The 72089-nt window shown below is 37.6% G+C and overlaps 3 protein-coding genes and 1 pseudogene across 3 annotated transcripts; all 4 read left to right on the forward strand.

The window, feature by feature from the left end:
• The first annotated feature begins 17192 nt into the window (after window positions 1-17192).
• On the forward strand, window positions 17193-22117 carry LOC104216914 (glutamate receptor 2.8-like; annotated as a pseudogene).
• Window positions 22118-27101: 4984 nt separating this feature from the next.
• On the forward strand, window positions 27102-31089 carry LOC104216915 (uncharacterized). The gene is made up of 7 exons (XM_009767051.2): window positions 27102-27559; window positions 27819-27881; window positions 28781-28917; window positions 29369-29406; window positions 29509-29554; window positions 29916-30080; window positions 30773-31089. Exons 1-7 carry the CDS (start codon window positions 27153-27155, stop codon window positions 30949-30951), a joined length of 1035 nt encoding a protein of 344 aa, XP_009765353.1. The 5' UTR covers window positions 27102-27152; the 3' UTR covers window positions 30952-31089.
• Window positions 31090-39850: 8761 nt separating this feature from the next.
• LOC104216916 (protein MANNAN SYNTHESIS-RELATED 1-like) lies at window positions 39851-43624 on the forward strand. Its single transcript, XM_009767052.2, has 7 exons — window positions 39851-39971; window positions 40104-40241; window positions 40654-40762; window positions 41009-41079; window positions 42034-42119; window positions 42396-42975; window positions 43131-43624. Exons 2-7 carry the CDS (start codon window positions 40140-40142, stop codon window positions 43407-43409), a joined length of 1227 nt encoding a protein of 408 aa, XP_009765354.1. The 5' UTR covers window positions 39851-39971; window positions 40104-40139; the 3' UTR covers window positions 43410-43624.
• A 6393-nt stretch (window positions 43625-50017) lies between these two features.
• Window positions 50018-53371, forward strand: LOC138872012 (uncharacterized). The gene is made up of 4 exons (XM_070149947.1): window positions 50018-50581; window positions 50854-51018; window positions 52637-52849; window positions 53003-53371. The coding sequence occupies exons 1-4, from the start codon at window positions 50018-50020 to the stop codon at window positions 53369-53371; spliced, it is 1311 nt and encodes a 436-aa protein (XP_070006048.1).
• The last annotated feature ends 18718 nt before the right edge of the window (window positions 53372-72089 follow it).

A 72089-nucleotide genomic window follows, 5' to 3' on the forward strand; every position in this document is an offset into this window, starting at 1 on the left:
AAGTGGCATTGGAGAGGATCATCTAGCGCACAAGGATATCCACGGGGACGATGTCGAGGCTGGAAGTGTTGATCGGGAAAGCCCATCGAATCATCTTTTTTGTTTCTCTTTCTTCCACCCAAGCTTACTAGGGTGTTATGAATGTCTTTCGAACAACTCATGTTTTTGCCTGACTTGATTCCCTTTTCCACTAGCTCCCCTATTTTTAAAACATCTTTGAAAGGCTTTCCTAAGGCCGGGATCAAATGACTAAAGTAGGTGGGCCCTTGGGCTTGTAGGAAAAGCTCAATCATTTCTTCTTCACCAATCGAGGTACTGACTCGAGCATCTTGCTCCCTCCATCTGAGCCCAAACTCCCTAAAGCTTTTCTCCGGCTTCTTTTTCATTTTAGATAGGGAGGAGCAGTCTGGGTTAACACCTGATCTGTATTGAAAGAACCGAACAAAATCTTGAGCCATGTCACCAATGTAGGCTACTTACCAACATCTTGACGATTATGCCATTCCAAAACTGCCCCAGTTAGACTCTCACTGAAATATGCCATCAACAAATCATCTTTCTCGCCCACACTTCTCATTTCACTGCAATAATCCCTCAAATGGGCTACCGGATCTCCACACCCATCATACAAGTTAAACTTTGGCACTTTAAACCCTGCGGGCAGGCGAACGTCAGGGGACACAGACAGTTCTTTGTAAGTCATGCTACCCTGATCTTCCCTTCCTTGTTTGTTCTTTAAGGATTGTTCTATGCCTTTCAGCCTCCTGGGTATCCCATCTCGTCCTTTTCTTCCTGTGAACTCTTCATTTACAACATGAGGCTCATCCCGTGGACCCTACTTGTATGAGTTGGGAACCTTGTGGGCAACCTCTGAGGGGTAATATTGGGAATCATGAGCTTTGAATGTATATTCATTGTCGGGGATAGTGGATGTGACAGGAGGGTGATTTTGGGGAGAGGTAATTGGAGGATGAGTGGTGGAGCTACTAAGACGGTTGGGAAAGCTGTGATAAGCGGGTAGATCTGGAGAGTATGGAGGATCATCTGGCATTGTGTTTGGAGCTTGGGTAAGGACGACATCTAGGAGACTAGGTGGTGGCGGGGGTGGTACCTTCCCAGTCATCCAGGCCTGATACATGTCCGCCATGTGTTGTATCAACATTTTTACCTCTTCAACCAACCCATTGTCCTGTTCAACCAACTGTTTTCGGGCCCCGGTATCAACCAACTCAGTTCTGTTGTTGTCTGTCATTGCCTTTTGACTTTGTGTTGTAGAGAAGAGTTACCACTTTAAAAACCACAAACAACCACCCTTCTGCTATGAATATAACAAAATGAAGCCATCACGTTAGCGTTAGGGCATTTAACATAAGATAATCTCACTTTATGTGCAATGCACTTAGCCACAGTTATCGGTTCTAAAATGACTTCGAGGGTACAAAGGTCAGTAGGCATCATCCCATTTGTTCATTTCAACATCTCTTTTCTTTGTTTTTCTAGCACTTCTTAGCTCGCTCATTTTCCTTCCCCTTTTTCTTTCTGATTATCGCTCTTTTTCTTCCTTCTCATTTCTCACATCCCATGACTTCACCCCCCTTATTTCCTTTTTCTCTTTTTTTTTCTTTTTTCCTTTTAATAATAAAAAAATAATTTGATCGAACTCTATGTAGGTTGCCTACGTATCATGACCCCGCATGAATCAGATCTTTGCGTAGTTCTAGAAGATCAGGAATAAAGGAAACAAACTGACGTTCTCTGTTTCTTTTTATTTTTCTATTCTTTTTTACCTTAATGACTACTCTGCTGAGAAAAGAGAAATAAATGAAGCAAATATTTTTTTTTTGAATTTTCTAAACTTAATGTCCTATAACCTATTTTAAACTCAAGCTTAACAGATTTTTTTTCTTTTCTTTGAAACAAATACTCTATTAAGGAAAAACTCTAGAAGAGAAAGATATTTTTTGATTCCTTTTTTTTAGGAAGAAAATCTAAAGAGTGAACCACAGGAAAATATTTAGAATTTTCATTTGATATTCTGATGCAAGGTTTCGAAACAAGTAATGAAAAAGATAAAACAAAATATTTTTGGATTTCAATTTTGATTGCCTAAAGAAGAATTTCTAATGATAAACAAAGGATAAAGTATGTTTTTTTTTCTATGTACAATATCCTAAAGTTCTAATGAATATTAAAAAAAATTCACTTTTCACTAATTTCCCCAAGAAACACCTCAAAAGAAAAAAAAATTGGATTTTGAAATTAATACCTTAAAGAAGGATTTTAAAGAAGTACTAAAAAAATCCTCTTTTTTTTTTTGAATTTTGGTCCTAATATAGTAGAGGAAATATAAAAACAATTCATTTTAAGTCCTAGATATTAATTGTCTAAAGGAAAAACAATCTCAAAGGAGAATTTTTTTTATTTCTTATAACAAAACGCAAAATTTCTTCTTTTTTCTGGATTTTCGACTTGTAACACATTTCCACATACAAAATAAGAAATACAATAACAAAAGACTCGGCAAACTTAACCTGACTATACAAACTCTAACATCACCTAAAAGACTAAATACTACTATACAGGACTAGAAAATAAAACAAAAACAATTGACTCAAAAACATAAAATGGCTCCTCGAGCAGCTCCTGAATGCAGTGATCCTGGGGTATCTGTCATGCTCAAACTCCAGTAAGTAGATCCACACCTGTATGAGAAAACTTAAACTAGCACTATGTGAGACAATAACATTCCCTAAGACACGTGCAAGACATGATTGAGGCTATTTTTGCAAAATAACTTATTTGGCCAAAAAGTGGTTAGAGTGCAAAATTTGGCTAAGACCCCGCAAAGCCAAGAACCTAAGATTTACTAAGAAGACTGGACCCTATGTGGGTTGCCTTCTGGGCAGATTGGATACGAGCGAGAATTAAAAAATCAATTAATTTAGAGAAAACATATTTTTTGTCTTTTGTTTTGAAAAATGATGAAACATGTAAACTCTTTTTGGATTTTCTTTCCCTCTTTTTTTCGATTTTCGGAAAATGATGAAAAAGTAAAAATCTTTTTGAATTTTTCATGTTTTTTTCCTTAATAAAATGTGACAGAAAACATAATCGTGCCCTACTTGCTTTATTTTCACACTTCACCCTCTTTTTCCTTTTTCTTTTTTTCTTCTTCTTTTTCATTTGTCATTATTTTTTTTCATTTCTTCATTTATCCTCAGCTATCATTGGTCTGCCAAATGACCCTTTTACCCTTGAATAAATGCAACATGTAGCACATAAGATGCATCAGGATGGTCTTTTATTTTTGGGGTATACCTGTCCTAGACGGACCCAACCCCTGTGTTCGGGTATGCAAACAAACGTTCCTACTAGGGATCCGGCATGAGGCTGAGTTATTCTAGGTTCAAAACCTGGGTATATGTTCTAAACTATGTACCCGAGCGGACAACTCGAGCCGAGGAGGGGGCTACGTACCGGGAACCAAAAGGCCATCCGATTTAGTAACTTGTCCGAGCCTCTTTCTTATTTAAAGGTATGACACTAACAGATCACGGCCAGCGTGCACATCTCCGAAGATGAGAAGAGAAGGGTTTCGTAGCAGTTTATATACAGTTCAGATAATATCAAAGCGGTAAAAGCAACATTTAGCACATTAGGCCCAAACATGTAATAAAATCAGATAGTAGATAAAGCCAAATATAGCAATTCATCTAAGCTCGAATTCTGAACCCTGAACCAGAAGTTCTGGTCTCTTTCCCCAGCAGAGTCGCCAGAGTTGTCACACCTCCTTTTTTACCTACACCCCCAGAAAGGTGTATATAAGGGAGTTTTTTCCAACTTAAAGTGACAATCGAAACGGAATTTATTATTAAAAGATTCAGAGTCGCCACTTGGGAGATTTATGGTGTCCCAAGTCACCGGTTCCAATCCCGAATCGAGGAAAATATTGACTCTGTTTAACAGTCCGCGAACCAGAAATCCGAGTAAGAAATTTTGTTAACCTGGGAGAAGGTGTTAGGCATTCCCAAGTTCCGTGGTTCTAGCACGGTCGCTTAACTGTTATACTCGGCTTAATTATCTGATTATAAACAATTTTGAACCTATGTGCAAATTTTAGTTTTAGCCACTTTTATTTAATTAATTAAAGGAAGATTGTAACGTCATTTAAAATATGTTTCAAACCACGTCACATAAATGCACCCGCAGTCCGCAACACATTTTATCTAACATTGGGCTTTGGATTTGGGTCACGTAAATGCGCACTCGAATTTAAGAAAATTAATTATTCAAATAACGCAGACTCTAAATTCAAGAACATGTTCTCACACTCCTTTCTATGCTAATTCATTATCAGTTATTCCTTAACAAACATTGGCCTTTTTTGTGAATATAAAATTGCCCCTTTCTTATATCTACCCACATTTATGCTATTAAATTAAAAGAGAGCCCCACCAAACTATGATTAATAGAAACTGAATATGCATCTACTAATAATTAGAGGAACAATTAAATCAATTTGTAACCATGGATCAAAAGCAAACCAACACCAGAGTAAAGCCTCACAGGGCCGAATTTATTTTAGCAATCAACTAACAAAGGAAAACACATGCCTTTTGAATTATTCAACTCATGATTTAATAACCAAAGTTAACTGACAATTCTAGATTCATTTGAGCACCAGATTAAATTATTGAAGATATTCAAGCATGAACACCTACTTAAGATCAAGAGATATGATAGAATAATAAAAAAATTACAGAGAGAAGCATATGAACCGGAAGCATCATAAACCCATTTGCATATATCATTGGACCAACAACAGTTTAGGGGTGGACATTTCAATTGAAGGATTTCTAACTTTTTGCTGCATACAAAGAAACGAAACCCAAATGAGGTGCTGATTGAAACCTCAGACCGGCAACCACGAACATAACCGGAGATGAACAATGACTAACCACGATCTCGACGCTCACCAGAAAGCTCAGACTAAATCAGAAAACAGACCCGATTAACTCCATGACAGTAGCTCCTAATCTGGAGTTGTCTCTTGGCTGATGGAAGTGACGAGATCAGCCGTTGATGTGTGCATTCAAGAGTGAAGAAGCAACAGCGACTCCTCACTTTTTATGCGTATGTGCGTCATGGTGTATGTGTGTGTGTGTGAAGCTCCGTTCAGTTGTGGGAGATGGGGTCGTTTGGCGTGAAGTGAGGAGTCGGAGCGATGGCTTTGGCTTGGTTGCTGAAGAAGAAGCAAGAGGGAAGTTGTATGTGTGTGTTTCGGTGAGTGTTCTGTCCAAAAGATCAAGAAGAAGCAGCCTAGAGTGTGTCGTATGTGTGGCTTCGATGGAGCTGGTTGTTCCTCTCTTGCCTTTTCTTGAGGAAGATGAAGTTATGGAAGGGGTAGGGGTCGATCCTTTTGAAAAAAGCTGCGCAACTTTTTTTTTGTATATCCTTCTCTTCTTTTTTTGATTTTTTTAAGCACTAATTTATAGGTAGAGTCTAGGTTTAGGTGTATCTTTGTGTATTTTGCCCATTAGTCCCTAGGTCTTTTGTGTAAGTCCTTAGGGTCTTCTTTATTTGTTTTTTATTCCAAAGAAGAGTCTAGAAGGGTCCCTAGGCTTAATGGACTAATCCGAATTGGGCCAAGAATTGGGTTCTAAAACTCTTAAAATTATGATCCAACACCTTAATTGACTCATTTTAAAGTAAGATAAAAATACTACCCCATGCCAAAGGCTAACATGAAACTATTATATATATATATATATATTTCAAAATTATATAAAGATAAAAATAAGTACTATTTTGTATATTTTTATTTAAATTTATGAAAGATACGTAAGCTAAAAATATATTTTTTCGTAATTTTCCATTTTTATAACGAAAATAAAGTAAAGAAGTTAAAAATAGTTGAAATAACTATATTAGGCCTAAATTAAATATTTACATGCTAAAATATAAAAAATCTTGGGAAGGGTCAAAAATTACATGTCTACATCAGGTATGAATTCTTAGGCCCAATGTTAAATTTTACCTGTTATTCTTTATGCGTGCTTAACTAACGTGCAAGTAGATGCCACCCTTGAGGTGCTCCAACAAAGGAAGAAGGCAATTGGATGGACTCTAGCTGATATTCGGGGGATAAGCCCCGCCTTTTGCATGCACAAGATTATACTTGAGGATGATGCCAAACCCTCGGCGGAACATCAAAGGAGGTTGAATGAGGCTATGCAAGAGGTTATCAAGAAGGAAGTTATCAAGTGGCTAGATGCAGGGGTCGTGTATCCCATCTCGGATAGTTCATGGACTTCACCAGTACAATGTGTGACAAAAAAGGGGGGTATGACTGTGGTCGCAAATGAGCAAATGAGTTGATCCCCACTAGGACTGTCGCTGGATGGAGGGTATGCATGGACTATCGGAAGCTGAACAAAGTGACCCACAAAGATCATTTTCCATTGCCCTTTCTTGACCAAATGTTGGATAGACTTGCTGGGCGTTCCTACTATCGCTTTTTGGATGGGTACTCAGGTTACAACCAGATTTTGATTGCATCAGAGGACCAGGAGAAAATCACCTTCACATGTTCATATGGCACCTTTGCATTCTCACGGATGCCATTTGGTTTGTGTAATGCACCGGCTACATTTCAACGCTATATGATGGCTATATTTACGGACATGGTGGAGGACTTCTTGGAAGTGTTCATGGATGATTTTAGTGTTGTGGGTGACTCTTTTGAAGAATGTTTAGGTAATCTTGACAAAGTGTTGGCCTGATATGAGGAGACAAATCTAGTGCTTAATTGGGAAAAGTGTCATTTTATGGTCAAGGAGGGCATTGTCCTCGGCCATAAGATCTCAAAGAACGGTACCGAAGTGGACAAAGAGAATATTGAAGTGATTTCAAAACTCCATCCTCCTACTTCCGTCAAGGGGGTTAGGAGCCTTCTTGGGCATGCGGGGTTCTACCGAAAGTTCATCAAGGACTTCTAAAAGGTGGTGAATCCCTTGTGCAAATTATTGGAAAAGGATGCACAGTTTGTGTTTAATGATGAGTGAATGAAAGCTTTTGATCTTCTCAAGTATAGATTGACTACCACTCCCATCATCATTGTACCTAATTAGAGCTTGCCGTTTGAACTCATGTGTGATGCTAGTGACGTTGCGGTAGGAGCGGTTTTGGGGCAAAGGATCAACAAAATATTTTATCCGGTCTACTATGCTAGCAAAAAGATAAATGATGCCCAAGTCAATTATACTATGACCGAGAAAGAGTTATTAGTCATTGTCTTTGCCATGGAAAAGTTCAGGCCATATCTCATGGGTACCAAAGTGATTGTGCACACCGATCACACGGCACTCCGTTATTTGATGACAAAGAATGACTATAAGGCTAGGTTGATGAGATGGGTTCTTTTTCTTCAAGAGTTTGACCTTGAGATTATTGATCGAAAAGGGTGTAAAAATCAAGTGGCGAACCACTTGTCTTGCTTGGAGGAGGAGGGGAGGCCCCATGATAGCCTCAAAATTAATGATTTGTTTCCGGATGAACAACTCTTCTCCGTTTCTTTGAATAGTATGCATTGGTTCGCCGATGTAGCCAATTTTCTTGTGACTGGTATTATCCCGAATGAGCTCTCTTCTAACCAAAAGAAGAAGCTTAAACAGGACATCTTGGATTATTACTAGGATGAGCCATATCTTTTCAAGATTTGTAATGATGGTGTGATCCGGGGATGTGTTCCGGAGGAGGAGCAAATGAGTATTCTTTATGCTTGTCATTCCTCGCCCTACAGTGGTCATCATGGTGATGGTGGGGCAAGAACTGCTTCAAAAGTTCTTAGATATGGCTTTTAATGGCCTACTCTATATAAAGATGTTGGTGAGCTTGTTAAGAGATGTGATGAGTGTCAGAGAACTGGTGGAAATTTCCAAGAAGAATGAAATGTCTCTCACCACTATTCTTGAGGTTGACATTTTTGACATGTGGGACATAGACTTCATGGGGCCTTTTGTGAGTTCGTGTGGCAACACTTATATTCTTGTGGCAGTTGATTATGTTTCCAAGTGGGTTGAAGCCGTGGTTTTTCCCAACAACGAAGCCAGGATGTGGTGGCTTTCTCAAGAAAAATATATTCACACGGTTTGGCACTCCTCGGGTAATCATCAGTGATGGGGGTTCTCATTTCTGCAATAGGGCATTTGACACTTTGCTTGCAAAGTATGGTATCAATCACAAGGTATCAACCCATTATCATCCTCGGGCTAGTGGACAAATTGAGGTCTCCAACAGGGAGATAAAGAATATATTGTCAAAAATTGTCAATGCAAATAGGACTGATTGGTCAAGGAAACTGGATGGTGCTTTGTGGGCTTACAGGACTGCTTATAAGACTCCAATTGGTATGTCTCAGTACCGGTTGGTATTTGGGAAAGCATGCCATCTTCCGGTTGAGCTAGAGCATAAAGCCATGTGGACTTTGAAGCGGTTAAATCTTGAGTGGGATGTTGCAGTAAATCTCTGGGTAGAACAACTCAATGAACTTGATGAGTTTACGTTTCATGTCTATTCCAGCTCGTCTTTGTATAAGGACAAGATGAAGTACTTACATGACAAATATGCCCGGAGCAAGGAATTAAAGGAGGGTGACTTGGTTTTTTTATTCAACTCTCGGTTACGACTGTTTCCGGGAAAGCTCAAGTCAAAATGGAGTGGCCCTTTTGAAATAGTGTATGTAACTCCATTTGGTGCTCTTGATTTGAAGAATAAAAATGGTGAAGTTTTAAGAGTTAATGGGCATCGAGTCAAACACTATCTGGGAAAATTTGATGAAAGCCACGTGGTGGCCTTGATCAATTTCAAATGATGATGGTAACATGCGTCGTGCCGCGACGTTAAATCAGGCACTTCTTGGGAGGCAACCCATGTGTTTTTTCTTCTTTTTGATTTTCTTCTTAGTGTAGGATTTATTTTGGACTAATTGGTTGTGAGGTTTGTGTAGGAATTTTCGATATAGTGTAGGACTAATACTGGAAAATTTGGCTAAGTATGCAATTGGACAGCTGACTACGCTCAAAATTCTGTGGTCAGCGGAAGCTTTTTTGCGGGGGCGTGATTTTATAGAGGACGCAGACTTGAAAAGTCCAAAATGTGACCTCTCTGAAGTTTCAACTGCGTCTGCGGTGGCATTTTCGCAGTCAGCGGACCTTGTTCCACGGCCACGCCAGCTTTTCCACTCTCTGTGGTATTATTGATCTTACAACTCTTCAAAACAGCCAAAAGCGCGGACCGCGGTGGAATTTCGCGGCCGCGCCAGGTAGGTCGGTGTGGGCCCTCAGGGATTTAGTATAAATAGGAGGGCTCTCCTCCTTTTATCCCTTTCGCACCTTTCACTCTCACAAGAAATAGCCTACTGTTCATCGTCCTCTAATTTGATCCCAATATCATAGCACTAATCAGAAGTTAGTTTCCAACACACATCAAACAACTGGTATGCTCAAATCATCGTATTACTTTTATATTTTTACTTTTCTTTTCTTTTAGTTTTAACTTCTTCTTTTTAATTAGGGTTTGATTAATCCCCATAATCTAGGCATTGATGTAAAAAGTTCATGTGGGTACTTGTTATGTGTGCCTAATAGGGGATAGGGTTGTTTATTTTACCACCTAATTGCCTAATTTGTATGCTAGTGAAAACCCTAGAGTGCATGTTCTTTTTGAAATTCCGCGATCGTGGCCTTAATTCTGCGGTCAGCATTCATATGCAGTGTTAGGTTTAAATTGATTTGCATTTCTGCGGTCAGCGACCTACATTACGCGACCACGCTTCTTTTTTCGCGAACCGCAAATTTTAAGTTCAAAGAATTGCCAAGTTGGGTCCGCTGCCGCGTTCGTTTTTCCACAGACAGTGGTGCAGTTTTTGCGGCCGCGCCCCTTTTTCTGCTGTCAGCGGTGCCCTGTCCGCGGCAGCTCCCCTTTTTCCACTATCAGCTGACCTTTGCTTTTATAACACTGTCAACTTTTCATCTACTTTCAATTGATGATTATTTTAACAAAAATACTAATGAGTTTTCACTGATTATGTATGCAGACAATGGTCCGATCTAGAGGCGCAGGTAATAAACAAAAAGGGAGGGATGAATCCTCCCGGGGCAGGGGAAAAGGAGAACAAGGAAGGACCAAGTTACCACTAGCGGTCCAGAAATCTATAGGGAAGCTGCGGAAAACCATCAAAGTTGCGGACAAAGCCACATCCCATTCTGAATAAAGTGAGTATGTCCCTTACCGGGAAGTTTCGGAGGGAGACTCGTGTCAACCCATATTCCTGCAGACTTTCAAGGGAAATTTCAATTACAGGACGAGCCTAGACCCCCTGCTTCCCCTGCTTCTTCTGAGTCGTTTGATGGCTTAGAAGAAAGTATTGAGGTTTCAGCATCACCTTCTCCACCTGTCATACCTTTGGCCTTACCAACGGATCCTATTGATGTTGATGCTGAGATCCCTGATGACAGGAGGGGTGGTGACACCCAGACAGGGGGTTGGAGAGATCAAGGAACCATGTGGTATGGCAAGAATGATTTGTGAGTGAGAAAGCCTACCATAAGTTTCGGGAGTGGTGGCCTCAGAGGTCATTTACACTTGAGAGGGTCTTCATTGAGCAAGATCTGCTACCCTACAACCCTAATGTCAAGAGGCACTTCAACGAGGGAGTGGGGTGGAAGTTCTTCACTAGCAACTTACCGGATGCCAATGAACATTTGGTCAAAGAATTCTACGCGAATGTCGCCCACATAAAAAAGGGCACATTCTTGACCAAAGTCCGCAACAGGAAGATTAAGTTTGATGGTAAGACTCTAAATGACTATGCTGGGTTCAATGACGAGGATGAGTCCCTGTATCTGGAGAAGGTGGCTATGGATGATTTATCCCGCCTTTGGCTTACATCGGTGATTGCTCTTCCTGGGACTACTCCAGCTTGGCTGACACCTGGGGTCCCGATCTACAGGAACACTCTAAGCTTCGAAGCGAAGGGTGGGAAACTTTTTTGTGTAGCCAGTTAGACCCTACTATGCATGACACTAATATGCCGATCTCCCGGGCTATTATTGTGGGGGCTATCATGGCGGGGTACCTGATCAACGTCGGAAATATTATGGCCAAGGTGATTACTAGAGTGGTTGGAAAGGATGAGAGCTCATATCCTTTCCCAAACTTCCTCACCATGTACCTAGAGGATCAGGAAGTAGAAGGAAGGGACTTTGATACTAAAGTGAAACAAAAGAGGCCATTTTCTTAGTACAGCTTTCGGGGTCCGGAAAAACCCAAATCCAAGGGCAAATCCACCACTTCCACTGACCAGTCTGAAGAGCCAGGGTGGTGGCTACTGGTTCCGAACCTTCCACTGCCATGCCATATCCTCCATCCGGACCATTTGTTTCTACGCCTTCTTCAGTGCCTTCTTCATCAGCATACCCTCTGACTGCTCTATGGGGTTAATCAGACTCTATCCAGCATCAACAACTGGATGCAGGCAGCTACATCAAAGCTCTCTGTCCTATCCAGCATAGTGGCAGCTCAGTCAACTCTAGCACAACCTCAAGTGCCTGCTTCAGTGGAGGAATCACTAAAGGAGCTTCTAGACAACCAGAAGTAGCTCATGAACAACCATAAGCTTATCATGGTCACTTTGGATGCTCAGGGAAAAGCAATCAAGGAACTGGGCAAACAAACGAAGAAGATGAAAAAGACTCGAGCCTCAAAGGAGTTAGTAAAGCTGTTGAGCAAGGAGGTTGAGAAGATTAGATCAGCTGGAGACATCCCATTGGACTTACTCTTGGAGGAGCCAGTTCCAGCAACTCAAGTAGCACAGGAACCAGAGCAAGAAGCTGACAGAGAGCCCATGAGAAGAGTGATGATCCCCCAGACTGAAGATTTGGAGATTGAGTTGTAGGACCCCGAGGAAGGTGACTCGGGCCAGCCACAGGACCCAACCAATGATCCCATGCAGACAGAGGCATCATAGGGAGTTTCTTTACTCCCATACCCTTCCTCTATTCTATTTTTGTTGATAGCATTGAGGACAATGCTAATTTTTATTTGGGGGGATGGCCTTATTTTGATGATTATTTGGATAATTGATTTGTAATAACCTTGATTCTATTTCTTTTCTTTATTTTTTACTTATCGTACTTTATTTCGTACTTTTGGTATGTATATAAAGTTACCTTTCCATGTATATATTCATTCCCCTTTTATGTATATTCGTCTCAATCCCCTATTGTACATATTCAGTTTACTTTCCGTATTTTACTTTATATCTTCTTTTGCAATTTTCCTTAATAACATAGCTTCTTATTTCATTTAGTAGTTTCTTTTTCAATTTGTAGCTTTTTACTTTTACAAGTTTTCGTGATCAATAAGCCTTTGGTTTTCTTAATGCCACGGTTCTTTCCAAATGTGGAATTTGTGTGAACCGGGTGGCTCTTCCCGATGATGGATGGCAAGACAACCTTCTTAAGGGTTTGAGTCCGTTTTCTTTATGTTTTGTGTAAATATTAGTAATGAATAAAATTTTCTCAGGCAAAGCTTCACTTGGGCCTAGCACATTTACCTTTGACCTTATGGTTAGAAACAAATTGATTTGCAAAGAATGGTGCTAGTTGTGACCTTTAGACTCTTGTGTTGACTAAACAATCATTGAGTGGTTTTTCGGGGCCATTTGTGTTGCTCAATTTTAGCTAGGGTTGTTGTGGGCCCTCGACTCTTTTCTCTTTAGCAATCCAACAGCTTGTGAGGTGAGGTATTGATTTGCAAGTCTAAGTCCCGTGCCAATAAGTCTAGAACTTGCCCTGAATGTTTGTCTGGGCGAAATTCTAAGTATAACTCGACTTGAGAAATGATTATAGGCTCTCCTTGATCCAAATTAAAACTTGAAAGCATCCATATCCCACCAAATATGATATCCCTAGTCAACCTCGTTGAGTCGAAGCCCTTGTTCTTTCAATAACCATGATACAAGCTTTTATCCGTTCTAAAATGACCCTCTCTTGGCACCCGATCTTTCCTTAGCACAATTGGCAAAAGCATAAGTTTGGGGGGGGAGACGAGGAATGCAAAAGTGATAAAAGGTATAAAATGAAAAAAGGGAAGGCAAAAGAAAAAGAAAGAAAATCTAAAAAGTCAAAAAAAATGAATAATATAGAAAAATGAAGGGATTCAATAAAAGCAATGATGAAAGGCTTGGAATGATTAGAAAGGAGAAAAATGATTGTCATGAATAAGAAAGAGTGACAGTGTGTCTCTCTAGTCCCCTAAGGAAGAAGAAAATGACTCAAAGAGTCAAGAAAGTGTGAGCTGAAATGAGAAAATGAAGTGCTTAAGGAAAGATGAAACTTTCATAGACCGATATATCCTACCTTAAACCAAAAGCCTTTATTACATTCCCGCAAAAGCCCTATATGATTTCGAATTGAGTGAGCTTGCATTAGTGGTGATTCACATAAGAGACAAGCTTATGGTACTTAGAGCCGGACTTGTGACCTTCCTTTGAGAGAGATGAGTGTACTTTTCCACAATCCTTGTTCTGAGTGCTATAATCTAAAGTGAGATATGCTTATGGAGAGTAGAGGAGAAAGAGTTTGGATTCCACAATGACCTACGTAGTAGAGGGAGCTTCCTTGATGAGTTAAGTAAACACTTGATGCACTTGTGTCATACTAGAGCCATGGTGCTAAAAAGGTTGTGTGTTATTGATAATACATTTGTGTTGAGGGTAATTATTAGTCCCAATTAATGCTTGATGAAGTCATCTTAGAACAGCTGAAATTTTTCTTTCTTTTATCTTGTGGAGGTAGGAATTACTTTGTTTGCTTGAGGACAAGCAAAAGCTTAAGTTTGGGGGAGTTGATAACTATGGATTCTAGCCTATCTTATACTTTCTTTTGCTTAGATTCTGGATCAAAAATGTATAAAAGTATTCATGAAAACTGACTTATTGCGCTTGTCTGTAGGGTTTTGGTCAAAATGAGGCAAGAAAACCATAATCAACTCATGAAAGAGTTAAATTTGCACAAGTTCAAAGCTGAGATAAAAGCACTGATCGCAAAGGAAAAGAGCGGCCGCTGAGGCGGCCACAATTACGCGGTCCGCGAAATTGAGATTCAGAGAAGGTATTTTGGGCACAACAGAAACCGCTGACCACGATGAAATAGTGTGGCCGCGGAATACTTGATGCGGCCGCGGTGGTAATTCCGCTGAGAGCGCTGATGGAAGTTCAGAGACTCTGCAAGTTGAGCTTGACTGGGGAGCACGGTACGCATCCAAATTATGCGACCCTAGTTGATGCTAACACGGAGGCGGTAGTTTTTACGTTGTATGTGAAATCAAGTCCAAACCAAGCACAATATTGAAGAAACGCGGTCCACACTTAATTTTTGCGCGGCCGCGAAAATTCATGCACTGAGGTTCCCAATATTTCGCTGACAGCGGAACCTCCGTGGGGTTATTTTTGTCCAGTAATTTCAGCTATGTATAAATAGATCTTTTTCATATTTTTAGGTTATCTTTTGTATCAGAGAGCTCGTGAACAACCGTACTTTACCATTTAAAGTAATTTTAGAGCAGTTTTAGCTTATATTCTTAGATTTTATTCTTTTAATCAACTTTTATGGCTTATATTTCATTTCCATCTTTGATTTCTACCTTGATTATGAGTAGCTAAACCCATTAGTTAGGGTTGTGATCCAACCCTAATGTGGGTATTTAATGGGTCTTCAATATTAGGGCTTAATTATTTATAGGTTAGTGATATTTAGCTTGATTCATGCTTTATTTGTAGAATTGGTAGTTGCAAACACTGATTCGTACCTTTATGACTTAGACTCTTCTTGAGAAAGAGGGACTAAGTTTAGGAAAATTAGGCTAACAAGGAATTGGGGTGCATTCAAGAGATTGATAGCCCCAATTAAAGGATTAAACCTAGAGATAGTAATACCCGACTTGAGCCAATTTTACTTGCATTGTCTGAACACCCAATTAGGCTTGAGAAAGCCAATTAGGGCAAAGTCACTCAAACTACCGAGAGGTATAGAGGGGTAATTATGTGTAAAGGTTATATCACGACCCCAAATATAACAAGATTGTCCTAAATTTTAGATCCCATTAGATATTCTCCTAGGTGCAAGTCACTTCCCTAGTGCTTTTTATCAATTTAGAAAACTCTTACAAAAATATTGTACTTAGATTATTTTCAGTAATCAATAGCATTAAAAGTAGAATAGAAACAAATCCAAGCATGGTTAGAAGTGCTATTAAAAGCAACACGTGTAGCTAGATTAGATAGAAACTCAACTCCCAACCAATATTAATTCTCTGTAGAAATTGATCCCGATATTTTGTGTAAAAGCTGCATCGACCACTCCTCGTCATTATATAGTGGTGCAGGGTTGGAGCCGATCAAAAGGCGTGTTGGAGTAGAGTAAGTAACACTTTCAAACTTGGTTCTGAGGGTTCGAAACCCTGAATTATGCGTTATGTGATTGGTATTGAGGTGACGCACAAGCCAAATGACGGGCATGGGGGAGTGCACCATGTGAATTAGGACCCGGTCGATTTCATGGCATTGTAAAGTTGTCCTATCTTGTTGATATCCGCATTTTCACCATGTGATAAAATAATTGAGTTGTCTATCATGTTAGAGAACATGTTTAGGCTATATGCTGGTATTGTTGGGACCCATAGTGGTCGTTTCTTGTTGTTGACTTACTGATCTCATTGATATTTCGTAATCAGACATGTGCATTCATTTCATATCATATCTCAGTCTTTGTTGTTATTTGTTGATACATCATATCATCATGTTTGGGCTAATTTCATGACATTTGTGAGCCCGTGAGTGAGACTGGAGAGATTGATGACTGAGTGAGGCCGAGAGCCTGATTATGAGTGACATTTATGGGATAGGGCTGCATACCGCAGCGGTTATACTGAGTTATGATAGCGCTTGGGCTAAAGGAGCCCCTCCAGAGTCTGCATACACCCCCAGTGAGCGCGACTGATATTATTGAGGCCTGGACATGGATCTTGTCCGAAGCATTATATACCTGGAGGTGGATATTCTCCACGGGCTGGATTGACCCTACTCGGTACTGGGTGACTGATGGTCAGTGATGTATATATTTCGGGATGGATCATTCCTGGGCCGTATGAGCCATATACAGTACCGAGTGATTGAGCATTTGAGAGTGTGAGCACATGAGGCTGTCAGCATCGTGCATCGCATACAGCATGTGCATTGGCATGTAGAAGTAGAGGAGTTATATTCTTCATATCATTCAAATTTGATGTATTTTACTGTTTTGAGTTATTTATTGAACTCGAAAGCATGCCTACGTTTCTGCACTGTTATTTTTATTTTGAGTTGTGCCGGTTGAGTTAGTCACTACCTCGTGTGCAGATCCAGGTGCTTCCGGTCACGGCGACTGCTGATTGAGGAGTCAGATCTCGGAAACTATCAAGGTAGTTGTATGGCGTGCGCAGGCCTTGACTTTTCTTCATTATCTTTATCTGTATTTCAGTTCTTATTCCCTAGTCATTATAGTAGAATGTATTCTGGAATAGATGTTCATGTACTCGGTGACACCCCGATTTTGGGATAGACTGTATTATGTTGCGGATTTATTTCTATTTCAAAAAGGGTTTTCTTAAATATTAATTGCTTCTGTCTTTATTTTCAAAGCTATGAGAAAATAAGCAATAAAAGAAAATATTTTGCGAACCAAACACACTCTTAAAGTTATATTTAGAGATAAGCGAGAATTTTGATGAAAAAGACAAGCGGTAATATGCTCACAGTTTACTTCCAGTCATAGGTAGTTCGCAAGCAGCTTCCTTTTACATTAACAAAAACAGCCCAATGACATTGACGCCTATATAATCATCTCCAAAACCCAACCGACCAAGTTGACTTCTGATATCTAACTGCATCATCATTCCATTCCATGTATGACGCTATCTCCGATTGGCCGATCAGGGTGGCGGGTCATGAGTGTGCAGGGGCGGAGGGAGAGTACAACCTACGGGTTCGACCAAACTCAGTAGCTTTAGTTCAAATCATGTATTTATCTTAAGAAATTTATTCAACATGTATAAATTATTCAAATGAATTCAGTCACTATATTCAGTTAGTTTTGATTTGGTCAAACGAGAAAGCTTACTAGCTCTGAAAGTCCTCTCTCTCTCAATAATGAAACGAAATATCTTCAACTTTTCCTTCTTTTAAAACTTATATTTGACTTTTCTTTCTACAATTATTGGGTTTTGGTCTTATTATATTACTTAAGGAAATTACTAGTCGAAGAGTAAGAAGTTTCTTGATTCTGAAGCCCACCCATTTGAGAGAACTTAAGACACATCTTTGATAAGAGCTTTAGCTTTGAAAGGTAGTTACTCTCAAAAAGCCCCAACTCCTTGTTGGCCAACTCTTAGAAAATTTACAGAGCTTTTCAGATGCAAAACCAAAGATGCCACTTCCTGATTCTTTTCATTCAGTTTGTCTCTATCATTAGCTTTTGCTACCACATAATGCCAATAAGAGGTCAAGATGAAACTAATGCCATAAAGAAGGTGGATGTAGGTATAATTCTTGATCTGGAAACAAATGTGGCAAAAGTAATGCACACATGTATATTGCTAGCTCTTGAAGATTACCATGCCGCTAATCGCAGTGCCATTAGGATAGTCCCTCACTTCAGGGATTCCAAGAAAGATGATGTTGAAGCAGCATCTGCTGGTAAATTCTGCTCCAAGATATATTCTATTAAACTAGAATTTCTTACTCTCTTTGCTTCACGAGTCAGACATGCTCTGGTAGTCAGTAGTTAGTATAGTTAGTACTCTCTCTATCCCAATTTATACGACGGTGTTTGGTTGGACACTAAATTGAAGAAATTAAAGAAAACTTACTAATTATGCAAAGTATTAAAAGTATCCTTTTAAATAAGTAGTAGTGAAAGTTTCTCAAGTTTTTTCGGAGTTGAGATCCCAACAAGTTATGTTATTAAGAGTAAAATGGGGATGCTAAGATTAAGTAGTTTCCAAAAAAAAAAAAAAGGTGTCATTTTTTTCTTTTGGGACAATTTTTTTGTGTGGACAAATTCAAAAGGAAGTACAACAACAAGAACGACCTAGTGAAATCTCACTTAGTGGGGTCTGGGGAGGGTAGTGTGTACGCAGACCTTACCCCTATCCCAAAGGGGTAGAAAAGCTGTTTCCGAAAGACCCTCGGCTCAAATTCAAAAGGAAAGTGTGTCAGATAAAATGGAGGAGATACTCCTGCCCTATTATCAAGATATTCTCTTTTTCCCTAAGAAAATTCCTTTCCCTTTGAAAGGGATGTTCCTACAATTTCTTATAGCTTCATTGTGCATGTGCAGCCATATACTAGATAAAGGATGCCCAAGTACATGCCATCTTTGGGCCACAAATGTCCACACAAACTGATTTTGTAATTGACATAGGGAAAAGAGCAAAAATCCCTATCATTTCTCCAGCAACAAGTCCTTTACTTACAGTCAAGGAAAATCCCTATTTCATCAGAGCAGCACTTCCTTCTTCCAGCCAGACCAAGTCCATTGCAGCAATTATTAAGAGCTTTGACTGGAGGGAGGTTGTAGTCATCCATGAAGAGAGCCTCTATGGGACCGGGATAGTTCCACATTTGACCGATGCCTTACTGGAAATCAGCACTTTAGTCTCCTATAGATGTGTTATTTCTCCTTCAGCCAATGATGATCAAATCCTCATGGAGCTATACAAGTTGAATACAATACAGACCAGGGTCTTTGTCGTACACTTGCGACCTTTTCTTGCCTCACGCCTTTTCCTCAAGGCCAAAGAAGTCGGGATGATGAGCAGTGGATATGCATGGATCATCACGGATGTGCTAACGAGTCTTTTGGACTCGATAGATCCTTCAGTGATTGAGTCATCAATGCAAGGTCTTCTTGGTATAAAGCCTTATGTTCCAAGATCAAATGAGCTTAACAATTTCACCAAGAGATGGAGAAAGAGATTTCGTCAAGAGTATCCAAACACGGACCCAGTTGAACTCAATGTTTTCGGGCTATGGGCCTACGATAGCATTACCATCTTAGCAAACGCAGTAGAGAAAGTGGGCACCACTGTCATTCCAGAATTCAAGAAAACGGACACTAGAGAGAACTTAACGGACTTAGAGGCACTTGGAACCTCAGAATTGGGATCTCTGCTCATCAACTCTATGCAAAACACAACACTAAAAACAGGACTAAGTGGTGATTTCCGTATCATTGAGGGAGAATTGCAGCCATTCCCATATCAGATTGTGAATATAATTGGGAAGGGAGAGAGAAGCATAGGATTCTGGACAGAGAAGGATGGAATTTCGTATAAACTGAGGATGAATGGTAAAACAACTAAGAGTAATACTAAGCAACTAGGGCCCATCATTTGGCCCGGTGATTCTACTATTGTTCCAAGAGGCTGGGAGATTGCCACAAATGGTAAGAAGTTAAGGGTTGGAATTCCTGTCAAAGGAGGGTTGGAGCAATTCATTAAAGTGGACATAGATTCAACTGGTTTCTGTGCAGATGTCTTCAAAGAAGTCATCCAATCTTTGCCATATGCTGTCCCTTACGAACTTATTCCATTTCAAATACCAGATACCAACACTCTTCCAGACTATGAGGATCTTGTTTACAAGGACCTTTTTAAGGTAATGTATAATCCCGGTTTGTAGTAACCTCTTTGGTTGAATACCTTACTCACAAGCTCCTTTTTGGGACCTTCGTATCTACTTTCTGCTTTTGTGACAAACCATAATTACTGCAATAACCATTGTTTGCTTTAACCAGGAATATGATGCAGTTATAGGTGATGTGACCATTTTAGCGAACCGATCCAAGTATGTAGATTTCATACCTTTTACAGAATCGGCTATTTCTGCAGTTGTGCTAGTAGGGGATGATGAGAGGAAGAATGTGTGGATTTTCTTGAAACCTCTACAGAGCGAACTTTGGATAACAATTGGAGAATTCTTCGTCTTCATTGGTTTGGTGGTTTGGGTACTCGAACACCGTGTAAACAACGAGTTTCGAGGACCCAAAGGCAAGCAAGTTGGGATGATATTCTGGTTTTCCTTCTCAACTCTAGTTTTTGCTCACAGTAAGTCTCTAACTCAAAGCAAGTTACATATGAAATAAATCTTTATATTCTCCTTGTTTCTCAACAGATCATATGGCTGGTTGCAGGAGAGAGGGTAACAAGCAACTTAACAAGATTTGTGGTGATTGTGTGGGTTTTCGTGGTGCTAGTACTGACATCAAGTTATACAGCCAGCTTAACATCTATGTTAACGGTGCAACAGCTACAACCTACTATAACAGACCTCAATGATCTCATCAAGAATGGAGAATATGTTGGGTACCAAAAAGGTTCCTTTGTCGAAGACATCTTGAAGCGCATGAAATTTGACAGCACCAAGCTTAGAAGTTATAGCAAATTGGAAGAGTATAATGATGCCCTCTCGAGAGGAAGTAAAAATGGAGGTGTTGGTGCAATTGTTGATGAACTACCTTATCTCAGACTCTTCCTCAACAAGTACTGCTGGAAGTATATTATGGTCGGTCAGACTTACAAGACTGCTGGCTTTGGATTCGTAAGATTCTCGCTGCATCATTTAATTGGAAAGGTTCCATAACTGAAGTTATACTACCAATGGTAATTTACTTAATCTATTCCCATTCTTTTCTCCAAAATTTCATGCAGGCGTTTCCAAAAGGATCTCCATTGATACCTGACGTCTCAAGAGCAGCCTTCAGGGTGAAGAAGGGAGGGGTTATGAATAACATAATACAGAACTGGTCTGGGAATGAAACAGATTGTCCAGAGAAAGATGGAATGCCTATAACATCTGATAGCCTCAAGCTAGATAGTTTTAAGGGCCTTTTCCTCATAGTTGGTGTATCAGCAAGTTCCGCGCTTCTCATATTCTTCCTCATCTTTCTTTATCAGAACAGGGAAATCTTAGCCACTGATGATTCTATATGGCAAAAGCTTACTGCTTTAGCAAAAGTCTTTGATGACAAGAAAGAGAAACCTAACTCTAAGTCAGAAAAGCCGGGTGAAGGCAATGAAAGCCAAAAGACTATACCATTCACAGCAAGTGCAGCTTCCCCTGAAATATTGCCCAACTTTCCCTCACAAAGCCCAGAAACCAGAACTGCATCGCCTCCGGATGAAGGGTTCTCTACAAGAGAACCTGGAACTCCAGTTGAAGAAATCATTACAGAGGTAAATGAAGAGAGATGATACATACAACTGCTACTACAATTATGAACAGCCTAAGAGAGATCATATAGTGATGAACTAGCTTAAGAAAAGCTCAACAAATTACACTATCATTTTGGCACTATTGACCATAATATTTGTGATAAGATTTTAGATGGATAAGCAAGATTTAAGAAGATATTTTTGCGCTCTTGGCAAGATTTACGTGGATAAAAGCAAGAATTAGAGGAAGAGTATAATTCAACTCCAAGTGGTTCATGAAAAGATAAATATATAGGTTTGCTAGCCCAGCAAACTTAGCAAGTCAAGAATGGCTGATTCGACGTTATAACCAATCTATTATGGTCGTGCATTAACATAATCTATCAAGCCTCAAACTTATTTCCAAAGTGTTGTACTGGAGTAATGAAGAAAGAAAAGAGTTCAAGCTTCCAACCATGAATTTTATGGTGGCGTTAGCATTTAAAATTAGATGATTTATTTTTGAAAAATATTTTATAATGTAAGTCGTATTGGTGTTATGTCATTAGTTTTAGATATTTAGTTCAGGTTCGTAGGAAATAAAGTGTACAACAATTCTGCTCTACCCTCTTCTTCCTTCTCACCCCTTTTGAAAACAGAAGACCGCTGCTTTGTTGACCATGGCGGTTACTTTCTGTTATGTTCCAAGACAATCTTCAAAGGCTCAATGATTTAAATTACACAGGTGAACGTTGGGCTTGATGCATTATGACAGTTTTCGTTAGAAAAAAGGAAATAAGTCTCTTGACAACAGAAGCAGGTTCTAAAAATAAACATTATCACAATTCCATCCAACAGGTATAAATCAAGGTCCATCGGCTATATTATTAGCATATAAATGTTCTTATGCAAGCTCCAGCAGACGAGCAACGTATGTAATGCCAGGAAAGTACAAAATTCATTTGAGAGAAGAAATAAAGCCTGAGACCCAACCTTGTTCAGTTGGTTTCATTCTTCAGGAGAATCTGAGCGGATGGCTGTTCAAAAACCAGAATAAATGTTTATCAGTAAGCACTAAGCAGAAAGCACAGCTGGCGATGGCACTTAGACAATAGAGCAAATAACGTATATACAGGCCATATAACCCATCCTCCATGCCCCATCCCCTCATCTAAAACATAAAAAAGAAACGTATGTAGAAATATGGAATTAATATTTTCAGAAGTGCATACATCACATAAAAATGCAGACATGACATTTCTTAAAGATACAAAAAGCCAAATTCCCATTCACCACAATTCATTTGTTTATGAATTTGAACATGTGAGAGTCATTCCAATTAAAGAGCATGTATAAACACAAATAGAAGCATCTATACATCAATATACATTATCAACAATTAGCAGTTGCCAGTCGCCAGTTGCATTTGGTGTCATCATAATGATCCTCCACTTCTTCTTTCTCTTAATGAGTCCAACTTCGATTTCAAATTTTAGTTAGATCTTGTACTATAAAAAAGGAACAAGAGAAGAAACACTTTTTGGAGAAAGGGAGAATAGGTGAAACAAATTGTGTCATTTAAACATTTCATCTTTGACATGTTGAGAACACAAATATATAGGATATGATGAAATGGGAGAATGATATCCAAATGTACACTCTACAGCAACAATTAGAAGTGAGAAGAGATTATCTTTTAAGAGGAGGAGGGGAATAAACAAGAAAGAGCAGAGAATTAGTAGGCAACCAGATGGACAATAATAAGCAAATGATAGACACTAGACAACCACAATTTGGGGAATACTTCAAGGCAGTAGCTGAGTTCAATAATTTCAGACAAGCAATTTAGAGAGGCAAAGAGCATAGACACCATCTGAGTATCTATGATTCTCAGCACCGCAAAGTCTTGGAAGTGGATCCAGAATTTGAACTTTATGGATTCGAGTTTGAAATTCTACCATAGGCCATTTGATTTACTGGGTTAAAAATGTATTACTTGGTACTAATTTAATGAATTTTTTAACAAATATACAAGATTTGAGCTAAAGCTATTGGGTTCGGATGAATCCAATTCTATTACCCTCCTGAGTCTGCCAAGTTAATTATCAACCATTCAAGGTTAAAGTGGATATGATATTCACATGCAAGTCAAAAAGAGTAAAGCTTTCATAATCCACAAAAAAGGGAACTGCGGGATAAACCACTAGACTCCTTTTATTTTAAACTGGTTGGTTATCTCTCGTAAGCCAAAGAGTTTAATTAGAACATTTTCATGTCTAGCGAGGAATTCTGCTCTTGATTAATATTCGATTAAGAGCACAACTCCTATATCAATAATCTCGTAGCTTTCTGGAATTTGAACAGAAAACCCTAGATTTAGAAATTTCATATATTGATCACGCAAAAAAAATCCAAAGATAACCAATTTGCGGTTTCAATTAATTTGTGAAACCTATAACGAAATGTCCATCACGAATAACAGCATTCGAACAGTAGCAATAAAAGATTTACTGAAACATTAATATGAATTGACACACAAATAAGAAAACCAAAGATCTGAATTTTACACTTCTTGATTGAAAGGGAAAAAAAAAAAAAAAAAAAAAAAAAACAGAGAGATTGCTTACTGGGTTTCTGAGGCTTGCCATCGACCCATTTGGAGACGGAGTAGTGGACCTTCTCACGGGTCAGAGCTTCGGATTTGTAAGGCTCTTTAAGGCAGTTCCTAACCAGGTTAGCGCATAGGTTTGAGTATGTTATGTAAGTCATACCCGCCGACCTCCAAAACGGCGCCGCTGCGTTTGAAGCCATTTTTCTGCTGTTCTCTCTCTCTCTCTCTCTCTCTCTCTCGCTCTCGCTGCTTTTTGTAGTTACAGACAAAATGAGTACCTGGTACCTACCTAAATGGCCTAATTCAATATATAACCAACTAATGTGATATTAGAGAATTTGGGTCAAATTTATCTTTTTATTTTCAAAAATAATTTATATTTAATCTCTGTATTTATCCTTGTTCGTAATTTTTATTTAAATAAAATATTTTAAAATTTTTAATTTTAAAAGCTTGAAAAATAAAAGTTTTATGGGGTTATCTCGACTATGAGCCCGTTTGGCTTAGCTGATTTAGAGTAGCTGATAAGCATTAGGTGCTGAAAAGCACTTTTAAGTGCTGAAGCTGATTTAAAAAATAAGCAGTTACGTGTTTGGATAAAAGTGCTGAAATTAATAATAAGCAGTTGAAGAACTGGGTATACAAAGAGTTTTGTTTTAAAAAGAAGTATTTTAGGGATAGAATAGTAAATATTTTGGTCAAACCTAAAGTGCTTATAAGCTGAAATTTGATAAGTTGGGGAGACCAACTTATGACTTTTGGCTTATTTTTGGCTTATAAGTACTTTTAATTTTATCAAACGCGTAGATAAGCCAAAAAGTGCTTATAAGCCAGCTTGACCAGCTTATAAGCTTAGTCAAACACCCTCTATGTAAGTTTCTCATTAGAAACTTTAAAATTAACTTATTTTTAAATTTAAAAATATATTATTATTTTAAACGAACTAATGAAGAAATATAATTTAAACCAAGGGAGTTTTATTGTTTGTGTTATGCATAATTTGTTCCTTTTATTTAAATATTTCTTCACGCAAAATTCTTAACATGACTTGCTTTAACTGTCTTCCAAAATAGGTAAGTTTCAACTCTAGACTAAAAAATTCAAAATAAATATTGATTTAATTTTCTTGATATACAAAAAATAATAACTCAATTTTTCTTCAACTATAATACAATGGATTTTAGACCATCTCCAACCCAATACCAATTTTGACACCAAACACTATTTTAGTGTACGATTTAGTATTTTTTTGCTCCAACCCAACACCATTTTGGTGTGTGAATCATCAACACCATTACTATTCACCATTAGTTAATATTATCTTTTATCATATAACACTTTTAATTTAACATATTATATTTAATTATAGTTTTTATGTAAAATCTTCATAATATTAATTTTATATTTTAATTTGGGTGTATAATTTTTATAAATTAATTTTCATATATTTTATTAATTTTATTATAAATTATAATTGTATAAAAATATATAACCATCAAAAAAATGAAAAATATAAAACTGAAATATGATATGTTGTTAATAAATAACATAATGTTCATTGATAATCATAAAAACAAATATTTAATACAATAGCGACTCACATAGATTAAATTGAAAATACATTAAATAACATAATGGGATGAGAAAATTACAACAATAATCTAGTACTCTCGAAGGTTGCTTCCAGATCCACCAATATCATTAAAATATTGATTATGCAGGGCAAAGGATTTTTTTTTTTTGGCAATCCGCTAGGCAAGCGCCTAGGGCTAATTTTTTATTAAGAAAAGAAAAGAAAAATACAACAATTAGGAACAGTACAAATAAGGGAGACAATAGCACCGGTATTGTTACTCATATGTCTTGGCTATATAATCACTCCTCTGCGCCTCACATTGCCTTATGATGGCAGCCTCATGTAGAGGATTCATGGTGTAGCTGCCGGCAAAGTCTCACGATGGCATATAATCTCATAGCCGTGTGGATATTTTTCCAAATGCATAGTACCAAGGCAACTCAAACCGGGCTAAATCTTACCCTACTAATCCTATTGAGGCAGAGAAAAGGCCTCACCTACTAGCACGCATGTAAAAAATAAGAACTGGAGAGTACCAAATATTCAATGATGATATTACAAATGAGAATACTAATAAAGTGGTATAATAGAATGAAGTACCAATTTGGTTCATGTCCCTTCTTTTGCAAACTTGTAAAATCTTCAATTTGTAATTCTTTGTTGTTTTCCTCAACCGTGTTCAAAATGTTTTAAAAAATCATCATTTCTTTTTTGAATGGTTGGACCTCGTTGATGTAGTTAGGGCAGCCTGCTTTTGTTTGGCAACCCTCATTGGAGGTCGCCTAACATTTAAAAAATCACTAACCTTGTCGTCCCAACTATTTTTCCTTGTATGAGATTTCCTATTTTTCCGCTATGCATAGGAGATAAATCACCTTTTCTTGCTACATGTGCGCGGCATTCTTTCAAAACTGCATCTTCTTCTCCTTCCTCGTACATATCTCTACCCACAGATACTGGATCTGGCATGTATTGTAAAAATTCTTGTGTCATCAAACCATTTCCATCTTTTCTGTTAACCAAAGTTGCCTTATTTTGACTTTGTTTTGTGCCTTTCACCTGGTTGCTAGTCCAATCCCTACGCCTAGTGCTACCAACTTGATTTGTATTTAGAGAATTCAGGGGCTTAGAACTTACCAGAGCATCAAATAGCTTTCTGTCCTCCATCGTGATAACAGGTGCCCTTATAGATAACTGTTGTTGTCCAGCAATTAAAGAAGTTACTACTGCTCCTGCATTGTTTTCATTCTGCTGCTGCAATGCATCGAGCAACTTTCCATCCTGCATTGTAATATTTATTTAATTATATCTTATCAATGATTTTATTTTTATTTGAATTATATATTAATATGTATAATGTATATTATTTGCTTATAATTTATATTTATTTAATAATTAAGGTATAAAATAATTTTATATTAACTGGTTATATAAGAAAGAAATATGAATTATATGGGATAATATGAAAAAAAAGAATGCATTTGTTTTATAAAAAAAATAATATAATATAAAAGAGAAAGAAAAATATAAAGTGAATATTTTATTTTATTTTTTGGATAAAAAATAGTGTAATGGATTGGAATTACTTTGTACCATTTTGATGTTTACACCATTTGAGCGTAAAAAAATGGTGGTAAGGGTTGCCCTTACTCGGCTACACCCTGTGCCTTCACAATGCAGTATCCTCAGGCAGCAGCTGCCCCCGATAGGGCGTGCGCCCATAACCTCGTGGTCCGGCCATCAATCTGCTTCTCCCCCAAAATAATCATTTGTCGAAATCGACAGCCAGCCATCAATTTCAATTCCACAAAGTTGAGCTCAGCACTTCCGTCCAGCGGTTTGAGGTCTATGTCAATATCGCGTCCGGCAAACCACAGCGCTACACGAGCAAGTTCAACATCTTCTTCGTCATCGTCTTCATTCTCCTGCTCATCCTCACCGTGGGATGAAAAACCCTACCAAGTTTTATCGAGTGGCAAGATAGTCTACTTGGACGAACAGGATGTTGTCACCTTCCTTGACCCTCCCAAAGAGCTTATTCCTTTAGACCCTGCTTCTTATAATCCCGCTTCTTATCTTTGGTAAATCCATATTACTCACTTGTTTCGATATAGTAAATTTGATGCATTACCGTTCAATTCACAAAAGGGCCTAAATAGAAAGAGTATTTTGCTCTCTGCTTGTCATTTTTGTCTACTGTATGCGCTTGTTCATGCTGTAATATTTTTTACTTTGAGTTATTAAACAATAAGATTCTTCTCGGGGAAAAGTAAGGTCTACTGTAGTCGCGAATGTTTTTTTACTCTCAGCATTCTCATTATTGTGTGTTGTTGTGGTTAGGAAGAAAATTGGGGATATTCCCGAGGAAAGGCGGCACAGGCTATTGTCCTTGCTTAACCCAAGGTTTGTCTGTTACTTCGTCTCCTTTCAAACCCTTGCTATTATGACTTGTGCTTTATGAAGCAGAGAACACTCAACTATATGACCCTTTATGATGTGTTTGAGTGAGGATGTAGCTTAATAGGATAATTTGACTTTATTTACCTGTACTATATTGGTGAGAGTCGATAACAACAACAACAACAACAACAACAATAACAACAACAACAAAAAACCCAGTATAATCCCACAAGCGGGATTTGGGGAGGGTAGTGGGTACGCAGACCTTACCCATACCTTGTGAAGGTAAAGAGGCTGTTTCCGATAGAATTGGTTAGAGCAGATGATAATGTTAAATTAGGTGAGAAACCAGTGTATTAAGGAAAATTACATTCTGTTTAAATTTAAGTTAGTTAAAATGAATTTGAATTGTTCAACAAAAGAAACTTTATTCTTGGAACACTTGAGTATAGGAAGTAAATGTTTGTAGAAATTGGAAGATTTTCTCTGTGATGCATTCATGGTTGTTAGACATCTTAGGATAGTTGTCCCCCTACATCGTCAGCTATCTTAAACCCTCAGACCGTCCTTTTGCTTTGTTATCTATGAGGCATGAGCTATTATAAATTTGCGACAAAAACTTGCTTGTATAAATTTTATTAGCTTGCAGAGTCTCAGAGTATAATTGCTTAAACTGAGGGTAGGATCTATGGCTATAAGACAAAGCATGATTATCTCCCCCCTCCCCACCAAGAAAGCTTGCTATGTTCGTCACGTATCATTACTTCTCAAATTTTAAGCAATTTGTATCTTTTTTAAAATAAAAAAGAAACCATTCTATGTGCAGTCAGCTTATGCAACATAGCGTATCACACAATTGATAGTGTTACAATTTCTGATATTTTTAGTTGAACTTCAAGCAGGTTGATATCACAAGCTTGGGAGATTGCTGGCACACGATACAATAATTCGAAGCTGGTACAGAAAAGTGCATCTAGCTTGCTAGCAATCGGAGATACTGAAACAGTTGCTGAAATTTGGAAGTGCCGGACGAGTGGAGGTTAGTCATCTTGATTTTTGTCATTTCATGATCCAAATTGTTCTATTTTCTGATTTATGCTTCTAATAGTACTGGACTATGATAAAAAAATTGGCCAAGTTTAGCTAAGATTGGTGGTCTGATCTTTATTCTATTTTGCCCTTAGCATCTGAAATTTCAAGCAAATTAGACGAGAAATTTAGATGATACTGGATTTTAAAATCACCATACTCAGAAGGAGTTTGATGTTAATTCATACTCATCTGTATGCATGTTTGATTGTGGGTGAGGTAGGGTAGTCATGGAGGGAAAGTTTGATGGTTGTGCCATATGATCTTTAGGTCCTTAGGGGCAGCCTGTCCTGCTTTTCTTACGTGACATGTATTCCACCAGCTGTTAGTAACATGCCAGTGTTTCTGTTGTTTTCAATTCAATATTCAGATAATGATTAAGATACTTCAAATATGAACAGGGCCACTGCAGATTGCCTGGTTAAACTTCTTCAAAAAGGTTATACCCCTTAACTGGTGTCTATTTGACCAATTTTCAGAGGCATTCAACTCTGGTAATTTGGTGCTACTAAGTGAATTCTTTAACTAATTTTTATGCCAGGTTGTATTTCGCACTGGTGATGGGAGGACATACGGGCGACTCATTAGTAAGTTCATTAAGAGCTATCTTCAGCTATATGCCAACACATTATGTCAACTTTTTCTTTTAAAAAAAAAATATCTGAAGAAGATAGTTGTTTGTTTCAATCCTGTTGCAGTTTGTTACTTGTCCATCTATAATGAGTATTATGCAACCTTGGAAATATTGCTTTTTTATTATTACAAAGACAGCAATATCAGATATATGATATATGTCTAATAATGGTCGGGAACAATATCTAAGAATCAGGCAAAATATGTTAAGCAGCTTGTTAGGTTCCTCACTTAACACTGATTAACTTATGATATGCTTACTGCTCAATCAATTGCTTGTCTACATTTTCCTAACCAATCATCCACATTATGCAGGCGAATCAGTTTTCTCTGGGCTCTCAAATTCATTTTATCCTCTGTACTTTACGGTTAGTGAACTCAAAGAAGTGATGTCAACAGAACAGCCTTGTGATTTAGCATATGAATTCAAAGATGGAATCTTGGATCTCCCTGATTTTCCTCGTGGTTTCCCTAAGCCAGGTGAGAGTTATTGCATCAGACATCTTGTTAAACAGGGATAAAGAGCTCCTTGCGCAAATCTCGTATTTCCCATATGCAGTTTGCGCTTTGTAGTTATTTTCTTACACTTTAGTGACCTATCTACCCTAACCACTCTTGAACAATTGTTTCTGTACTGCTTTACATGTCTTGAAATACCATTTTTGGTCTTATAGTTGTTTGGATTTCCATTTTCATTTTCCTTTCTATTGCCAAGTTGACTAGCTCAAAACCTTCTCTAGCCGGTTCACAGGGAAAATTTTATGGACACTATGAGAGCCCACTATGTTCTGTATGGCACCAATTGTACAAATAAAAAATGTTATGCATGAAGTTTCTTCTTAGGTCATTCTTTAGTCACCTTTAAATGCTCCTCTTGCTTTTGAAGTCATGTCTGACTCTCAGCTGCCAAATCTACTAACTCTACTGTTTCTCTTCCAATTCCATAGAAAATAAAAGGTTTGGTTTGGGGAGGAGAGGGGAAGGACTTAGGCAATGCTTGTAGATTTATTTCTCGATTAGGTTGATATTATAAACATTGCTAGTAAAGAAATACCACGTCAATCGTCATGGATCCTCTTCCTTGGCAATGATATAGTGTAGGCGAGTTTTCTCTATTGTTTCTTTTAGTGCAGTTGAATGACTTACCTAATTAAGGTGTTTTAACATCTCAGCTGAGCATCCATGGCCCTTTAACGATGAGATCGTCATATACATACGCCATGTGGGACCAGGAGTGATGGTAGGGCAAGCCTGGCAAGAAGGAAAAGCATTGCAACAAGTGCCTAAGAAGCTATGCAGTGAAATCTTGATGGTGAAAGAGTATTTATCTTCTCAGCCACAATCAAGCTAGTTATGTACTGTTTTTTGTGTCAACTCTTTTATTGTCTGTTTGTTTCTGTGACCAGAAGCGGGTGCAGCTTTGTACAACAGGTTCAACTGAATTCAGATAGTTCCGACACCTAACATAAAAGTTTAAAGGTTACAGCAACAACATACCCAATATTATCCCACACAGTTGGATCTGGGGAAGGTAATGCATACACAGACCTTACCCTTACCTTGTGAGGATAGAGAGATGTTTCCAACAGACCATCGGCTTAGGAAAGCAAAAGCACCACATTAATGAAAATATAGATAAGAGACAACACCAAAAGCCATATAAAAATAGAATAAAAGACAACAAGATAATATGATGATCAACAATGGAAGAAAACAACGGTTAGTCATAAAATCTACTACCAACAGAAAGTAAGATTGTGTGTCAATACTATTGTCTGTTATGAACCTTCCTATCAAGGGTCATATAGAGGTCGAGTATTAGGGTAGTAGAGTAGGTAGTCTAGAGTGTTCATAACCAAAAAAAAAACTTTTTTTGTATCTATTCTTTCTAAAAATATCGTGCTCTTACAATTAACAGTCCTAGTAGTTTTAATGTAGGAAATACAACGAGAAAACTCGCTTTTACATTTTAAAGAGAAGAAAACGAAAGAAGGGAAGATACCGTAAAACGGGTTAGTCAGTTTTTGGACTGGTTATTCAAAAATAGCCAGTGTTTGCCAAGTCATTGAAAAATAGCCACTATTTTGCTGCAACACGGAAAGTTCCAGCATAATATACTGGAGATTGGTGCACCTGTGTATGAACTTCCAGCATATTATGTTGGAACTCCAACACGCGAAAAGTTCCAGTATAATATATTGGAGAATGGAGCACCAGTGCTCCAATCTCCAGTATATTATGTTGAACCGGTATATTATACTGAAGTATTTTTCCGGATTTTGAACAGTGTTTTTGTTCAGATTATCTTCACATGAAAAATGGTTAAATTTCGATTACTTTTGAAACTGTAGCTATTTTCGAATGACCACTTCTAAATCTGGCTATTTTTAAATTCCTCCCGAAGATACCTAAAAGTGGAGTAGAATAAAAGGAGTATATAACAAGAATTATAGTTGGATATACTAGTGTTGGAAAAATATCATTCTCATAATTTGAGGTGGATTTTATTGATTTTGGAAAAATAATCGAACGGGTAAGGTTAAGGAAAGGAAAAGACTTCAAGTAACCCTTTTAAGAAAGATTTTTCACCATAATTGGAAGAACAAATATCCCAAAAGAGGAAGAGAGTCATATCCCAAAAGGGCCGAAAGGCAACGGCAGGCAAGGCCAAAATGTCATACGCATTTACATTTCAAGTCTTAGATTTGTTAGGAATATGATTTATTTTTTTTAACGTGAATTCGAGTTTAATTGAGATCCACGAATATCTATATAAATACAGTCAAAACTCTCTATAACAGCATCCCAATATAACAACAATTTACTATAAAAGTCAAGCTTTTTTGGAACCAATTTTTGTGTTATGTTATAATTAGGGGTGTACAAAGGAAATCGATAATCCGAGTCAAACCGAGAAAAAAAATCTGACTATGAGTTGGTTTGATTTGGTTTGGTGTTAGAAGAAAAAAAAAACCAACTGTTTGGTTTGGTTTTAACTGAAAAAGTCAAAACGAAACCAAACCAACCCGACATTATATGTGTACAAGTTTTAAAAATATTTTATACATAAAAATAATTATTGTAATGTAATTTATAAATAGTTTTTAAACTCTTTAATAGTTCTCTCTTTTAATGTATTATTTCAAGCTTGAACTTAGAACTTTTGAATGGTCAAATATGTTTTATAGCCCATAAAAGTTAGTACCAAATAAAGCCCAAAGCAAAATCAAATCAATACTACTAATGCTAACAAACAAAAAAAATTCAATTCAATACTAGGAATGACAATAGTAATGGATATTTTTTTTTTAAGTTTTGCATTGGTTTAGATAGTGAAAATGCATAACTTACTTTTAATATTATTTAGTCATGTAATTAACACTTATTACTTATTAGTCGTACTTATTTTAACAAGACTTAATACTTTTAGATTATATTTATTCTTATTATGGCTTATTAATTAACAATATTTATCTTATGCGATTTGTTGAGTATTTTAGTATAATCATGACTCATCTTACATTATTTTATGTTATTTTATTGGGTAACATCTTATATAGTTTTATCCTACTAGGACCTAAGAAATAATAGAGCACAAATTATAAATTTTATGCTACGAAGATTTTGTCTGAAAAAAATCCGAAAATCCCAAGAAAACCGAAAAACCCGAGAAAAATCGCGATTGAAAAATTCGAATTTTATTGGTTTGGTTTTGGTTTATGGATTTAAAAATTCAAAACAATTGATTTGGTTTGGTAATTAAAAAATTCGAACCAACCCGACTTATGTACACTCCTAATTATAATATAGTATGTTCTTTATAACAACACTTAAATATAATATCTAAAAATATTCGAAACAAATGAAATTATTATAGAAAGATTTGACGGTATGGTTTTTGTTTTTTGTAAGGTTTAAGTGTGGAGGCAGGTTTCCGCTGACACCTTGAAGCAGCCAATTGTAAGAACTAAGAAGCATCCTGTTTTCTTGTCATTCACTCATCCCCTCCCCCACACTCAACAACCTTTGCCTTGTTTCGCCCCATCACCAGCCCTCAATACCTCTTTTATTTTCTTTTATATACAATGTTTTTAAAATTACAAAGAAAGCTTGTCAATCTATATCTATTTATATTTATTCTTTTATATTATTATATTAAAAGCACGAAGGTCTTTAGTGAAATGTCGTTTGCCTTTTTTATCCTTTAAAAATAGAGTTCACACTGAATGAAATTGTCATTTAATTATTATTTTAATATTTAAAACTTTTAAATTAATAATTACCTTTCCTTATTTAAACTATGTAATAATTCTTAATATTTAAGAATTTAATATGGTGTAGAATTTTACTATATAGATATGTATTTTTCCTTATTTGAATATAAGTCGAATGTTTTTAAAAAGACATAGGAGTAATATACTTAATGTAGTTTAGATTTCCATGATTCCTGTAAGTTTTTGTTAGTATGCCTAATATTTAGGGGTACTACTTTTTCTTTTCCTACATAACTTCTCCAAGAATAAGAAAAAAGGTAGCATGGTCTTGAAAAGTCGAAAAAGTCTTCACTAGAATATTAGTCCACTCGAATATCATAGTTACTGTTATAAAATAATAAAAGAAGAAGAGTATTGCAGAGCAAAGTAAAGAGATAGAATTCTTATTAATATGGGATAAATTACAGTGGAGTAGAACTCTCTATTTATAGGGAGAGGGTGACTTAGTCACCAAGTAATAAACCCTAGAATCTCTCTAAATATAGACATTCACCATAAATAAAATTCTATTTATAACACTCCCCCTTGAATGTGTATTCAACAGATAACGTGCCTCATTAAAACCTTAACCAAAATAAAACCCAATGGGAAAAAAATTCTAGTAAAAGAAAAAGAGTACACATATCTAACAATACACCTTTTGGTTGCCTCGTTAAAAACCTTGCAAGGAAAACCCAGTGGGACAAAACTTTGTAAGGGAAAAAGAGTGCAACACGCATTAACTCCACATGGTGAGAGCATCAATTCACATCCTTGGGCCTTCACATCCAATCTTGTGCACCATCTTCAAAAGATCGTTGGTAGAGATTTGATAAATAAATCCACCATATTAACTTGAATGAATATTTTGCACATTGAAATCATCATTCGGGATAGATATATAATGTCTTCATAAATATCGTGGAATGACTCTTCAATATCTCCATAGAGGTATTCTCGCTATCACATTATCATGCTTATAGTTATGCAAGATACATTTGTGCATAAATTGCATTGAGGATGTGGTACTTCAAGATCAAAAATTGTATATGCTTTAAGCAATTTAAATCCTTCAGGGATTATCATATAAGTTAAGTCATATAAGCCATATAATAGGCTTTAGATGCATATCAAATTTTCATGTCATGCTAGACATATAAGATAAATAAAAGTGATTGCACACACCATTGACTTTATACTTTCAAGTATTTAAACTATATGTCTTTCATATTAAACCAATTCTATTTGAATTGTGTATCGTCTATTTGGTCAATATTTTTGTGTCTGTAGGCGACAAACTTAAGATCCTCATCTATATTTCGTGCTATCATAGATGTCGTCGATGAACATTTTATATCGATTCCAACATTTTTTCATAAAGACATAACATAGAGATCTCTTCATTCATATATTCAGGTACCTGAATCTCTCATGAGATTTTATGAAGTGTTATGTCATGTGATCTTCTAGATCACTTGCCTCCTTATTATGATCATTTGCTCATCTTCTTTATCGAGAAGTTTTATTTGAAACCGATTTATCTATATGTTTTAAGCGTACCTTAGACTTTGTCCTTCTAGGACTTAATAAGAGCATTTGCACTGAGAATATAGTTACTTTCTTTGGGTCAACAAATGCGTCTGGCATGCTTTGCAATATATTGCAGATGAATTATCTTTTTTATGAACTTAAGGTTCATATTATCTTATTCGAGGATCTAGATGTACAAATGATAATTCATTCCACGTAACTTTTTCTCAACTATTTATCATGTCTCCCTCTCATGTTAGGAAAACTAACTTGCTTTCTTAACTTTGAAAACCCACCTTTGTGTGTTATGGTCTTAATCAAAATATACACTGTACGTCAATAATAATAAGATGGAATTATTTGGTTCCTGACCCTGAACCACTTGTGAGGGAAGAATGTAATATACTTTCATATATAACTTATACCAAACTAATATATATTACTTTGTTCTCATCAACAATAATTTAACTACTAGGTGGAGGCACTCAATAAAATATTTTGTTAAATCAGTTGTGATGTAAACCAACTTATCAAGATAAACTTTCTTGAATAGAAAATCTGAAAATTATGCTCTAAATTAAATTATTGAGCAAGTTACCTCGCAAACACCAGGTTGCGGGTTAATAATAATCGCACATGTAACCATCTCATAGATGCATCTTATGTGGTATACATGGAAGGTAAATGGGGCCATATTCACCTTTGATATTTCTAGTATTCATGAGATTCAATCCCAATTTTAGTTGGACTATTAATTAATGAGAACAAACACCATAAGAAAATTCATAAAGAACTTTCTAGTTCTTTAATATTTACCCATGTGAATTCTCTTTTATTTTTGCACATCATACTTAAATTAACATGGTTAAACCAGTTATGCCAACTGAATAAATTATCAATATTGATAAAGTTCAAGTTTACACCATGACGTGTGCAATTATCAATAAACTCCAAGTTTTTTGGAGTTTATTATGATATGGGTTTTATACCAATAACATTCAGTTTATTGTGGTATTCTTTTATTTGTGTAGTACAAACTGAAGAATAAGCGGGTAACTTTTCACATACATATTACCCCGCTACAAGTTGTATTAATAGAAGATATCAAATCTTTCCTTTATTTATAATCTCAATATAACCAACCGCTTTGGAAATTGAATAAGTTTCTTTGAGACTTTTGACAACACAATACCTTATTGGTAATTAATTTTGTTTCTCCAAAATAGTATAATTGGGTCTTGCAGAGTTCTCAATTAATTTTGTAGTACCACATATTCATCAATATCCATATGGTGAATATCTCTTTTAAAGAGAGAGCTATACCATTATGGTTATGGTCAAAATTATATGCAAGATCCGTTTCTTGCATTACCGTTGTCTTTTAATAATCACATTGCTAAAATATTTTGGCGTACAATAAGTACGTGACCAATGATCATTTATGCCATAATAATGACATTATTTTCTTATTTGCTCTCAAACCTCCTTCTAGAGGTGAGTGTGGTATATACCACTAGCACACTCATATTCTTTCAAGGATGAATATGTATTAATAAATCACATGTTGTCACATTCACATCGTGAATGAACCATAATCATCTATATGTGCTTTACAAAATCTCATGTCAAATCGATGACAAATATTACTTTCACAAAGTGAAGGATTATTTTGAGAATCCTTATTGTTCTCATTACTACAATGATGACGATTATAATTTCGTCTATTGCCATGTCCACATCCATTGATATATTCATAGTAATAATTTTGTTTTCTTTCAGACTTAGCACATACTGCTATCACATTCTCTTAAGGGAATGAGAATGAGGCAAATTCTATGGGACGAGTTTTCAATTCTTTGCCACAATCATACATGAATTTGATCATGGCAAGGCATAGAAATTTAACCACTTTGGGTGGTTATAATTTCTTTCAAACTCTATTAGAGTTATAATCAAACTTTCTTGTCTTTTCTTGTATATAAAATCAAATTATAAAATTCAAAAATTTAAAAGAAAAAAATAAGGTAAAATACTTACCTTAAATCCATAATTTATTCCTGAAGAAAGTTCATGGAACAATTGGCAATCATTATGCCCAATCCCAAAGCTTTACTCAATTGGTTAGAGTCTCGTGCTGATAATGTGTTATGAACAATAAAAGAAGAAGAAAAGTATTGTAGAGCAAAGTAGAGAGAGAGAGGAAATTCTTATTGATATATGATGAATTACAATGGAATAGAACGCTCTATTTATAGGGAGATGGTGACTTAGCTACCAAGTAATGAATCCTAGAATCTCTCTAAATTTAGACATTCACCATAAATAAAATTCTATTTATAACAACTATATTTTTTTTTATTTTTTTTTAAACTAACCAATTTTTAATTACTTTCTTTTCTTCTTATTTTATATATAATTTAATATTGACAATTTTGATGTAACTTTTTAATGGTTGTATTGATTAGGAGATGATGATAATTTAGAAGATTGTCGCAAGGAGATCAAAATAAAATCTCTATTCTTCTTTATATTTTGTTAATGACATTACGAATATATTATAACTAATATATAAGACCTTGCAATCGATTAAGAATTTAATGTTTTAAATATTAGAAAAATCAATATTTAATATTAAAAGTTTAGTATGAATTTTTACTTTGTGTTTCCAAGAAATTTTGGCTTTATACTATCAAAAATCACTAAGAAAAGAACACATTTTTTCAACAAATACTGTATTAAAACATTGTTTTCAAGGCAATACCTAAATTACTATAATGCATATTTCCGTTAAGTAGATGAAAAGGATTTTTGTTTTTTCTGCTAAAAAGAAACTAATATTTAATTAATAAAGTTTATTACAAAATTTGAATTCAGGAAAAATAAGAATTAGCTACAAAATTCGTCTCATAGATAATACCATAATTTTTTAATAATCTATCGCTAATTCATGATCTAATTTTACTTATCGATATTTTAGATACATAATTTATCTGTCACAAATTTTTTAAAATATTTTTTGTTGACATGTCTAGAATATATAGTATCCAAATTATTATTTTTGTACGAAGTTAAAATAAATGAAGGGGATACATGATAAATCACCGAGCTTTTAAAACTAACTAGATTATTTTCATGCTTAGCTAGGTCATCAATTATTTTATTGACTAAATAAAATCAATATTTGTCATTTTAAAGAGCATATATTTTATAAATTTTCTTTTATAACTTAAACACATTGTTCAATAAATATTGTTATAATTTCTAAAAATTATATTTTTTGATATAGGGTACACATGCATCATGCATTTCCTAAAATTAGTCTAATAAAATATAATTCAGGCTTGGTGTTTACATTAAATTATATAATTTATATATTTAAATGATAAATTTAGAAAACATATGTATTAACTTAAGTAATAATAATGTGTAGAAATTTAGACACTACAGTAATAGACAAACTTAAATTACAAAAGCAACTGGATGCAATACTTATATAAATTTAAATATTATTATTTAATAAATAAAATAAAGTGTACACTTAAAAATAAAAATAAAAACACTAAAAATCACGGCCATTATAATTAAATATTTAAAAGCTTAACAAAATTACCTGTCCAAGAAAGGCAATAACAAAATAATAGGAAAGTTGAAACAAAATTATACTTTTATGATCAGATGGGGCCCATTTTGGGGTCGAAGTCCTCAATACATCGTGATGACCATACTGATTTTCTTTTTTATTCCATTTACATAATATATGCTCAAAAATTTGTAAAAAGGCATAAAAAGAAAAAGAACCTTGAAAAAAAAAAGGAAAATTGGGGAGGATAAAGGCGTTGGGTTTAGGCGCTAAATCCTTTTAAAAAGAAGTGTCGGTGGCATAAAAAATTAAAAATAAAAATGTGTAAGAGCCACTCTGTCCCTGTATTGACTTAATTCCGTACTTGGCCTAACCTATTTTCTTTTTTGTCCGTTCTAAAAAAATTGATTTCTTCTTAATTTGGAATCAATTTAGTTTAAACTTTCAATTATATATTTAACAGCTTTTATAATAATACATATACTCTGGATCCATTTTTGACTTATTTAGTATCACAAATTTCAAAAGTCTATATTTTTTTTAAACTTCGTGCTCAATCAAACATGTTCACATTGAACGGAGTGAGTAACTAATACTCCATCCATTTCAATTTATGTGAAACTATTTTTTTTTTGTCTGTTCCAAAAAGAATGACCCTTTTATAAATTTGAAAACAATTTAGCTTAAACTTACAATTCTACCCTTGATAAGAAGCTTTTATAGCCACCCAAATACTCTAGGCCCCTTCTTGACTTGTTTAATATCATAAATTTCAAAATATTTTATTTTTCTTAAAATCCGTGTCCAGTCAAACAGATTCAAATAAATGGAACGGAGGGAATACAACACTACTATGATATTTAGTAGTAGTACTACATTCTACAATTGCTGCTAATTGTACTTTATTACCAAAATTAATGACTTTATCCCGCCGGATATTTTGCTTGTAAAAGAATTCATTATATACATTAAAAAAAAAAAACCCCGCAATTCTCATCAAATTCCACTGTAAGTAGCAATCGCAGCCCCTCACACTGTGTACTTTTCAGTTCTTGCATTTTTAATCCAGAAACAGAGTGTGAAAAATTTGGCTGTTGATTTTTTTTTTTTTTTTTTTTTTTGTACTTTTGGAATTTCAAGGGGAAGAGTAAAAGAGGATTTGGATCTAGTGAAAAGATGGGGGTGGATCCGAGACAAATGGTGGCTGGTGTACTTACAGTAACTATGTTCGTAATGCTTGGCAATATGATCAAGAATGACCATTTTGATTCTCTTCCTGTAATTTCTTTAACACTTTTTTACTACTGCAATTTTTTTTTTCATTTGCTGTAATTAACTTGTTTTAATGTCAAATCATTTTCTAGTATTTTCTATCAACATCAGACTGTAACCAGTTTCCAGCTTTGGCAGTTGCAGCAAACTTTCACGGTCATTATTAAGAAGTATTCATAGTGTTTTTTTACTAAAGATCCCGTCTTTTTTGGCTTAGCTTTAGTTAAAAAGATTTAAATTGCTCTAAATTTGCATTTAAAGATTCTATAAGATTACGCCCAAAAAAAGTGTGAACAGATTAAACAGGGTCCATAATGATATAATGTCAACATTCGATTGTGTGATATTCTTTGTTAGTTGTTTGATTTTATTTTTCAAACATTTCTGATTTTTTAAAATTCTTTTGCTCTCAATAAAGGTGGATTCTGATACATCAATACATACTACGAGTAAGCAGAGCCTTGGAAATGGCCCTTGGATACACGATGGCGAATCGTTAAAGTCTTGTTGGACTAAACCAGTTGTTCGTGAGTGATTTAATAACCTTTTGAGTTTTTAAGGTTATCTTTTAGTATCCTTAATTTGAAGGGGAGCCTTGTAGCAACGGTAAAATTGTTTGCATTATGGTAGGCTGTCTACATCATACCCCTTGGGTGTAGCCCTTCCGTGAACGCGAGATGCTTTGTGCACCCGGCTGTCCTTGTTTTTTTTACTATCTTTGATTTCTTTCAAGCATTTTTCTTATATTGATTATTCTATGATTTTTCTAACAGAAGAAGCTGACCAATCGCAAGGGTTTGTTACCTTTTCACTCACTAATGGTCCTGAATATCATGTCTCTCAGGTATCTTACTAGGGTTACATCTTGAGTTTTTCAAATTAAACAGCAGTATGTAGGTGGTTCTATCTTATAGACAAGCATTTGTTTGCTGCAGATGGTATCTACAAATTTGCTTTTGATGTTATTGGATGTACAGAATTTACTAATGTTTAAGATGATCCGCAGAGATGTTTAATAGTAGCCTTACCAGTAATGGAGGAACCATTCTAGCTCCTACTCAATTAAGTGTTGGAAACTGTAAAAGCAGCACGATAATGTTGGTTTCATGTTTTTGCGAAAACCTTATAAAGCTATAGTATATGAGGTGTAACTAGCTATTAAAGTGGAGAATATCACATGGAACATCCATTTTCTTTCTTTTTTTTGTATACTTTTGCACTTGAGACTTTTTTTGTCTTTATTCATGGGTTTTTAGTTGGTCTGTTTGCTTCTGATATGGTCATATTCATCATACGCATAAGGTGCCTAGACTCCAGCTTTTAGAACATACAAATATTTCCATTGGGTCATGTGAATTACAGCTGTTTCTGCTATGTAGGAGTGCTAAGCAGCATAGTTACTTTAATGGGTATCTTTTATCCATATTTGATGTTTATTCTTCTTGGTTGAGATGTGGTTTATCACAGTGACTACAGTTTCTGTCTTCAATTACATTTGTTTATGCCAACCGTGCAGTGGATAGGGGTTGGATGGGATAGGAATTGAACTCTAAGCCGCTACTTGATATTGCTGTATTGTTTGTTTCATGGTGATTGCTCTATTAACATGGAGGAATCAAACATTAATCTTGCACGTTCTTATATTACATCATCTATTTTGCCTTGTTTATGCTGTCAGCAAAGTGCAGATTCTTATGATGTTTACAGGATGAATTAAGGCTTAAACTGAGTTGCTGACTTGCTTCTATGTTTGTCTTCTCTTCTATTGTCTGTTCTCTGTGGCAACTGGCATATGCAGATTGCCGATGCAGTGATAGTAGCAAGATATCTCCGTGCAACTCTTGTAATCCCAGACATCAGGGGAAGCAAACCTGGGGATAAGAGGTCAGTGTTCTCAATGCTGTTTCCCCTATCTTGTCAGTCTTGAGAGTTCTAGTGCTTGTTTCAAATAAGAATTAGCTAAGGAATTTATTGCGTATTTCTTTTGACAGTTATAGAGGTTACTTGATGTATTCTTTGAAAAGCTCTGTCGAAACCTAGGGCTTTCAGTATTACTGGTCACTGTGGATTTCATCGTTTTCTAGTTCTCGTATCATCCAGGTCCACACTTTATAGTCACCAAAAGTTTGAAGATTCATAAAGGGTTTTTGTGACATTCAGGAACTTTGATGACATCTATGATGTTGAACACTTTGTGAGAAGCCTCGATGGGGTTGTCAAAGTAGCAACAACTCAGCCTACTGAAGTCTCAGCAAGAAATCTTGCTGTGGTGAAGGTTCCAAATAGAGTTTCTGAAGATTATATTGCTGAAAACATTGAGCCAGTTTTCACATCTAAGGGGAACATAAGGCTGACAACATACTTTCCTTCAGTAAATATGAAAAAAATGAAAGAGAAGAGCAGTATTGACTCAATTGCATGTATGGCGATGTTTGGAACTCTAGAGCTTCAACCAGAAGTTAATGAAGTAGTTGAGTCCATGGTGGAGCGCTTAAGAACTTTGAGCGCAAAGTCAAAAGGACAGTTCATTGCAGTGGATCTGAGAGTTGATATATTAGGAAAAAAGAGTTGCCAAGGAAACAGTGCTCTTAAATCAAAGAGCTGCTATGGTCCAGAGGAGATAGGCGTGTTCTTGAGCAAAGTTGGTTTCAACAAGGATACGACTCTATATCTGACTCAATCAAGGTGGGATAGCAGCCTTGATGCATTGAAGGATCTCTTTCCTAAAACGTATACAAAGGTCCGGTTTCTTTCCTATTGTATTTACTGTTTCACTGTGTTCGTTCTATATATGGATCTTGCATTTAGGAAGTAAAAGAATCTATATGCCTCCATGTATTTCTATGTGTTCGTTTAATATTTGTTTTGCTTACTCCTCCGAAAACACAACTGCAGGAAAGCATAATGCCCATTGACAAAAAGGCAAAGTTTCTTGACTCGGAGTCTACTGAACTGGAGAAAGTAATCGACTTTTACATGTGTTCTGAGAGTGATGTTTTCGTACCAGCCATCTCAGGCCTTTTTTATGCCAATGTGGCTGGTAAGAGAATCGCTTCTGGAAAGACACAGATACTTGTTCCAGCTGATATTCCTGGCTCTTCTGCTGCTTTAACAGATTACATATCTCATTATGTCACAAAAAAGAACCACTTCACCTATTCATGTTTCTGCTAGCTCGCTGTGAAGAAAGGCTGAGAATGCAGATGTTGATATAGGCTTTATTCATTGCGCGTTTATTTTTAAGACACGCATATTTGGTTCATAGAATTAGGCCAACCATTAATAGTGGTCTTGGTGGAAAAGGTCAGGCCCCAAACAGTCGAATGCTGTTGAATTTACAATTTGTAGAACAGATTTTCTTACATGTTCAGTATAGTCGTTTCGAACAAGACTCGTGGCGCTTCAAGTTTTGTTATGATTGTTGTCAACTCCATTCCAATCAATGGAGAATTCTCTTCCAAATGATGCAATTAGATTGACTATGACCCTCAATAGCCGTCATGTACTATAGTCTATAGACAAGCTCCAATGACTGTTGGCATATTGAAATTAAGCTTTGCCTTCCGCAGAAGTTCACGGAAAACAAAAAATTTGGCCTCCTGAAAATATTTTGGCCTTCTAGCTTTTTCCTTCAGTCTCCTTAGTTGGAGGCAACTGATACAACCCAGGGAGAACCACACCCCAGAAGCTAGCTATTGAGGTGGGAGAGCCCAAGGCTATATAAACCCCACATCCTTACAATAGACCATAACGAATCACCACGCTCTGCATCCATCGTCCTTGACGGTTGTGCGCTAGACATTTCTAGCCCCGGGCGAACACTGCAATACCGGTGTCGGCATCAAGGCATAGTGGGCACAGAGGGTGGTGGGTGGCTCTGATAATATTGATACAACCTAGGGAGAACCACACCCCAAAAACAACTATTGAGGTGGGAGAGCCCAAGGCTATATAAACCTCGCATCAACACTTTATAGTACCGATGTAGGATTCAAGTCTCATTCCTTGCAATAGACCATTACAGCCACTAACACATATAGGAACATACACTTCACCCTTTCTCATCATGTACCCTTTTAGGAGGAAAAGAATAGCACATTGTAATAATATAGATAAATAGATAGATATAAATATAAATATTTATAGATATACGCAATATCAGTTCCTATTATTTATTACGTACTTAATCCACGGAAAGTTTTTTACATAAAATATTTGATCAACTTATCTTTGTCATGGATTCATGGTAATGATAGTCCAAAAAATAAAAGAAAAATTACAGAGGACCTATAATAAACAAGACTAATGTCAAATTTGATTTGATTCTTTCTATTCCTTATTTACCGTTTGATTCAACGCCATAAAGAAAGTATATATAAGCTATCTGAAGTTTCTATGTTACGTTTTATATATTACTTAATTACTATGTTTATCTTATAGCTCTATAAGGTAAATCTTTAATTAATATTTGATTTTTTAATATTAGAATTTCTTACCTAGTAGTTCAAATAAGGTAATTATTTAATATGCAAAAAATTTAGTTGATTTTAAAGTCTTAATAAATATTAGAATAATTAAATGACTATTTTGCCTAATGTGAAATTAAATTTTAAAGAGCAAAAAAGGCGAACAATAATTCGCTAAGGGCCTTCGTGCTTTTAATATAGTACTAGTTTCTCAGCATGTGTACTGCACGTGTATTCCTAGTTATGTAAACAAAATTATAAAATGACTAAATTATTAAACTAAGCTTTGAGCAAATAATTATAAGTTTATTTGAATGATCAATATCGTGGAACGTCATATCATGACTTGTTTGTCTAGATCACGATGATCAGATACCGTCTAATAGCCAATTTGACCAAGCTTCTGAAATCAGTTTATTTTGAAAATATTTTTCTTAAAAGTGAGTGTAAAAAAGTACTTTTGGTGAGAAACATTTTGTGTTTGACTAATTAATTTAAAAAATACTTTTGAGCAACAATTAGTATTCGGGCTTTTAAAAGTACTTTTAAGTGTACTTTTCTCAAAATATTTTTGGGAAGAAGTAATTTTTTTTTCTGCTTCTTAAAAACTTCTTCTACTCAAAAGTACTTTTTTCCTTCTAAAAGCTTGACCAAACACCTCAACTTTGAAAAAATAGTACTTTTGGCAATAACATCAAAAAAATCACTTTTGGCCAAAAAGAAGCTTGTCCGAACAGACTATAAATGATAATGAACAATAAAGATTAATTAGACAAATGAGCTTTTTTTAAAAATATTTTGAATGTATGACGTACAAATATGTAATGAAGTGTATCTCACCTGATTAATACTTTCTTATAGATGATATTCCTGGTGTAAGTTCCTTTTCTTCATTTCAGATATTGTATTATCACTACAAGGACTCTTGTTAATGAAATTGATTATAAAAAAATGAGTGCCGAATAAACTCAACATTGAAGATTGTCTGTCCATGTGCTTTACTTCCTCCGTCCCATTTTAATTGTTGTTTTAACTCAAAAAGTTATTCCAAAATAATTGCCAACTTAGGAATTCAAAATTAAATTTATCAATTATTTCCAACTATACCGTTAGTATTAAAGTATTACTCCCTTCGTTTCAAGGAAAATAATATTTTTCGAATTTCGAGAGTCAAACTTATTAATTTTGACCATAAATTCATATATATAATCTTTAAGTTTTTTTTAAAGGAATAGCTTACTAAGTTACCTCTATATTTATTAAGCTATATTTTTTATTTTATTTTTTCTAAATGGACATTAAAAGAGCTAAAGCTGCAATTAGACGGAAGGAGTATTTATCTTCATTGGAAAAAGAGAGAAATGCATGAAAATAAAATATTATGCTTCATAGTTTCATAAATAGCAAAAGCTAGAAAATATCAAGAGTTTAGAAGAACAGTATTCGAACTGAAAATTGACATTATTTTGTTCAATTTGTAAATTAGCTAGGGATCGGAATATCTTACAAGTTACAATGATGTCTCCTCCCTTAACAAAATACAAATTGTAAATTGTTTAATGCTTACTGCAAATACTCGCTTTATCAGATCCATGTGACCACGTTAAATTTTCAATTTTGTAGCTTTGAGGTATTCTCATCAAACCAGGTGGAACAATATGTGGAATTTGGAGAATTACCAATATTTGTGATAACTCTTGTGAGAACAAAACACGTGCCAAAATAATCAATTTTCTATCACGATAAGTATTTTAAAGCATTTGTTACTGAATATGTATTTTAAAGTTCAATAATCAATTCCTTAAAAAAGAATATATATAATCGAAACCAACTTATTAATAAAGTTTTGACATAATCTAAAAACAAATTGAAACTGAACATTTTAAGAGTGTGTTAAAAGATTTAAAATTACTTCAAGGATGCAACAAACACTTATGGAATAGGTATATTGATAATAGGCTATATAGACGATATTTACACTCTAAATGTACCTTGCTTTATTGTTGTTTGAAAGATTAAATGATAACAAAATGCTCTAATTGGTGTTCTTTTGCTTCGCAGAGATTAATCCAAGTTAGGAAGAACTATGGAGTGTTTTGGAGTCAATAATGTGAAAAAAAGGCCAATCAAGAAGCACCCGAGCGGAAAGAAACAAAAAAGAGGACTGGACTTGAGCCACCGCGGCCGCGGCAAAACGCGGTTGGACCGCGGTAGGCTAATGAAGCGAGGCAGAATGATTGTCTATCACTGCGGTCGCGCCGCATTTTGCCGCGGCCGCGGTGAACTGTGCAGCTGCCCAGAACTTTTGGGACCAAAGTGTAAATCGGGAAAAACTTATTTCAAATCCTTATAAACTCAAGAAGCTCGCCCAAGAAAGTTTTAAGCTTGTTTTTAGATAATTTAGGAGGCAAGAACAAGTCGGAGAAGAGCAACCAACCATTAGAGTTTTTCTATCTTCTTTTTATTATTTCAATTGCACATTATGAACAATTTAGTAGTTTTATCTTGTTTTGTTATGAGTAGCTAATTCCTTAGTCTAGGTTTTTGATGGAACCTATTGAAGGATGAACTTCTTGTTATATTAATATAGTTTGCCTAGTTTAATCTCTATTTGTTCAATTGTGTTCTTGTTGTAGTTAATTGATAGGATCCTCAATTAGCTGTGCCTATTTAGTGTGCATAACTCGGGAGAGAGTGCATATTTAGGTAATTGTTGAACAACACCACTCTCAAAGTATATGAGGGATAATAACCGAGGATTTAAAGGCGGGATTAGGGATAATGAAGCCTTGGGTGCAATCTAGAGTGAGCTGTAATAAACAAGCCAGCTAGCGCAACTCGGGAGAGTGCGTTTAGTAAATTGTCGTGATTACTCGGGAGAGATTTACGGTAATAAGAGTGCACATGATTGATAGAGACGATTAGGCGAATTTATGTGAAACATAACCGGAAGGGATTCCATCAATAGGGAAAATCAAAACCTTAGATCCTTCTCTTAATTGTTTACAACATAATCATAGTCAGACTTTATTTGCTTAATTACAGTCAGTATTAGTTAGTAGAAACATCTTCAATTGTTATTCAAAATGTTTGGGAAGTTGATTACGTAGAATTTCGTAAGTCTAACGAGAGTAATTGATAGATTAATTTCTTGTGGGTTCGACTCTGGGCGAAATACTTAGATTATATTTACAATGTCCGCTTGTCCTTTTTATAAGGCATAGTTGGGCGTGATCAAATTTTGGCGCCGTTGCCGGGGAATTAACGGTGTTATCAATTACAATTGAAAGAAATACAAAAATTCTTAGTGTAGTCAGTTTTCTCTATACCCAATCTATACATTGAAATTTTAACGTTTGTTGACTTGGTTGTACAGGTGCATGCCTAGAAACTCATCGAGAACTGGTGAAGTATTTGAAGCATTATCAGATCCCAAGAAAGTTTTCAAGGCCTTGAATCGGGCCAACCGGAAACACAAACAACTGAACAATTCGAACCAGACATGGGGGACAATGTGGTAGACCCAGCTGCGTCAATAGCGCCAGTGGCACCTCTTGTGCCAGAGGCTGCTCTTTATGACTGAGCACAACCTACAACAGAGAACTTGACCACAACGATTTTAGTCCTGCAGATACATGCTGAGTCGTTTCAAATCACGAACAACATGCTGCACTTGTTGCAAAACAAGGGACTATTTTCGGGGTTACAAATCGAAGATCCTCAACAACACTTGAAGAATTTCCTATCAATCTGCAAAACTCAAAGGCAACCCGACGTAACTCAGGAAACAATCAAGCTTTTATTATTTCCATTCTCATTGACAGGAGCTGCCCAGACCTGGCTAAGCTCACTCCCCATTAATTCCATAACAACTTGAGAGGAGTTAGTGAAGCAATTTGTGAACAAGTTTCACCCACCCAACAAGACTGCTCAACAAATTGATGAAATTTTGAGCTTCAAACAAAGACCAATGGAGACACTGCAGGAAACATGGAAATGATTCAAAGGGATGCTGGTTATATGTCCGCACCACGGTATTCCAGATTAGATGTTGGGCAGCGATTTTACATGGGTTTGGCAGATAGCGTGAAGGGTAATGTTGATGCTTCAGCTGGTGGAGCATTTTTGAGCAAAACATGGAGGGAAAGCCAGAGTCTGCTTGACAAGATGACACAGAATTTGGGGTGGACAACCAGGAATGTACCCATCAATCCAGTAGTTCACTCAGTACCCCTAGATCCGTCCAACACTCTTGCTGAAAATATGGCCACATTAATGACACAAATGAGTATACTCACCAAAAAGGTGGAAGAGTTAGGGCAGAAGCAGCAGGTACACATTGTAGATACTACCAATGGGGGCTATGCACATCTTGCATTAGTCAGCCAATTGGTAACCAGTGGAATGCAGAAAGTGATCATCATCACTACCCTGAGGAAATGAATTATGTGTCTAATTATGGAGGCTAGAGATAGGGTGGTCAAAATTGGGGCCAACAAAATAAGCCGTAGAGGCCAGTCTAGACACAATTCAACAATGGAAACATGGGAGGTATGAGACCTACCAATAATATGGCGCCTTATCAAAGGTTACAGGGATATAATAATCAAAATCAGTAGCAAGGGTATCATCCGCCTTAGCAGCAACATGGTGGACGACAAGAAGATGGGTTCGCTAGACTCGAGGCAATGATGCATCAGGTTATTGGGTCAAATGCAAAAATTAGTGATAGAGTAGATGCACATGATTTAGCTATTAAAAATATTGAAGTGCAGATGGGCCAGATTTCGATGTCTTTGAAAAATCATCCTCATGGGACATTACCTGCAGATACTCAGATTAATCCAAAAGATCAAGGCCCGAAGCAGCTGATGGAAGTGAGTCTACGTAATGGTAGAGACTTAGACTTGGAGCAAGAGAGGGCTCGAGAAAGCAGACAGGCTGAAACACTTGTACCAGTGCCCATTGAGATAGATGAGTCAACGAAACTGACCAAGGTGATAGTACAACCCGCCCAGGAAGAACATAACACACATATTGAGGCTGAGAGAGAAGCTAAGACAGCCCAAGAACTGGTAGTTGAGGTGGCAGCTGACAAAGAAAATACCCAAATTATTGGGAAGAAGAGACCCCCCCACACCATTCCCACAGAGGCTGGCCAAGTACCAAAAAGAGGAGCAATACAAGAAATTCTTGGAGATGCTGAAACAAATCTAGTTAAATATTCCATTGATTGATGCTTTGAAGGAGATGTCTGGTTATGCAAAAATGATGAAGGACTTGATGTCCTGAAAATTCGATTTCCAAGACTTGGCCATGGTGACTCTTACTCAGACCTGCAATGCGGTAGTGACTAGACCAATTGCTGAGAAGCTGTCTGACCCAGGGAGTTTCATAATTCCATGCACTATTGGTAACTTTGCTTTTGCCAAAGCACTTTGTGATTTAGGGGTTAGCATAAATCTTATACCCTTGGCGATCTACAAGAGGTTGGGAATTGGAAGAGCTAGACCCACTTCGTTATTGTTGCAGCTGGCTGACAGGACCGTGAAAAGACCCTTTGGTATCTTGGATGATGTGTTGATTCAGGTAGGAAAATTTGTGTTCACTGGAGATTTTGTGATTCTAGATTTCAAGGTGGATGAAGAGATTCCTATAATTTTGGGAAGGTCGTTCTTAGCCACTGGGAGAGCTCTCATTGATTGTGAGACTGGGGAGCTCAAGATGAGGTTGAACGATGAAGAGATAACATTCAATGTGCAGAAATCTATGAGGCGAGCAAGTGAATTCGCCAATTGTTATCCTATTGATGTCGTGGATATAATCGTAGAAGCTGATGATGAGATGCTGACTATTGAGGACCCTCTTGCTGCATGTCTGGTAAATTTAGATGAGGTGAATGGGAAGAACTAGCATAATGGGTGTTGGCTTTAGAGGGCAGAGGATTCTGGGATAGAACTCTTGAATTTGAACCCCTACACTTAGAAAATAGAGAAACTCCTCTAGCCAAGCCTTCCATAGAAGAACCACCAAAGCTAGAATTGAAGCCACTGCCCACCCATCTCAGGTATGAGTTTCTCGGACCTAACTCCACATTACCTGTTATTATCTCATCTAGTTTGTTAGATGTGCATGCCCAACAACTTTTGCAGATACTCAAGGAGTGTAAGACTGCCATTGGGTGGACCATGACAGACATTAAGGGGATCAGCCTAGCCTATTGTATGCATAAAATTCTGCTGGAAGAGGGACACAAACCTTCTAGGGAACACCAAAGAAGGCAGAACCCCAACATGAAGAAAGTGGTGAAGAAAGAAGTAATAAAGTGATTGGATGCGGTAATCATTTTTCCAATATCTGACAGCAACTGGGTTAGCCTGGTGCAATGTGTGCCTAAGAAGGGTGGCATGCCGGTGGTCAAAAACGATAATAATGAGTTGATGTCTACAAGAACCATCACGAGCTGAAGAATTTGCATGGAATACAGAAAGTTAAATCTGGCCACCCGGAAAGACCACTTCCCACTTCCCTTTATTGATCAGATGCTAGACAGATTGGCGGAGGTCTCACTTCTATTTTCTGGATGGGTACTCAGGGTACAATCAAATCTCCATTGCACCAGAGGACAGAAAGAAGGCCTCCTTCACTTGCCCATATGGCATTTATGCTTTTCGGAGAATGCCCTTTGGCCTATGCATGCACCTGCCACATTCCAAAGGTGCATGATGGCCATATTCACTGACATGGTAGAAGACATAATGGAGGTATTCATGGATGATTTCTTAGTGGTGGAAAACTCATTCGATGAGTGCCTTATAAACCTAACTCGTGTGCTGAAATGGTGTATTGAGACTAACCTGTTTCTTAATTGAGAGAAGTGCCATTTCATGGTACGGAGGGCATAGTCTTGGGACACCGGGTATCAAGTAAAGGAATCGAGGTGGATCGTGCTTAAGTTGACATGATAGCAAATCTGCCACCTCCAACTTCAGTCAAGGCAATCAGGAGCTTCCTCGGGCATGCCGGTTTTTATCGGAGATTCATAAGAGACTCCTCAAAAATTTCCAACCCTCTCTATAAGTTGTTAGAAAAAGATCACCCCTTCTTGTTTTCTGATGATTGCAGGGTAGCATTCGAGGAGTTGAAAAAGAGGATAGTCACAGCACCCATCATTGTTGCACCCGACTAGGAGTAACCATTCGAACTCATGTGTGACGCTAGTGACTACGCAGTGAGGGCAGTGCTGGGATAGCGAAAAGACAAGCTAATGCATCCAATCTACTATGCCAGTAGAACGCTGAGTGTAGCCCAGCTGAACTACACTGTGACTGAAAAGGAAATGTTGGCTGTGGTGTTTGAATTCAATAAGTTCAGATCATACCTGATTGGCTCTAAGGTAATTGTATATACTGATCATGCAACTCTCAAGTACTTGATTGAGAAGAAGGAGTCTAAACCGTGCCTAATTCGTTGGGTGCTGTTACTGTAAGAGTTCGTCCTCAAAATTTGTGACCATAAGGGCACAAAAAACCAAGTCGCTGACCATTTATCATAACTTGAGGGAGCTGAAAACTCAGTTGAGGTTGAGGATATTATGGAAACCTTTCCATACTAGCAACTGCTCGTTACAAGTCTTGAGGAAGTGCCATGGTATGCAGACTTTGCAAATTACTTGGCAAGTAGTATAGTTACCTATGACCTTTCCTCTGTACAAAAGAAAAAGCTTCATCGTGACTGCCACATGTATTATTGGGATGAACCTTATCTATTTTGAATATGTGTTGACAATATGATCCAGAGGTGTGTCCCCGAGATAAAATAATCTTCTGTTTTGCAGGCATGTCACGTATCGGCGTATAGAGGGAATTTTGGAGGAGTCAGGACAGCCGCGAAAGTGCTAGAGGACAGTTTAAGGATACACATCAATGTGTGAAGGGCTGTAATGACTGCCAGCGAACCGGGAACATTTCCCGTCGCCATGAGATGTCCATGAACCTAATTCAAGAGGTTGAAATGTTCGATGTCTGGGGGATTGACTTCATGGGCCCCTTCGTCTGCTCCTTTGGCAATAAGTACATACTTGTTGCTGCAGATTACGTTTCCAAATGGGTAGAAGCTGCAACATTTCCCACTAATGATGCAAGAGTGGTGGAGTTTTTGAAAAAGAACATATTCACCCGTTTTGGGACCCCGAGAGCTATTATCAGTGACGAAGGCACCCACTTCTGTAATTGAGCCTTCGAAAAGTTGCTAGCGAAGTATGATGTATGCCACAAGGTGGCAACACCATATCATATGTAGACCAGTGGACATGTGGAAGTGTCTAATAGAGAGATAAAGAGTGTATTGACCAAGACGGTAAACGCAACAAGAAATGATTGGGCGAAAAAGCTAGATGATGCACTCTGGGCTTATAAAACTGCTTTTAAAATACCAATTGGTATGTCACCATATATGTTGGTGTTCGGGAAGGCCTGCCACTTGACAGTGGAACTTGAACATAAAGCTTGGTGGGCACTGAAACAGCTGAACCTAGACATTGAAGCTGCAGGCACAACGAGAATCACTGAATTGCATGAGCTTGACGAGTTCCGATATTTGGCTTTTGAGAGCACAAGGTTGTACAAGGAAAGAATGAAGAGGTTGCACGACCAGAACATTGTTGAGTAGCATTTCACCCCGGGGACATGGTATTTCTCTATAACTCAAGATTAAGGCTATTCTCGGGTAAGCTCAAGTCACGATGGTCTGGCCCATTTCGAATGGTCGAAGTATTCCCTTTAAGGGCTGTAGAGATTGCCTTAGAGAAAGACTCTCACACGTTTAGAGTCAATGTACAAAGATTGAAACTATATGTAGGCATGAATGAACCAAAAGAAGTGACAGAGATCCACCTAACGGAACCTCAGAGGCCGAGCGAACCGTAAATGCACTTATCTGCGTCGTGCCGCGACGTTAAATTAGGCGATACGTGAGAGGCAACCCATGAATGTTGTTGTTTTTGTTTTCTTATGTAAACTTCTAAAAAAAGAATAATCCTCGCACCGCGACCGCGGTCAATGACGAGTAGTCTGCCTGGACTTTGCTTGACCCACCGCGACCGCCGTGGGATCGTGGTAGGACCGCAGTCAAACGAAAACATTCTGCCTCAGGTATTTCTTTCACCGCGGCCGCGGTGGGACCGCGGTCGACCACGATGGTTCGCTAAATTTCGTCGCCCAAGTAAGTAAAATTTCGTTTTTTTAATTTTTCCCCCCTTTTAATTTCATTAAAAACACCCCCCACTTTCCCCATCTCCTCTCTCTCTCTAAACCCTAAACTCACATCTTCCTCCTCTCTTGTTCTTCTTCTTCTTCTTCTTCTTCTTCACTTCTCTCACTCCCCAAATCTTCATTCATCTCACTCTCTCTTCCATCAAGGTATGTCACTCCCCCTATCTCTTCTATTGTATTTTTGTTTTATTTTTTATGTTAGTTCTACGTTTTAATTGTGTAGTATTTCTAGTAGATTTTTGTTTTTTTTCTTTTGATTTTCGTTTTTGTTTTTGCTTGTTAATGGGTTATGTGCACAATATTGTAGCGGTGTAAGCACAATATTGTAGAGAAGTGTATGCTTGTAGGTGTTGGACTAATTGTTGTGGGGTGAAATGGTGAAGTACAAATTGTTGATTTGGGGGATGAATTGATGTATCCATGAGGGCTAAATGCGTTAGGATAGTGCCTTGCTCACAAGGTGTTTGTGGAATTGCCCCAATTGTGTTCTAAGGGCTAATGTGACCTTGGCGGTGGTGAAGTCTAAGTAACCACCCTAGGTTCACACAACTCAAACCCCCAATGATAGGAGCCTCTATTTGTTTGGTAGGTACAATGCACCCATCTAGGAAGAGACGTACTACAGGGTCCTCTGCTAGTGGACCCGACAGTTCTTCGAGAGCTCGGGGTCAACCTAGTGCAGAACAGTTTAACCGCACTAGGTTTGTCTCCAAACCGGCTGAGGACAAGTATAATGCCAAGGCGTCAAAGAAATTGTTACCGAAGGTGCATATTGATCGGGAAGCTTTGCAAGTGGAATGCCCAAATATCTTTGCTGAGTTGAGGAGGTGTCAGCTGAACATCTTCTTTGAGGAACCGGAGGAGGCGAATGTACATATGGTGAGGGAATTCTATGCTAACTGCCCGGAACATGAGAATGGGGTTGTCACAGTATGCAATACCCGGGTAAATGCATCCCTCGAGGCCACCCGCCGGGTGTACCGGCTACCAGTTGTAAGCACGTGATTTTTGACCCTCCCCGAGAATTTTCACATTTTTAGCGTGAATATGTGAAATTGGGTCTAGTATAGCTATTTTAACTATTTTTACTTTATTCCGTTGCAAAAAGAAAAATTTCAAAAATATATATATATAAATTTTAGTTTATGTATCTCTCATAAACTTGAAAAATACAAAAATTGTACTTTATTTTGGTACTTTATATAAATTCGAAAATTACAAAAAATATAGTTCTATTAATGTTTGCAGTCATTATAATTTTGAAAAATACAAAAATATTACTTCATATTTTTGTCTTTATTAAAGAACGAAAATTACAAAAAATAGTTTTATTAATATTCTATAGTCATTTTAACTTTGAAAAATACAAAAAAAACATTACTTCATATTTTATCTTAATATTTAAAAAAAAAGAAAATTACAAAAATAGTTTTATTAATATTTTGTAGCTATTTTAAATCTTGAAAAAATATTTAAAAAATATATAGTTTTGTTTGAATACTAGTCTTATTTTTGGTAGTTATTTTGCTTACATAGGACTAGTTAAGCAACGTGTTCCTATTTCTCGGGTCCGGGCAAAAGAATAATATTCGGGTTCAAACTACCCGGTTTTAGGCCTAATTTTCGGACCTAGCCCATAATAAACCGTGTCCAGGACACATGGGGAACCCCACCACGCGTGGGGGACATAAACCTTGAACCCCACTACGCGTGGGGCTCATTTTTCTTGGCCAAAGCTACAAATGCACGGACTTGGACATTTTCAAAGGGGGGACCAACGAAAGGACTTGGAATTTGAAAAAGAGGGGACTTTGGAAATCTTAAACAAAGAAAAGAACGGGCAGGAGGACGGGGGGGGGGGGGACTTTTGGAAAAGGATTTTAAAAAAAGGGAACTGTTGAATCTCCTTCTTCAGAAGGAAGGGAACAGAAAACCCTACTGGGGAAAAAACCTACGAAAACCAACTCCCCTCCACCAACTTCACGAACGACCACTCCTCCATTACTACCTGAAACCACTCCGTCACCCAACGACTGTCCATAACCTGCTGCCCAGTTCAGTCGACCACCACCCCCGTCAACAAACACCCAAAACCCTGCTGCTTCGTCACCTTCCCCAGCATCACGACCAACAAACACCACCTCCCGTTAAGCCCCCTCCTCCTCACGTCCAGGCTCCAGCCATCGCCACCACCTCACGTCCAACACCACGTCCAAACACCATTACTGAACTCCACCATTGATGCCCGCTACCGGCTCCTTCCATCGCTGCAACCCCGACGACCACTGCTGGTCGCAGTCCCCAGTCCAGCATCCAAACGACCCCTTTTGCTTCATATTCACGTATCAACATGTTGCGTCGAAAAACAGAAATGCTGCAGCCACCAACATTTCGTGTGTTGGCAGTTTTGGCCGAGGTTTCTCTCCATTGAGGTCGTCGTCGTTCGTCGAGGTCCGGAACGTCGAGGTTGTTCCGAGTTTTTTGTTGTTGTTCCTCGTCCAGTGAAGTCCAGCTTGAGTCCCGTCGGGGTCGTGTTTGTCGTTCTGTGGTTGTCGAAGTTCAAAGGTTATTGTTCCTCATCCTTTGCTTCATTTTGTTCATTTCGTATATTAGGGTTCAAGGCGAATGAGAGTATTGATGAATGCCAATAATGCAATTTTTTGTTGTCGTGTTAAAAATGCTTATTTTATGGATAGTTATTGCCGGCTTGAAGTAACTGTGAAAACATCTGAACGGTTTGTGAGTCGTCTTGGTTGAATCATTTTTTTTATTTTATTTTTACCAGGGATATTATTACTTATTAGAATCGTTGTTTTCGTTTAACCTCAGATGACGTCATGGGTAAAAAATCATAATTGCTTTTAGGCTTGCCTTTAATAAATAAAATGAGGCGATCCTCGAAAAATGCACAAGCTGCGGGGACCTCTAAATGTATATACTAAATACTTAGATTCCGGGATGGGCCGTTTAGCAAATTTCACGGCCCTACCCAAAATAATAATGCGCTAGTTGCTTTAGGCGCGCCTTTAATAATGTTATCTCCCTGAACTCGGGTGCACATTTATGTGACCCAAATCCAAATCTCAACGAAATCGAAATGTGTCTATAACCACGGGTGCATTGATTGTGACGTGGTATGAGATGCATTTCCATGACGTTGCAAATTCCTTTTTTTAATAATGAATGAGACGAGCCTCGCCAAATAAAAATGCAAATTGCGGGGACCTCAATAATTAGTCATAATAAATACTTAGAATTCAGGAGGGTCGTTTAGCGAATTTCACGGCCTCCGCAAAATAATAACGCGATAGTCTCTTTAGGCGCGTGTTTAATAATTTACTTTCTTAAGCTCGGGTGTGCATTTCATGCGACCCAAAGCCAAATCTCAAAACATCAAATAAAATGCGTTCCGGATTGTGGGTGCATTTCATGTGACGCAGTCCAAAGACGTGTTTTAAGCGATGTTCACATTCTTGTAAAAACAATAATAATAAAGCGGTTAAAAGTTAAAATTTGCACATAAGTTCATACTTGTATAAAATCAGATAATCAAGCCGAATATAACAATTGAGCGACCGTGCTAGAACCACGGAACTCGGGAATGCCTAACACCTTCTCCCGGGTTAACAGAATTCCTTATCCGGATTTCTGGTACGCAGACTATAATATAGAGTCATTATTTTCCTCGATTCGGGATTAAAATTGGTGACTTGGGACACCCTAAATCTCCCAAGTGGCGACTCTGAAATAATTAAACCAATCCCGTTTCGATTGTCCTTTAATTGGAAAAAACCCCCTTGTACCCTCTCGGGTGCGGAAAAAGGAGGTGTGACACCAGTATTCATGAGGGAGAGTGATACTTATAATGCTTATCATCGCCCAAGGGTATATTGGGCACCAATACTTGAAGCAATTTGTGTGACTGGCAGGGAGCATATATGGATAAAGCATCGGATCACATTGAACTCACAGTCTCTCAATTGGGAAGCTAAGTGTTGGCTCACCATTATCAACAGCCGCTTTCTACCCTCCAGCGATGTCAATGGGCCACGAGCAACAGCTATCTACTATTTTATGACCCACTAGGACTTTGATGTAGCCATACATGATGAGATGTTCGTTCGCTCCCCAGAGCTATCTGTATTCCCGGTACGCTGCCCCCCTCGACTCGAGCTGTCCGCTCGGGTAAGCCAGGTCTAGAACAAACACCCAGATTCTGAACCTAGTATAACAAAACCACATGCCGGATCCCTAGTAGGAACGTTTATTTGCATCATGTGCATTTGACTTAGGGGACTCAACACAGGGGTTGGGTCCGTCTAGGACAAGCAACCTGAAAATAATAGACCATCTTATGGCATCCTATGTGCTACATGTTGTATTCAGTCAAGGGCGAATGGGTCATTTGGTCATTTCCAGCATGATGTTATTTTAATCAAAGCATGGGGAACATTTGTGGAATCCAAGAAGCCTTGGAATTCCCTATGTCCCCCACGCTTGCTTTTTGGGAAAACACATGGGGAACATTTGTGGAATCCAAGAAGTCTTGGAATTCCCATATGTCCCCCACGCTTCATATGTTGGAAAAAGCGCATGGGGAACATTTGCGAAATCCAAGATGTCTTGGAAATCCTTATGTTTCCCATGCCACATTTTGAAAATAACAATAAATATAAAAAAATAAAAATACATATAAAAACAAGGCATGAAAATTCAAAAGATTTTGTATGTTGTCATCATTTTCCACAAATTAGAAAATCGTGAAAAGATGAGGAAATGGCAGTGTAGAGATATAACTACTTATTTTTAGAAAGAAAAAAAAACAAATGTCCAAGTAGTGTCGAAACTCTGCCGAAATTTTGAGAATATAAAATAAAAAATATGTCTTATTAGTTTGTTTTATTAAAAAAAAAAGCATTAATAGAAAAGGAAATTGTTTGTCTTGCCATAAAAATGAAAAAAGAGTCTTGTTTTTAAAATATGTGTTATTTATTTGTTTATGAAAATGACAAAATTAAAATAATCCAAAAATATTTTCTCCATTATTGGCTTCTCTAGGAAGTCTTTCTAATTGTTTTCAAAAAATAATATAATATAAAATAAAAAAAAAACAAATCCGAAAATATTTTGATTCTTTTTCAAAATTGAAAAGAAAATTCAAAATCCAAAAAAAAAAACATTTTGAGAAGCATTTCTTTTATTAAAAGCAAAATTCCGAAAAAATATTTTCTTCTTCTTCTTTAGAATAAAGAAAAAAAAGAGCAAATGAAAATTCAAAATATATCTTGGAAGTGTTTCTTGTAAAAAGAAAATCAATCAAAAAAAAATGCTTCCTTTCTTCTTTTAAAGTAGTTTATTTGACCGAACTACGCGGGTTTGATTCTCACCGGATGTGAGATACGTAGGCAACCCTCATCGGGTCCAACCCCACCTTCTCAAAAAAGAAGGAATGTTTTATGTTTTTCGTTAATTTGTTTGTTTGTTATGAATGAAAAATAATAGTCTATTTGATTGTTGTGAAAAAAGAATAATAATAATAATAAAAAAAAATAGAAATGGAAAAGGGTCTTCTCAAAAATAGCTTATTTGCCCGAACTACGCGGGTTTGATTCTCACCGGATGTGAGATACGTAGGCAACCCTCATCGGGTCCAACCCCACCTTTTGCTAAAAAGCCAAAAAACAAATAATAATAATAATAAAAAAAAAGTACATGTCAAATTTTAATTTTTGTCATAAAGAAGTCGGGTGACACTGTTTTATCAGACATAGCCGAATGTTCCCGAAAGGGACGCCGGAAGGCTGACTTTGCATAAACAGCCACCTTTGGGTCATTTTTTAAGACTTGGTCCAGTTGACCCTCACAGCCTAAAAATCTTCGTCCCCAAGACGTTGAAAGGCCGTGTTTGCAATATTGACTTTTCCAATTTGAAAAACGATAAAAAGAGTTATAAATAAGTCAGGTGATGTTGTTTTGTCATAAATAGACGAATGTTCCCGAAAGGGACGCCGGAAGGTTGACTTGGCATAAACAGCCACCTTTGGGTCGTTTTGAGATATGGACCCACACAGCCTTAAAAATCTTCGTCCCCGAGGCGCTGAAGGGCCGTGTTTGCAACACCAGGTTTTTATTACAATTTGAAAAAAAAAAACCAAGAGTTGGCGGTCAGGTGAATACCATCCAAATTTTGTCATAATAAGTCGAGCCAGCTTCGGCCGCATCTTAAACCGTTCTTGCCGAAATAGCCTTAGAGTATCTTTCAATTGTCGAAAGGTTATTTTCGTAAAAGAATGGGCAAGTTGGTAAAGTGTCATAAAATAATCTTCCCCGGCCTCAAAATTCATGTGAAATTCGGAAGGGGCCACATTTGCACAAATAACCATTTGGTTGCATTTGTCGAACAGAGAAAGGGAGTTAGCCTTTTGTTTTTGAGTTTATAAATCTCTTGATTAAAGTATATGGGTTATTTGATTTTCGAGTTTGTAGGTCATCTTCAAACCTTTGAAACCCAGTTTGTTTTAATATGAAAATTGAAAAATGGTTTGTTATTGTTTATCTCTTATTGGTCCGAACTACGCAAGGTCTGATTCATGCGGGGGCATGATACGTAGGCAATCTCCATAAGATTCGACCACAACAAAAAATAAAAAATAAGAGAAATTTTGAAAAAAAAAGAGAAAAAAAGAGAAAAGAAAGAAAATGAAATGAAAAAAAATCTAAAGAAAAAGAAAATACAAAATATAATAAAATACAGGGGTTCCCAAAGTACTTCAAAGGGGCAAATAAGCAAGCCGGGATGACGCATGTTGTTTGAAGCAGGGATGACGCATGTTGTTTGAAGCAAGGCATGTTAGAAACGGTTAACTGCCTAGGGGCATTGCATCCTCAATGTGTTGTTATCAAATCTGTTAAACTCTAAACGCTAACAAGTTTGTTGTTTTCCGAATCTCAAACAGTTAGTTGTTAAAGAATTCTGGCAACACACCCTTACCAAACTAGATCCAAAGGACCGATAACAACAAGCATGACTACTTCAGAGAATAGCACCGAGGAAGAAAGGCCGATGAGCCAGTTGTTAAAGGAAGCGATGGAAAAGATAGAAAGGATGGGACTAGATATGAATGCAATGCAGCTAGCTCTAGCCAAAGCACAAAAGAGCCCTGAGCCATTGGGGCACATGCCGGAATACCCTCACTCCGGCCCTTCAACAAGCCTCCCAAATCCCCGTTACCATCAAGAAAGAAGCCCTCATGATTCCCAGGCTCCACCACCCCATCAACCTCTCCCCACACCCGATATTCCCACTTTTGTGGGACCCACACCAGCCCCCTTGCACAGAACGACCAGTGAGCCATTGTTTCAGGCTCACGATACGCAATACTATCCCCCTGAGCCTACATTCCATGCCCTCGAACCACATGCTTACAATCCACACTTGGAGGTACCGGCAGAGATCGAAAAGCCGGTTAAAGCCCCTGAACAGGATGAGGTGTTGAGAAAGTTCAAAAGCCTGGAGCAGTCCTTCAGGAACCTGCACGGTTTGGGCAACCAGGTCAGCGTAGCATACAAAGATCTATGCCCTTTCCCAGACGTCCAACTCCCGGCTGGGTTCAAGATGCCTAAATTTGATTTATATGAAGGGCACGGTGATCCCATGACGCATTTGCGGGGATTCTGTAGCAAAATGAGAGGGGCAGGTGGCAAAGATAAGCTACTGATAGCTTATTTCGGCCAAAGCTTGAGTGGTTCGGCACTAGAATGGTACACCAGGCAAGATTCCAGTAGGTGGTATACTTGGGATGATCTGGCGCAGGCTTTCGCAGGTCATTTCCAGTACAATCTCGAGATAGTCCCTGACCGTCTCACATTGCTGAGGACTGGAAAGAAGCCTGGGGAAAGTTTTCGTGAGTTTGGTTTCCGCTGGAGAGAGCAAGCAGCCAGAGTTGATCCTCCCATGAGAGAGGGAGAAATGGTGGACTACTTCTTGCAGACACTGGATCCAACTTACTTTGGTCACTTGGTGACGACGGTTGGGAAATCCTTCAATGAAGTAGTAAAGATAGGGGTCATGATAGAGGAGGGTCTGAGGTCTGACAAAATCCTGAATTACTCAGCGCTCAAGGCAACGACCCAAGCTATTCAGAGCGACACGGGAGGTGCCCTGGGAAGGAGGAAGAAAGAAGAAATTGCCACGATTGAGGCAAGCAGTTGGTCCAGGTCTGGTAAACCATACTACAACCAACCCAGACCCCACAAACCAAACTACCCATACAGCCCACCTCAACACCACTATTCACCTCAAGAACTACACTTCCCCGTGCACCAAGCCCAAACGTATACTCGGCCTCCGGTTCGCCCGCAATGGCGCGTGTCGGCTCCCCAGAACACACATACACCACCGCAAAACACCTATCCACCGCCAAGAGCTTACAAGAACCCTTCAGGGGCAGGTTTTCGGGGAAATCAGGCTTTCAGAAATGAAAGAATCCAAAGAACATTCACTGAGTTGGGGGAAACCTATACTGTCATGTTCCACAAATTAAGGCAGTTAGGTTTGTTGAGTCCTGTTGAGCCCAGATTGCCAAATCCCCTTCCCAAAAATATGGACCTCTCGGTAAGCTGTGAGTATTGTTCAGGGGCTCCCGGACATGATACCGAGAAGTGTTGGAAGTTGAAACATGCCGTACAGAATCTTATTGACACCAACAAGATTGAGGTTCAGACACCAGAGGCTGAAAGCAAAGATTCCTTATTTTGAAAGCAAAGATCAACAATTGAATGGCTACTCCTCTTCTTATACGAAGGGAGTCTTGGTAGTGGGCTCTGATTTTCTTTTTTGTTGTCTGGATTATTCCAGGGTTGTAATCCAGATTTTTTTTCTTGTGCTCGCCAAAGTGTGAAACCTTGCTATCCCGTATTTTAATAAAGTGAGTTTTTTTTCACATTCCTTATTTAATTTTTCTTCTTATTTTCTGAACAGTTCTCTTTATACTGGTTCTAATGACATGGCATGCATGACAGATCTTCAACCTAGTCTAAAAAAAATCAATTTGATTTCGAACTTATAGTACAAGATTGTGATGATAAGTCGGAATACGATAAGGATGAAGCCTTCGAAGAAATTAACAGAGATTTGAGCCAATTTGAAAAAAAAGGGCCCAACTGACACGGAAGCCGTCAATCTAGGGATGCGGATGACATCAGGGAAGAACTAATCAAAGCACTTACTGAATTCAAAACATTCTGCATGGTCATACGACGACATGCCGGGTTGAAGCACCAATTTAGTGGTTCAAAATTTGCCCACTGACCCGACATTTCCCCCCGTCAAGCAAAATTAAGGAAGTCCAAAACCGACTCTAAACATAGCAAGCCCAATGACGCTTTGTGATCAACAAATATCGAAGGGAAATGCGTCGACATGGTTATCAATTCTGACACAGTTGAGAGATATTATGTATGATTGTAATTGTTGTTTGTTGATATTTAGCATTTATCAGAGAATGAAATGACGGAGGCAATTCTTTCTTCTATCCAAACACTTTAACCTTTGCTTCCCCTTTTGAGCCTTATTTATTTTTTTATTTTTTTTTCTCATACCCCTCTTTTGGAATCAGTAATGAAAATGAAAGAAAAGAAAAAAAAATAATGATGATAAGAACAAAAGAAAAGTCACAAAAAAAAAAAACAAACAAAGGAATTGGGAACTACGTTTGACCTGATTCCTCAAAGAAGGATACGTAGGCGCCTCACGGCTCGGTCATAGTGTAACAAAAAAACAAAAATCCCCAAGCAAGAAAAACTGGGGCAGAAGTTGATTCCGAGAGTTGTAATGTTTTACCCATCAAAATCATCTTGAACCTCTTGTTACCCCTTTTCTTTTAACCATACACGAAAACCCATATTGACGTCCAAAAAAGACCTCCCGATCAGTAACTGAGAAGTGCTAAGTCAATGCAAATGGATGTCGGGAATAACACTCTGATCCCCAGCAAAGAAGAAGGTCACAAGCTGGAAATGAATTGATAGCCGAAAGAATCCCCAACAGAAAGTCATATCGGCATCACTCCGATCCCCAGTTGAAAAATAAAATAAAATGAGAGAGTTCATCCGCCCTCGAATAGGATATTTTGGGTTCATCCGCCCTCGAATAGGATATTTTGGGTTCATCCGCCCTCGAATAGGATATTTTGGGTTCATCCGCCCTCGAATAGGATATTTTGGGTTCATCCGCCCTCGAATAGGATATTTTGGGTTCATCCGCCCTCGAATAGGATATTTTGGGTTCATCCGCCCTCGAATAGGATTTTATTTTCTAAATTGTTGTTGAAACCAGGCGCCCACCTGTATAACGAGAGGAATACATTTCAGTCTTTACTTTTCAAGTGTTGAAATTGGGAGCCCGCCCATAATAACAGAGGAATACATTTCAGTCCTTACATTTCAAGCATTGAAGTTAGGCGCCCACCTATATAACAAGGGAATACATCCTAATCTAGTGTTTAGTTCACTCTCAGCACTGCATCAGTAGTGTCAGTGGGCTACGATTTTGCTAACGACTCACAAACCTCCCCAATGCAAACTGGGTTAGGAAATTTTGTTTGTTTTGTTTGTTTTGATTGTCAGGGACCCGCCTGTAGAACGGAGTTTGTGGTATGTCAAAGATCGAAGAAGTCAGGAGTCCGCCTGTCAAAGATCAAGCAGTGACCCACTGGAAAGCAGAAGGATTACAACAGAAATCCCCAGCATTCAATCCAAGTTAGAAGCTCGCCTCAAGAACGCGAATCAATAGTCTGGGATGATCAACAGAAGCTGGTCACAAAAACAAAAAAAAAACAAAAAAACAAGAAAAAAAAAGAAGAAGAAAAAAGAAGAAAGAGAAGAGCCCAAAATACGGAAGTGGAGAACAAATGTGGTCTGCTCAAGAACTAGCACCTACAACTAGCAAGTATCAAGGTTCAGATCCAAAGTCTGTATGAAGCACCATTCAAGACTCAAGACCAAGTTTCAGAAGACTTAAGAGATAGGAATCCTTGTAACTAGTAGCTGATAGGCTTAGTTAGTCTTTTTCAGTTTTCATTTTTGTTGTAATGACAGGACCGCGGACCGGAACCTCAACGGAACGGCACCTCGATCGGCTCTTCACCTCGGTACACTTCACTATCTCTCTCATTCCCGAACTACACGTGGCCTGATTCCTGTATAACCAAGGATATGTAGGCAGCTCAGATACCAGGGCTCGGTCACATTCCCTCCCTTTCCTTAAGTGTAGTCCGTCCAAGTAATGGTCGGGTCAAAAACACGTCTAGTCGTTCTTTGTCGGAAAACTCTTCGTGTTTCCAGTCAAAGAGGGGCAGCTGTAAGCACGTGATTTTTGACCCTCCCCGAGAATTTTCACATTTTTAGCATGAATATGTGAAATTGGGTCTAGTATAGCTATTTTAACTATTTTTACTTTATTTCGTTGCAAAAAGAAAATTTCAAAAAATATATATATAAATTTTAGTTTATGTATCTCTCATAAACTTGAAAAATACAAAAATTGTACTTTATTTTGGTACTTTATATAAATTCGAAAATTACAAAAAATATAGTTCTATTAATGTTTGCAGTCATTATAATTTTGAAAAATACAAAAATATTACTTCATATTTTTGTCTTTATTAAAGAACGAAAATTACAAAAAATAGTTTTATTAATATTCTATAGTCATTTTAACTTTGAAAAATACAAAAAAAACATTACTTCATATTTTATCTTAATATTTAAAAAAAAAGAAAATTACAAAAATAGTTTTATTAATATTTTGTAGCTATTTTAAATCTTGAAAAAATATTTAAAAAATATATAGTTTTGTTTGAATACTAGTCTTATTTTTGGTAGTTATTTTGCTTACATAGGACTAGTTAAGCAACGTGTTCCTATTTCTCGGGTCCGGGCAAAAGAATAATATTCGGGTTCAAACTACCCGGTTTTAGGCCTAATTTTCGGACCTAGCCCATAATAAACAGTGTCCAGGACACATGGGGAACCCCACCACGCGTGGGGGACATAAACCTTGAACCCCACCACGCGTGGGGCTCATTTTTCTTGGCCAAAGCTACAAATGCACGGACTTGGACATTTTCAAAGGGGGGACCAATGAAAGGACTTGGAATTTGAAAAAGAGGGGACTTTGGAAATTTTAAAGAAAGAAAAAACGGACAGGAGGGGGGGGGGGGGGGGGACTTTTGGAAAAGGATTTTAAAAAAGGGAACTGTTGAATCTCCTTCTTCAGGAGGAAGGGAACAGAAAACCCTACTGGGGAAAAAACCTACGAAAACCAACTCCCCTCCACCAACTTCACGAACGACCACTCCTCCATTACTACCTGAAACCACTCCGTCACCCAACGACTGTCCATAACCTGCTGCCCAGTTCAGTCGACCACCACCCCCGTCAACAAACACCCAAAACCCTGCTGCTTCGTCACCTTCCCCAGCATCACGACCAACAAACACCACCTCCCGTTAAGCCCCCTCCTCCTCACGTCCAGGCTCCAGCCATCGCCACCACCTCACGTCCAACACCACGTCCAAACACCATTACTGAACTCCACCATTGATGCCCGCTACCGGCTCCTTCCATCGCTGCAACCCCGACGACCACTGCTGGTCGCAGTCCCCAGTCCAGCATCCAAACGACCCCTTTTGCTTCATATTCACGTATCAACCTGTTGCGTCGAAAAACAGAAATGCAGCAACCACCAACATTTCGTGCGTTGGCAGTTTTGGCCGAGGTTTCTCTCCATTGAGGTCGTCGTCGTTCGTCGAGGTCCGGAACGTCGAGGTTGTTCCGAGTTTTTTGTTGTTGTTCCTCGTCCAGTGAAGTCCAGCTTGAGTCCCGTCGGGGTCGTGTTTGTCGTTCTGAGGTTGTCGAAGTTCAAAGGTTATTGTTCCTCATCCTTTGCTTCATTTTGTTCATTTCGTATATTAGGGTTCAAGGCGAATGAGAGTATTGATGAATGCCAATAATGCAATTTTTTGTTGTCGTGTTAAAAATGCTTATTTTATGGATAGTTATTGCCGGCTTGAAGTAACTGTGAAAACATCTGAACGGTTTGTGAGTCGTCTTGGTTGAATCGTTTTTATTTTATTTTTACCAGGGATATTATTACTTATTAGAATCGTTGTTTTCGTTTAACCTCAGATGACGTCATGGGTAAAAAATCATAATTGCTTTTAGGCTTGCCTTTAATAAATAAAATGAGGCGATCCTCGAAAAATGCACAAGCTGCGGGGACCTCTAAATGTATATACTAAATACTTAGATTCCGGGATGGGCCGTTTAGCAAATTTCACGGCCCTACCCAAAATAATAATGCGCTAGTTGCTTTAGGCACGCCTTTAATAATGTTATCTCCCTGAACTCGGGTGCACATTTATGTGACCCAAATCCAAATCTCAACGAAATCGAAATGTGTCTATAACCACGGGTGCATTGATTGTGACGTGGTATGAGATGCATTTCCATGACGTTGCAAATTCCTTTTTTTAATAATGAATGAGACGAGCCTCGCCAAATAAAAATGCAAATTGCGGGGCCCTCAATAATTAGTCATAATAAATACTTAGAATTTGGGATGGACCGTTTAGTGAATTTCACTGCCTTCCCTAAAGATAATAACGCGTTAGCCTCTTTAGACGCGATTTAATTAATTTACTTTCTTAAGCTCGGGTGTGCATTTCATGCGACCCAAAGCCAAATCTCAAAACATCAAATAAAATGCGTTCCGGATTGTGGGTGCATTTCATGTGACGCAGTCCAAAGACGTGTTTTAAGCGATGTTCACATTCTTGTAAAAACAATAATAATAAAGCGGTTAAAAGTTAAAATTTGCACATAAGTTCATACTTGTATAAAATCAGATAATCAAGCCGAATATAACAATTGAGCGACCGTGCTAGAACCACGGAACTCGGGAATGCCTAACACCTTCTCCCGGGTTAACAGAATTCCTTATCCGGATTTCTGGTACGCAGACTATAATATAGAGTCATTATTTTCCTCGATTCGGGATTAAAATTGGTGACTTGGGACACCCTAAATCTCCCAAGTGGCGACTCTGAAATAATTAAACCAATCCCGTTTCGATTGTCCTTTAATTGGAAAAAACCCCCTTGTACCCTCTCGGGTGCGGAAAAAGGAGGTGTGACACCAGTATTCATGAGGGAGAGTGATACTTATAATGCTTATCATCGCCCAAGGGTATATTGGGCACCAATACTTGAAGCAATTTGTGTGCCTGGCAGGGAGCATATATGGATAAAGCATCGGATCACATTGAACTCACAGTCTCTCAATTGGGAAGCTAAGTGTTGGCTCACCATTATCAACAGCCGCTTTCTACCCTCCAGCGATGTCAATGGGCCACGAGCAGCAGCTATCTACTATTTTATGACCCACTAGGACTTTGATGTAGCCATACATGATGAGATGTTCGTTCGCTCCCCAGAGGTACTCAAAGGATTTTACTTTCCCTCTCCGGTTACCAGACTGTGTCGTGCTGCAAGAGTCTCTGAAATCCCAGAATGGGAAATTGCCATTTAAAGCCCCGTTCCGGGCTAGCAAAATCACAATTAGGAAAGAGCCGGTAGTGATGGTTGAGGATGATGATGAAGCTGATGAGGATGCTTTTGTCCCACCACCTCTGAGAGATGATGAGGCAGGCCCATCACAGGCCCGCCGAAGTACCCGCCTAACAACCCTGGAACAAGAAATGGTTGGTCTCTGCACTTCTGTCACTAACATGGGCACCAGAGTTGACACTCTGACCACTCAACATGCCAAGTCGGAGAAAACAATTATGGGATAGCTTCGAGCGCTAGGACGAGCATGTCACCTCGATCCTGGCACCGTCTCTGATCAGGATTGAGCTTCAGGGAAGTCTCCTTACCTTACTGTGCTTTATATTTGTTGATATGGGGATATGCCAAAATTTTAAGTGTGGGGTGGGGGATGACTATTGTTGTAAAAAGATTGTATAACTTTGTATAATGTTGCTTTCTTTTTGATTGTTTGGTATTTTAGGGTCATATTAGTTAACTTTGACTTGGCCCGAAGACAGATACCTTTCGATAGGTCTCTTGAGGGACATTAGTCGAACAAAAAAAGGGAATATAAGGACTCTTCCTGATGACGGATCCTTTAAATAATTTCTTGAGGGAAGTAAGTCTAGAGAAAAGACCAAAAAGATTTTTTTATTTTAGGTAGTGTAGTAACTCCCCATTGGTTTTTCTTTGGGTCATGGTTCTTTTTCAAGGGTTTAGCTTGAACCGGGTGTAGGTAGTTTTTTTTTGTTTATTTTGTTTTTAGTTTTTAGTTAGTATTGATGGGCTACGAGCTGAAATAGAAAGAGAAACCCTTGGCGTTAATACACCTGAACACAGTAGACACTATAGTGTAACTCTTAGTCTCAGTGGTTGACTCTTGCTAAAGTGCCTTAATTTGTATATTTGTAACTGACTTGAACACTCAAAAGAGAGTGTTTGATAAACCAATTTGGAGTGAGTCATGTGTCATATGTGTGTGAGTTGTACTGTATTCTATGCTTTATATTTGATGCCTAGAACTTGCCCTGTGTGTCTACAAAGCAAAATAGTAGCTTCATTCAGTCTTAGAAGTGATATAGGCATTTTTTTGTTAAGCCAGATATATAAAGTAGACCTACCTAAATGTAATACATCATAGTTAATCCCGTTGAGCCTATAAGCATATTTCTTTGGCAATCACACTGTGAACCTTGCCCAATTATTTGAATAGCCATCTGTTTGAACCGCTTTTACCTCCCATGAGCACTTGAATGACCTTGAAATATGCAAAAGTTAAAGTGTGGGGTGGTGGTTTGGTTTTTGAGTGGAACCAATGAAATAGAGGAAAGGTGCAGTTTTTGGAAAAGTAAAAGAAGAAGCACCACTTAAAAAAAGAATGATTAAATATAGTAGTTGATAAGTAGTGGCTTGATACAAATGCACCTAAAGGAATGGGATGCTATAAATAAAGAATGTGGTGGAACGTCTGGTTGACATAAGCATGATTTTGGAGGTTAATGTGAGTGTATTAAAAGTGCTTAGGGAGGTTAGTCACTATATCCAAATATATTCTACCCATCACTTAGCCTACATTACAACCAAGTGAAGTCCTAATTGATCTTAGACTGAATAGGATCGATTAGTAGAGTAGTACACTACGGGCAAGCCTATGGTGCATCTTTATGGCATGTGAATGTTCTTTTTGAGAGTGGGCGAATTTTGTCTATCTGAGTTCCTAATTGTTCTTAATAATATTATTTGTGGGACGTGAGGGCATGTGATTCATGAAGGAAAGATAAGTCTTGACCTTTGTATAGAGTAGTTTGAGTAAGTACGAATATTGCATGGCACGTGAGATTCGACTTGTGAGGCAAAGGTTGTTCACTATTAGGTACAACTTTGGCGAATTGTTCTTGGTGTGATACATTAAAGGCAAAGCTTGGGGAAGGAACTTTGATAGAATGTGGTGGATTGCTCGAGGACTAGCAATGATTTAAGTGTGGGGTGTTGTAATAGGCTATATTGACGATATTTACACCCTAAATGTACCTTGCTTTATTGTTGTTTGAAAGGCTAAATGATAACAAAATGCTCTAATTGGTGTTCTTTTGCTTCGCAGGGATTAATCCAAGTTAGGAAGAACTATGGAGTGTTTTGGAGTCAATAATGTAAAAAAAAAAGGCCAATCAAGAAGCACCCGAGCGGAAAGAAGCAAAAAAAAAAAGGATTAGGCTTGAGCCACCGCAGCCGCGGCAAATTGCGGCTGGACCGCGGTAGGCTAATGAAGCGAGGCATAATGATTGTCTATCACTGCGGTCGCGCCGCGCTTTGCTGCGGCCGCGGTGAACTGTGCAGCTGCCCAGAACTTTTGGGACCAAAGTGTAAATCGGAAAAAACTTATTCCAAACCCTTATAAACTCAAGAAGCTCGCCCAAGAAAGTTTCAAGCTTGTTTTTAGACTATTTTGGAGGCAAGAACAAGTGTGAGAAGAGCAACCAACCATTAGAGTTTTTCTATCTTCTCTTTATTATTTCAATTGCACATTATGAACAATTTAGTAGTTTTGTCTTGTTTTGTTATGAGTAGCTAATTCCTTAGTCTAGGGTTTTGATGGAACCTATTGAAGGATGAACTTCTTGTTATGTTAATATAGTTTGCCCAGTTTAATATCTATTTTTTCAACTGCATTCTTGTTATAGTTAATTGATAGGATCCTCAACTAGCTGTGCCTATTTAGTGTGCATAATTCGGGAGAGAGTGCATATTTAGGTAATTGTTGAACAACACAACTCCCAAAGTATATGAGGGATCAATAACCGATGATTTAAAGGCGAGATTAGGGATAACGAAGCCTTGGGTGCAATCTAAAGTGAGCTGTAATAAACAAACCAGATAGCGCAACTTGAGAGAGTGCGTCTAGTAAATTGTCTTGATTACTCGTGAGAGATTTACGGTAATAAGAGTACTCATGATTGATAGAGACGATTAAACGCATTTATGTGAAACATAACCGGAAGGGATTCCATCAATAGGGAAAATCAAAACCTTAGATCCTTCTCTTAATTGTTTACAACTTAATCATAGTTAGTCTTTATTTGCTTAATTACAGTCAGTATTAGTTAGTAGAAATATCCTCAATTATTATTCAAAACGTTTGGGAAGTTGATTACGTAGAATTTCGTAAGTCTAACGAGAGTAATTGATAGGTTAATTCCTTGTGGGTTCGACTTTGGGCAAAATACTTAGATTATATTTGCAATGTCCATTTATCCTTTTTATAAGGCATAGTTGGGCATGATCATATATTCAAAATTTATGGCCACACCATGCAATTACTTAATATTTAATGATACAGGTATATGGGAGTCATATTTGTTTATAGATATGATAAATAACAGCTATATTGTTTATTACAAATCTTATATTGAAAATTATAGATTCTGAACCATATAAATATTCTAATTCCATGCAGTGCACTTTATTTCAATCTCACGAGGCAATTTGTATAAATCAAAATCTGCAATGCATCAAATTGCTACTCCTCTC

The sequence above is a fragment of the Nicotiana sylvestris genome, chromosome 6, assembly GCF_000393655.2.
Source record: "Nicotiana sylvestris chromosome 6, ASM39365v2, whole genome shotgun sequence".
NCBI classification, from domain to species: domain Eukaryota; kingdom Viridiplantae; phylum Streptophyta; class Magnoliopsida; order Solanales; family Solanaceae; genus Nicotiana; species Nicotiana sylvestris.

Bases quoted from the DNA above. Each gene is read 5' to 3' on its own strand.
- LOC104216915 (XM_009767051.2), top strand. From the start codon at position 27,153: ATGCAGTATCCTCAGGCAGCAGCTGCCCCCGATAGGGCGTGCGCCCAT. The intron at 27,882-28,780 runs GTTTGTCTGTTA...AACTTCAAGCAG, and splicing joins TTGTCCTTGCTTAACCCAAG to GTTGATATCACAAGCTTGGG. The intron at 30,081-30,772 runs GTGAGAGTTATT...TTAACATCTCAG, and splicing joins TCGTGGTTTCCCTAAGCCAG to CTGAGCATCCATGGCCCTTT.
- LOC104216916 (XM_009767052.2), top strand. From the start codon at position 40,140: ATGGGGGTGGATCCGAGACAAATGGTGGCTGGTGTACTTACAGTAACT. The intron at 40,763-41,008 runs GTGAGTGATTTA...TTTTTCTAACAG, and splicing joins TTGGACTAAACCAGTTGTTC to AAGAAGCTGACCAATCGCAA. The intron at 41,080-42,033 runs GTATCTTACTAG...TGGCATATGCAG, and splicing joins CTGAATATCATGTCTCTCAG to ATTGCCGATGCAGTGATAGT.
- LOC138872012 (XM_070149947.1), top strand. From the start codon at position 50,018: ATGGTGACTCTTACTCAGACCTGCAATGCGGTAGTGACTAGACCAATT. The intron at 50,582-50,853 runs GTAAATTTAGAT...CAACTTTTGCAG, and splicing joins ACCCTCTTGCTGCATGTCTG to ATACTCAAGGAGTGTAAGAC. The intron at 52,850-53,002 runs GTGGAGTTTTTG...TATCATATGTAG, and splicing joins CCACTAATGATGCAAGAGTG to ACCAGTGGACATGTGGAAGT.